Consider the following 72,089-nt stretch of genomic DNA (forward strand, 5'->3'; position numbering starts at 1 on the left):
TTTATAAAAAATTGTGTGTTCTTACATGTTTAAACTTTAGTCACTCTCCATTTGATGCAATACATCTATCAAGACATTTTTTCCTCTGCTCAAAACAGTTTTTGAGCTCATCAATTCTGATGCCTTTTAATGCTTCTGTCATTTTTTGTTTCACCTCTTCCATATCAGCAAAATGTTTCCCTTTGAGGACTTTTTGTCACCTGGGGAACACCAAAAGTTGCTAGGGGCAAGATCGGGTAAATGGAGCGGCGGGGGGGGGGACAGAGGGGCCATGCTGTTTTTGCTCAAAAACTGCTGAGCACTCAGCACAGTGTGGGCAGGTGCACTCACAAATCACCCATCATGACATGGGCAAATGCATTGAAAGAGTCTTCAGAAAAATTCACCAAAGCTGAATGCAGCCTCTCACAACACTACCAGCTGCTACACTGATACAGATGGGTTCCTAGAACACTCACCTAGTGGAGGAAGCCTGCACTACAAGGGGCCCACCCTCCAGAAGATAATTCCAGGTTTTGGGGTGTCCCTCCATATGTATACATGGGTTAATACTTACATGTATATATTTCCTTGTTCTGTCAACTGAGAGGGACTGGGAGCTATGATAGCCCTGTGGCAATGAGCACACCCAGCACCAGATCTTGGTTTCTAATACCATTCTCCAACAAAAGGAACCAGAGCTAAGATAAATGGTTGCTTCTAGACTAGGGTAGCAAATATGAAAAATGAGTGCAGAGCAGCGTATGTGCAAAAAAGCAAGAAGGTACTTGTAACAACAGCAATGCACTGAGGGGGTGTGTCAGTGAGACACTGGGATATCTGAGCCACAAACTAAAGTAGTATTGGAATGAAACCCAAAGTAGGAAATAAATAAATGAGTCCATATGGGTATGAATAAATTATTGAATATATAAATAAGTAGAGGAAAATGATATTTCTTATACTAAAGAAGTCTAAAAGTTTTATGTAGATACTATGTCCTTAGGGAAGTGGAATATAACCCAAGGAAGTGGGTGGAACAGAGTGGCTTCCTTAAAAAGAGTGCAGAATGAAAAGAGGGAGGAAAGAGCAACTTTGTACTGGAGAAACCTGACAAATACCTTAGCCAAATGGTTAAGGTCAACATCAATAGTTAAGTCATGTTGATATATGTACCCCTGATTTGATGTGATCAGAATGGCTTTATCCCTGGGCTCTTCCTCCCAAAAGCACATAACCCCAGTCTAATCATAGGGAAAACATCAGACAAATCTCAGTGAGGGACATTCTACAAAGTACCTGACCAGTACTTCAAAGCTGCCAAAGTCATTAAAATAGTGGACGTCTGTGAAACCGTTACAGCCAAGAGGAACCTAAGGAGAAATGGTGACTGCATGTAACTGGGACCCTGATATACAAAAAGGAAATTAGGGGAAAACCAAGGAGATATGAAAAAACATGGACTTCTGTTAATAACATATCAATATTGCTCATTACTTGTGATAAATGCACCATACTGATACAAGATGTCAATAATAGGGAAAACTGGGCATGCGGTATATGGGAAATCTCTGTACTAAATTTGCAATTTTTTCATACACTTAAAACTGTTCTAAAATTACTTAAAATAATTTGCAAAGCTTGGATACTACTCTAGATTCTGGTTTAATTTGTTTGCTGTGTGGCCTTGTTACAGAGCAAACAAGGGGGGGGCCTGGGACGATATACTATTATTGAAAGAAAGGCCCCGGGTCTGTTATGTCTGCCGCCAGAGGAAAGACGTCTCTCAATGCCAGAGATTTGTGAAAAGGAAAGGAAATGTTTATTTAATGCTATACAAACTTCAAGTAGTGACCTAATGTCTTTATCAAAAATCCTAAAATCCCTAAAAACACCCACAAACACACAGTCCTTCCTTCCTTTCCCCTTTGCCCAGTCCAGAGTACCGTATCTCAGGAAAGGAAATAGAAGTCCATGACTCAGACAGTCCTCTGGTTCTTCCCAGTTAGTAATCCCTCTCTACTGGGAGACCTCCCTGGGTTCCCAGCACCCTCAGCTGAGTCGCCGGGATCTCTGCTAAAACCAGGTGGTGGTTCCCCCTTCTAAAGCTGCGGGGGTCCCCACTCTGGCAGAGGCATGTGGTCCTCTCTCTCTCAGGGCTGCAGGAAGGGAGAGTCCCCACTCTGCCAAAGCTGCGTGGTTCTCCCTCTCTCAGGGCTGCGGGAAGGGGAGAGTCCCCACTCTGTCCAGGCCGAGTGTTTCTCCCTCTCAGGGATGCGGGAGTCTTTACTCTGCTAAAGCTGTGTGGTTCTCTCTCCAATGGCAGTGATCCTCTCTGCACCTCCACAACCACATGGTTCTCTTCTCTCAATGGTCACCAAGTCTGGGTTTTAAATCCCCGAGGCCAATCTTCCTCTGCAGCCTCATTTCCTACTCCTCCTGCACTTGGGCACACTTGCCCTTAATCTGCTGTCTTCTCCAGCTTTTCTGGTCGCCATTGTGGGTCTGGGCAGGTGTCACCCCATGTCATGGAGCCAATCTTCTCCCAGCTCCCACGCAGGCGCTGTAACTCAGGGGACCTGCCTCCCAGGTCCCATCTTTGGGGGGAGGTCCCTTTCCATCCCCCTGGCCTGGAGCATGGCCATAGCTATTTAGCATATCTAAGTGACCAGCCAAAGGCTATAGGTATGTTAAATGACCATGCTATGGATTAGCTGCAAAGCTGCCCTGCATGTTCTTGCTCTGTGTGCCCCTTCCCCCAACTCACACCTGTGGGGGAAGGGGTGAAGACACCTTAAAATCTCCTGGACACCTTGAGTTCTGGACCCCATTTCAAATGCCTATTTGGGATCCCCCCTCTTGGCTGCACCCTGTAACAGCCTGACTCTCGGGACTTAAAAAGCTACCCAGGTGATTCTAATGTCTGGCAAAATACTGTTCTAAGGGAAGGGTTGGCTTTTGCAAATGTACTACTTTGTCTTCCTACTCCTTTATTTGTTTGATTATAATAAATGCTCTGACGTTGCCCGTGGTGAAATTGGGACTTCCTGATCTTGGTTGTTTGAAAACAACAGCTCTTTAAATGTACAGCCAGTACTATGGGGTTTAGAAAGCGACAGTTCCCCATTAAATAAGAAATCCTGTCCACAAGCTTAAGTACCATAAACATTTTAGGTGAACAGACAGTGAAGGGCAGACTATGCTAAATGTATCTCTGTTTTAAATCTGCATGCAGTGGGAATGCCTTTAAGTTCTGTGTGCGGTGCTAGGCCTTGTGGACACGGTGTAAATCATCCCCAAACTTTCAGGTGCAATGGTTTGGCTGTAATTAGTAGGCTTGTTCTGCAGGCTTTGATTGTGACAAATGAGATAAAAGCATCACCTGCTGGCAAATGTAGCTTAAAGGTTCAGTAACTGCGAACTGAACCGAGCCATCTATTTTTCTCCTGCAGCAAAGCTGGCAGCAGTAGTTCCTGGGCTTCGTACCTGCTGCTGGAGGTGACTGGCTCCTTCTGACCCCAGTACCTGGAGGGTGAAGAGGCCGAGGCTGAGGCCGAGAGGCCATGGAGCTGTGCTTCTTCATGTGTGGACGGCTGTGGTACGTAATTTGGAAATGATGAGCCTATATTTTCAGACTTACACTGTTTGCTAAAAACCCTAACAGGGCAGGAAATTGTTTCATGCACATTAAGGTATAAAAAAGATTTATTTCTCTATGAATTTGCTTCCTCAGAAGTAGTTATTAGCAGGAATTTCTACTTTTGAAAACCTATAAGAACGTTAATCAACCAGAAAATTTGTTGATTGAGTCGTACACTTTGCCAGACACTGAGGGGGATATTTTAAAAGTTAAAATATAATAGTTACCTTTTATTTATTCACCCAAGCAATGCTTGAGTATATACCGCATACCAGGGATCTGCTAGGTACTAGATATTTAAAAACAATAGCAACAACACTAAGATAGTCTCTTAAGTACCCCATAGTCCAAGAACTTATTGTCTAGATCAGTGGTTTTCAACCAGGGGTGATTTCTCCCCACACAAGATACTTCACAATGTCTGGAGAAATATTTGGTTGGCACCATGGTGGTGGGGGAGTTCTGGGGGATGCTGCTAGCATCTGTGCTAAGCCAAGTGTGTATTGTTGATGAGTAGAGGGCACGGATGCTACTAAACCTTCTCCGGTGCACAGGACAGTCCTCCACAGTGCAGAATCACAGGGCCCAAAGTGTCAGAATGCTGAGGGTGAGACACCTGCAGACCCACTGGGCCCTTCAGTAGAAAGAGAGCACACTCTTCAGGTGTGACTTAATGAGGCAAGCGTTAAAACCACCTCCTACTCTCCCTGTACCTGGTGGGGTTGAATAGGGAGGGTCTCTAGCTGATGGTCCTACTGAGATGGGGTGTGGTGGCACTGTCAGAGGAAGGTCAGCACTTCTAACCGTAACATCCGAGGCCAGAGGGCCTATTAAATCAGGCTGCTCCAGAGAGATCACCTGAGTCCCCCATTTCCTGAGAGCAGCCAAGCGTCTGCAGCCAACCCCCAAACCCACAGTCCTTCGAATAATGTTACTAAAAGCCAGTGACACTCTTACAATATAAACATGGCATTTGCACTGAAGTTGAACTTACTATAAGCATCTTGTATCATGTTACTTATATTTATCTATTAACTGTAAGTTTAAGTGTAAAAAGATGCCTTACCTCCATGCTGTGCAAGGTGGCCACTAGCCACTCGTGGCTCTTTAAATTAGATGGTGTGATCCTTAGTCACACCTTCACATTTAAAGGGCTCACTAGCCACATTGCCAACTCGCTACCAAATTGGATAGTGTAGAATTAGAACATTTCTATTCTCACAGTTCCAGTGGATAGTACTGTCTCTTACAAGCCCTTCTAAAGAGTCTCACCAGTATGCTGTTATTGCTGTTAAAAACAAACAAACAAACAAAAACAAACAAACAAACCTGTTTCCTAGCAGCTGAGACACCAGGGCAAATGCTTCCCATTATCTCACTATCATTATCTGTTAAAAAGACACAGGCATGTTCTGCTGGTGGGGGGAACCATCTTTTGTCAGACATGGAATTTTGGGAGGGTAGTGGATGTTGGGTAATGTATCAGATGATTGAAATTGATTTTCCAGAAGGTGTAACAATGTAAAATTCAAGTAGATAACCCCTATAAGGCATTTCTGATCTAAGTCAAATGTGTATTGTTAAATATTAATTCCATTAAGGTTTGTCAGCAGGGAATTAAGATATGTGACCTAAATACATTTCTTTCTAGTGATTGACTGTAAGAGATAAGTAGCGTTAGGAGTATCTCAGCTGAGGAAGGGGTGGGATGGAAGGAGGCGGGAGTACCAGAATGGCCTGGGGGGCTCCTGCAAAATGCGTAGGTTACCCCACATAATGTTTCTCAGAATTGAGGGATGAGTGGGGAAGGTCTTGCACATGTATATTTTGAAAAACGTTTCCATGTAATTCCATCATAGCCAATCCAGGTGACTATTGTTTAGAGATATGAAAAGGAAAATTAACATGCCTCTTTCCCTTTGTTTGATGGGAGAGGGAGTGAGGCTTAGAAAAGACACCCGAGCCCCACCTCCAGCTATGATTCCCCCACCTCCCGCAGGCCCAGACACTAGCTCAGTTCTCTCTCACTATCTCTTGCAAATGACCCACTGGTTGGTCCCAGCTACTTTTCCTCTTAGGTCATTGAGAATGATCCACTGGGTTTAGAACAACTGCTTCAAGCATTTCCCCCCAATATCAGGTGTCTCTAGCAAACATTCCCAAGGGATCACAGCCTGTTCTTGGGTGCAGTTTCTGATCAGTGCCTGCAACGATGACGCTATGTGCTCTGATCAAAGGATGTGTCACATGCAAGGGGATGCGCTGGCCAAACAGCCCATCAACTGAGGAAATGCAGGAGCCCCCCGTATATTTTTTGCTCAGGTTGAAGGGTACTCCACTTCTCCGGAATGGTGCACCAATGGTGTGTGAGCAGGGCTGAAAATAGTCTCCCAAAAGGACCTTAAGAAGCCCTTGGATAACTGTTTCAGTAGAGAGTTCAGAGTTTGGCCACAGGGTGTGGCTCATTTTTTTTTTTTAATTTTAGAAAGCCATTACTGTAGAGAAGCCTGAGTCCATCAGATTGACAGCTAGCTCTGCCAAAGGACAGAAAACTTCAACACTGTTCCCCCTGCCCCAACCCTCCTTTAAACTGTAACTTTACATCATATTTTCAAGGCACTCTAGCCCTGAATGGACCTGCTTGTTTTTCACATTTGTTTTTTCTGTTAATGGATTTAGAACAACCTTACTATATTCTACAACTTCTTCATTCTTGGCTTCAAATTTTCTCCTTAGAAATTTAGTTTTCTTTATGCTGTGTAAAGTGCTAGTCACTTGGGACTTTAAAAGCCTAAGGTAGGACTCATATCATTGGGGAACTACCCAGAACATAAAGTCCTTTTCAGGATACACTGTACAAGGTATTAGGTAAGCAAAAGTAGCCTACCACCCCCAGCAAATGCCCAGCTCTAGCTTCCTACCGCTCTCTAGAGCTGCATAATCGGTTGGTTGTGAAGGTGACAAAAAAGGATGAAACTATGAGGAGACTAAAGCAGATTCTAAATTAGTAGTCTAAATTCCATCTTTAAAAAGTCTTTGTGAATGTCTCTCCTGTGAGTCTCCCTGGGCTTGGGATGGCAGAGTTGTGAAGCGCCCTGTGATTACAAAAGGCAGTTAGAGTTTGTCTTCTCTAGATTATCTAGCTAGAGGGGAAGGAGAATCTTAAAGCCATGAATAGTTTTGGCTTAAAAAGTCCATCAATCTAGCCCTGGCTGGTGTAGCTCAGTGGATTGAGCATGGGCTGTGAACCAAAGTGTCTCAGGTTCGATTCCCAGTCAGGGTACATGCCTGGGTTGCAGGCCACAGCCCCCAGCAACTGCACATTGATGTCTTTCTCTCTCTTTCTCCCCGCCTTCCCTTTCTAAAAATAAATAAATAAAATCTTTTTTTTTAAAAAAAGTCCATCAGTCTTTCCAAAGGAAGATGGAAAGAAGGAGAAAGAACTCTGGAGTGGCTCACTGGAGCCTGCATCATTCATTAGCAAATACTGTGCATCATTCATTAGCAAATACTAAGTGCCCGTTATGTGCCAGAAACTGTGGCACAGTGTGCTGGTGTGGCATGATAAAAAAATTATGTAGGGATGCTTGAAGCATATGCATGTATAGTTTTTGTCCCAGTCCCTGGCACAGAGCTCCTAAAATCCTTGGAACTTCCAGAGTCATAGGAATGTCCCTGGTATTCTAATGAGGTTACTATATTATAGATGGGGTGCTTGGACAGCTGCAGGATGTGGGGCTGGTCACCAGAGGAACCAACCAAGTGATTAGAGAATTAGAACTACTAGCCCCACTTCCAACTTCTGGGGAGAAGCAAGGGCCTAGGACACAAAGAGTGAGTCATACTACATGATGGGGTTTTCATAAAGACTCTGACACAGTGAGGTGGAGGGAGAGTCCAGGTTGGTGCACACGCTGACGTGCTGGGAGTCCTGTGTCCTCCCTGCCCCCATGCCTTGCTCTAGGCATCTCCTTCATTTGGCTCTTTGAGTTGTATCCTTTGTAATAAAACTAATAGAAAGTAGAGAGCTTTCTGAGTTCCAGTCACTGTAGCAAATAATTGAACCTGAGTGGGAGTTACAGGAATCTCCAGATTTGCAGTCAGCTTGGCAGAAGAGCGAGTCCCCTGGAGACCCCATTTGTGGTCGGTGTCTAAAGTGAGACCAAGCCCTTAACGTGTGGGGTCTGTGCTAACTCTGGGTAGTTAATGTGACATTCAACTGAATCATTGGACATCCAATTTGGTGTCAGAGAGTTGAAAAGTTGCTTGATGTTGGAATGATGTGTCTGGGCATAAAATGGTGTATAATAGCAGGAATGTTTCTGCTCTTATAATGTTTATAAATATCTCAGTGAGTTGTTGGGTTATTTGGCACTGTGCTGTATGTCATCCAATTGTCCCTCTAGAGCTACCCACTTTGGTTCTAGAGGCTGGCCCTGATGGACCACATCCATGGGCACATTGTTCTCTTTCTCTGGTTGGATCTGACCAATGGGGGCTCTGGCAGGAAACTGAAGGGAGGGAGGTGAATAAGATCAGGGTATTTATTCCTTTCACTCCATCTTTGTGGGAAAACATTGGGTAATGTCTCTAGGTGGAATATCACTATGCCTTTCAAGGCAGTCTTCTCTACATGGCTTTCTCCTTCCTTTCTGCTCAACACTCTTCCTCCTTGTGCCAAAGGGTGGTAACAAGGTTGCGGGTTTGATCTCAGGTCAGCGTGTGTACAAGAATCAACCAATGAATACATAAATAAATAAGTGGACTGACAAACTGATGTTTTTAGCACTGGCCAGGTAGTTGGTTAGAGACTGTCCTGATATGTCCAGGTGGTAGCAGTGCTTCAGCTCCTAATCCTGGATTATTGCCCATAATCCCTGTGGTTTTATTAAACCCTGAGTATACTTTTATAAAACGTTCCCTAGTAAATAAACCTTCTTTGCATTATCCTAGTTTGTGTGTTCCATCCTTTTGGGGCCCTGCCTAACACAAGCACTGTGCACTTAAATGTTGGATTGATGTGTACCAAGTATGTTGATTTATGTTTTTATATAGTTGATGTAAAGCTAGCCATTTAGCTACTTATGAAGGTCACCCTATCACTGCTTCTTAGCAATGATAAAATTATATGATAGAACAAAGTACTTATCTTTGCATTTCCTTTGGCAGGAGAGTATACATTCAATGAGGTAAAGAGAAGGGGCTAGAACATCGGTTCAGCTTTATAGCATTTAGAATTGCAATTTCAGTTGCCAAAATGCTCATTACCGATTATGATTCTGGCATTAATACTATATTCCAGGCTTTGAAGATGCATTAATAGCCTGGGATTTACACCAAGATGATACAAGCTGAGACGAGGTTGATAAATGTTGCAAAAAGTCATGGTTATTAACCATTTTATTGGTGAGATAGAAAAGGTAGCAGCACTCAGATGTTCAATAGTTGTGCCTGAAACATATTTCCTTTCACGATAAACATCTAAGAGAGAGAGACCCCAGAAATAGATTAAGAAGAGAGCACAAAATGTGTGCTTTTATTTACTTCGCAGAGGCTCTGCTATAGGAACCCTGCCATGAAATGTACATTTGTTATTGATCTTTTCAACTGCTGAGCCCACTCCAGTACCTCCCTTAGAATCTATGATAAGCCAATTTTTCCAAATGATGAATTTCTTGTAACAAGATATATATTTGTATAGTTGTGACCTTTCCTAGGAGTTACTTTGAGCCTCCTTTCTTCCTTATTTTGCTTCCCGAAGTCATTACTGAAATATAAATTAAGATGGCCAGACAGGACTATCAAAGATGGCTTCTGATCCATTGATTTGCAGATAAGAGGGAAAGCTTTTCTCAGAAGATGGTGCATGTTTACATCTCAGGAGAATTGGTGAGAGGCTACCTTCATCTTCGATCATTAGCCTTCAGACATAAAAGCAATTTCAAAGGTCATTTCTCTCCTCATGCTATGGATGAAGAAATGGACCTGAAGATATTGGAACCCTTATCCAAGAACACAACTTTTTTGTCAGGGCTGCTGTAACAAAGTACCACAGACTGAGGGGCTTAAACAACAGGGATTTATTGTCTCCCTGTTCCGGAGGCTAGAAGTTCAAAGTCAAGATGTTGGCAGGATTTGGTTCCTTCCGAGGACTCTGAAGGAAGAATCTGTTCTAGGTCTTGGCTTGTAGATGGCTGTCTTCTCCCTGCGTCTATTCAATATATCATCTTCTCTCTGTGTATGCCTCTGTCCAAATGTTCTCTTCTTTAGGCACACCTGCCACCTTGGATTGGGGCCCACCCTAGTGACCTCATTTTAACTTGATTACCTTCTTAAAGACCCTATCTCCAAATGGAGTCAGGTTATAAGAAACTGAGGGTGGAACTTCAAAATATGACTTTTGGGAAGAACGCAATTCAACTCATAACAACAACTGTCTAAACACTGATTAGAATCTTGGTCTTCTGATTCCCTTGTTAGTTTTTTTTTTCTATTACACCACGTGGCTTTTAATATTCTTATTTCTATTACTACAGAGAGGACTATTTCCTTTTTCACAAAGGTAGGATATAGGAGTTTTCTCAGAACATTTCACATGATTGAATTTAGGAGAACAAGGTCAAAGTAAGTTGAAGGGAATAAGGATCCTTATTTCATACAGACTGAAAATATTCATCTTGGGGATAAGGAGAAACATTAAAGTTTTGATTATTAAGTGGCTGAAACTTTAGCATTAGTGATGAAGTTCTCCTAGACTTACTCCATTAACTGCAGTTTTATATTATCATGTTGTGATAATAAATGAGTTTTTCCAGTTATTTTTCTCTTTGACTTGGATCTCTCTCTCCCTGGGGGAAAAAAAAGGCTTCCAGGGAAGCAAGGTTTATTTCTGGATGTCCCATGAATAAAGCTTTGGCAGAACTATTGCCAATCTCCACATTTAATTCTCCTAAAATCATTTTGTCAGTGTAGGGATACTTGAAGAATAGGAAGGTTATGAAGCAGCCTACATGGTGCCAGATATCTCAGGGGAATGTCTGTACACTGGGAGGCATGATATTTATGTCATGCTGCTCCAAGCGGTCTTTCAGAGAAGGTGAATCTAAACAAGACAAATAAGTCTTTGTGTATCATGTGACAGAGGCCAATGTGGCTTGCTCACCCTTGCATGATGAAATTGCTTTGATTAAGGTTGGAACAGGTGAAAAATGTTAGGGTGTTCACCCTTCAGCAGTGACTTCATTCTCCTTATTCTCAGGTGGTCTATCAAGCTGCTTTGGAAGGAGGGCAACCTGATGGTCAGAGAAGTAACACAATCCGCTCAAGACCACAAGTGTGCTCCCTCCTAGCTCGATGTGCGTTTCACCCAGGGCAACAGCTGTGATTTAGAACTCAGGAACAGGAGACTAAGGGATGGCCCTAACTATCTAGTGACATTCTGTAGGGGTACACATAACTTTGGACATGGCCTACTTCGCCAAGTCATAGGATATACCTCTTGATGCTTAAAAGAGGTAGTAATGTTATAGAACAAAGAGGGGGGCCTGGGACAATATACTATTACCCAAAAGGAACCCCCAGGTTTGTTATGTCCACCGCCAGAGGAAAGATGTCTTTCAATGCCAGAGATTCATGAAAAGGAAAGGAAATGTTTATTTAATGCTATACAAACTTAAAGTAGTAACCTAATGTCTTCATCAAAATCCCAAAGTCCCTTAAAACACCCACAAACACACAGTCCTTCCTTCCCACTTTGCCCAGTCTGGGGTACTGTATCTCAGGGAAAGAAATAGAAGTCCGTGGCTCAGAAGCCCCTGGTTCTTCCCAGTAATCCATCTCGGCTGGTAGGTCTCCCTTGGCTCCCAGCACCATCAGCTGTGCCGCTGGGATCTCTGCTAAAGCCGGGTGGTGGTTCCCCCTTCTAAAGCTGTGGGGGTTCCCACTCTGGCAAAGCTGCATGGCTCTCCTTTCTGTTGCCACAGCCACGTGGTCCTCTCTGCACAATGGCTGCGGGAGTCTCCACTCAGCCAAAACTGCGTGGTTCTCCCTCCTCAATGGCTACAAGGTGGGGGGGGGGGGTTGCCACTCTGCCAAAGCTGAGTGCCAATTCTCTGCTAAAGCCGCATGGTGATTCTCTCTCACAGGGCTGCAGGAGTCCCCACTCTGCTAAAGACCAAATGGTTCTCTCTTCAATGACTGCCGTGTCTGGGTTTAAATCCCTGAGCCAATCTTCCTCTGCAGCCTCATTTCTGATTCCTACAATCAGTTACACCTGCCAGCACTCTCAAAGCCCTCCAGCTTTACTGGGCTGCCATCGTGAGTCTGGGCAGGTGTGGCCCCATGTCATAGAACCAATCTTCTTCAAGCTCCCACACAGGCTCTGTAACTCAGGGGACCTGCCTCCCAGTTACATCTTGGTGGGGAAGTTACTCCCATCCCCCTGGCTCAGAGCATGGCCACAGCTATTTAACATATCTATGCAACCAGTTAAAGGTTATAGATATGTTAAATGACCACACCAGAGGTTAGCTGCAAGGTTGTTGCTATACAAAACAAGCTCTCAATGGCCCTGCTCAGTATGTGCCTTCCCCCAACCCACACCTAGGGCAAGTGGTGAGGATATCCTAATATTTCCTGAACAACTTGAGTTCTGGACCCCATTCCAAATCCCTATTTGGGGTCCCCCTCTCTTGGCTGCAGCCTGTTACAGTAACTTCTAGGATTTAACTCCTGCACCCTTCCCTGCTGGCAGTGCTTCCCAAAGCATAGCTCTTCAATCACCAGCCTTTCAAATATTTGTGGTTAAACAAATTCAGAAAATGTCACACACTAAATCCCTCTCTTAGCTATTCATTATGCATATTGGAATCTTAAAGGCTTTGCAATGTTTTGCAATGAAGAAGTCATTTAATTTTTTTAATCAGGTGTTTCTCTTCTTTAAGTCATATGATCATGGAACCATTTGTTCATGTGAAACATGTAAGTTGCAAGCAACACATTTTGAAAACTCCTGTCTAAAATTTGCATAAATTGAAGCAATATACACATCAAAAAAGAATGTAGATCAACATCATAGCTGACAGAATAAGAGATCTGTGGACTTATCCCCACAGAATACTTGACTGACAACCCTTATTATCTCACAGACTATTCACTGTGGCTATTCACTAGCAGGGATGCCATGCTAAGCTGGACTGGCCAGGCTTTTCACTTGCAAGGATCTTTCTTAATTGTAGGGATGTAGATGGCCGTGTGTGTGTGTCTCCTGAATAATCACGTGGCTTAAAAAAGAAAAAAAGTACTGGGCTGATAAGTGGAAGGCATGATATATTTTTGTCCTTTGTCGTAAAATTGTGATGTGACCTACAGTTCCACTCCTTCCCTAGTTAGCGTGGCTGTTATTGAACAATCCCACATTCTCCTGTCACAAGGCAGACCTTTAGTACCCAGCAGGCCTCCCTGTGTACTTGGGACCTCAGCAAATACCGTCTGAAGATGGAGAGGAAGAAGAGGTTGTCAGGCTGATGACATAATGTCTGTGTTGGGTCACCTCCGGAGGGGCAGAATGCTACAGAAACAATCATTCTCAAGGGAAGGGTGGCTGGATTGTCTGATGCCCCACAGCCCATGGAGCACAGCCTGGCCATCCATGTCGAATGTTTGTAGGTAGATGCTCTTATAACAAAGACCTTATAGTTTCATATCACAGAATCTACCTTGAGCTAGCTTAAGAAAAAAAAGATAATATATTGTGAAGATATTTGAGCATATCATGGAATTTAGACAAGTTGCACAACCAAATCTTAAAGTTTAAAAACATGACAGCTCAGGAATCTGCTCTCGGTTTCTGTAAGCCATAGCTCTAACTTTGGGTCAAATATCTATTTTAGTTCATTGAGTTATGACACATCTGTTTGTTGAGGAGAGTGTAGCATTACCTTGATCTCAAGATAAATAGGTCCTGCTCTGGCTGGTGTGTCTCAGTGGACTGAGCATTGGCCTGCGAACCAGAAGGTCACTGGTTTGATTCCCAGTCAAAGCATGTGCCTGAGTTGCAAGCCAGGTCCCTAGTTGGGGGGATGCAAGAGGCAACAGATCGATGTTTCTCTTCCTCTCTTTCCCTCTCTCCAAAAATAGATAAAATCTTTTTTTAAAAAGAAAAATGTGTCCTTTCTCTAGCCCCTGAGAATGAATTGTGACAATCTGAAAGTGTAGTAATTTCATTTCCCTTTGTCAGTAATTGGTGTTGAGGTGGCCATGTGACCCAGTACTAATGCAGGAGATGTAAATAGAAGGCAGCTGGATATGGGTTCTGGAAAGCCTTTGTCTTACCAATAAAAAGAGACAACATTTACCTGGCATGGCTCTTTCTTTTTTTGCTTTCCCTCCTTCTCTCTGGAATTAAGACGTGATAGATGGTGGCACAGCAGCCATCATGTGACCATGATGTGACAAGCACCAGAGGGCAGTTGTATGCTAGGAACAGAGGGTTCAAAGGAGAAAGAGCCAAGATCCCTCTACAGTTGAGCTGCCACACTGATACTGGATTGCATACCTCCTGATTTTTGTTCTTATTTGAGAAAAAATGATGACTTATTTGTTGAAATCACAGTGCACTATGATAGGTCATTCTTACTGTTGTTATTTGAAACCAAATTCATTCCTAAGTGAAAAGTTATGTAGTTTAAATACAGCTGTGAGGAATCAATCCCTATGGATCAGAGAGTGAGTGTCAGATTTTCATGGGGAGCTGACCCAGGATGGCTTATGAAATGGTGAGGTATTCCAGGTCTCTATGAAAGCCACCCTGGAGCTTTGAAATCTCACCGCTGCTACTACCCACCTGTCCTAAATAGAACTTATCAACCCATTAACAAATTAATTAATTTCACTAATTTTTATTGATCCCTCATTATCTGCTAGATATTTTTCTAGGTGATGGGGATAGTTTGGAGAAGACAGATAATGTTAGCTCTTATTAAGATAACATTCCAAAGGGAAAGTAGACAAACTGGAGAAATAAATGAACAATCATTTAAGATAATAAGTTCCATAGAAAATATAAAATGGAGTGTTGCAATAGGGAGTTATGGAAGACTATATGCATGGAAGCCTAAGAAAATGATATTTCAGCTGTGCCAAGACAAAGAAATATGGCCCAAATGAAAGAACACAGCAAAGTCTCAGAACTAAGCAGTGAGGAGATTGCCAACCTATCTGATGGGGAATTTAAAGCCTTGATAATCAAAATGCTCACAGAACTAATTGAGCTTGGTTGAAAAATGAGAGAACAAATGAAAGATACCCAAAATGAAATAAAACAAAATATTCAGGGAGCCAACAGTAACAAGAAGGAAACCAGGATTCAAAGCAACAATTTGGAACATAAGGAAGAAATAAACATCCAACTGGATCAGAATGAAGAAACAAGAGTCCAAAGAAATGAAGAGAGGCTGAGGATTCTCTGGGACAACCTGAAACATTCCAATATCTGAATTATAGAGGTGCCAGAAGGAGAAGAACAAGAGCAAGAAATTGAGAACTTATTTGAACAAATAATGAAGGAAAGCTTCCCCAAGGGAAATAGACTTCCAGGAAGTCCAAGAAGCCCAGAAAGCCCCAAAGAAGTTGGACCCAAAGAGGAACACACCAAGGCACATCATAATTAAGTTACCCAAGATTAAAGACAGAGAAAATCCTAAAAGCAGCAAGAGAACAGAAGAGAGTTACCTACAAAGGAGTTTCCATCAGACTGTCAGCTGATTTCTCAAAAGAAATCTTACAGGCAAGAAGGGGCAGGAAGGAAGTATTCCAAGTCATGAAAGGCAAGGACCTACATCCAAGATTACTCTATCCAGCAAAGCTTATCATTTAGAATGGAAGGGCAGATAAAGTGCTTCCCAGATAAAGTCAAGTTAAAGGAGTTCATCATCACCAAGCCCTTATTATATGAAATGTTAAAGGGACTTATCTAAGAAAAAGAAAATACGAAATATGAACAATAAGAACAAACTCATAACTATTAATAAATGAACCTAAAAGAAAAGAAAAACAATGAAAAGAAAAACTAAGCAAACAACCAGAACAGGAACAGAATCAGAGAAATGGACATCACATGGAGGGTTTTCGGTGGGGATGGGAAAGGGAGGAATAAGGGGAAAAATGTACAGGGAAGAAGAAGTGTAATCAATAGGCATAAAATAGATGGGGAAAGATAAAAAAATGATGTAGGAAACAGGACTCAAAGAACTTATATGTACAACCCATGGACATGAACTAAGGGGGGGGGATGATGCTGGAGGGTTGAGGGGGCAGGGTGGAGGGGAGATAGAGGAGGAAAACTGGGAAAACGAATAGCATAATCAATAAAACTTAAAAAAGATTACACATCAGAACATTTCACAAAAAAAGAAAGAAAATGATATTTCATATGAAATTTGAATTGCAGAAAGGGACCAGCTCTGTGAGACCTGTGGGCCAAGCTTCTGGGAGAGAGGGGCCAGGGGAGTGGCCTCAGGCAGGAGTGAGCATGGCCTGCTAGAGATGCAGAATGAATCATTAACAGGTGTCCACTGCACAGTGATTTGGGAGGTGACCCATGTTTGTCTCATTATAACTGTTCTGGCCGTGGGCATTATGATGGATCAAGGCTCCAGACAGGGCTACATGCTACATAAGTGACTTTTCCTATCACCTGCTTCAGCCTGTCAGAAAACCAGGGGATGGAATGGCTGGGGGCGGGTCTAGGTAATAGACTGGAATCTGAGTGACTGATCATCTCCTCTCCTTTGAGAATGGATCTGTCATTCACAGCCACATCCCTAGGCTTCCCAGGGGCTGGCTTCCCATGAAATGAAGTCAACCCTATTCTGGAGGGACTGGTAAAGCCTTCAGCTGAAACACAGCTGCTTCAGGACCCCACTCCAGTCACTCCCTCAAGTTACAGTTGTCACACTTGATGTGTCTGTGGAAAGACCAACACAGAGAGGCAGGAACCCTGGCTCTGGCTCCCAGCTTGCTCTAGCTGGTCATACCTGAATCATTTTCAAGTGATGCTTATCACTGAAGCAGAGAAATGAGATCACAGAGCTGGAAGCCCCCACACAGTTCATCCTATCCTGCATTCCTCATGTGTCTGGCATTACCCACAACAAAAGGGTTGGAACGCCACCATCCCTGCTTTAAGTAGGTTGCCTGCTAAACCAGATATCGACCTATTTTGATAAAGAATCCAGTTCCCTTTTCTCTAACACTTGAACTTGGGGGAAATTAGAACCACTGTAACTGTATCTGCAGGCTGCTGTTTCCTCTGGGGTCCTGTGTGATTGGTGGGGCCCTGGGAATGTGATGATGTTTTACCTTAGAAGAATAAGATGGCTTGGAAGTACAACACCTAAACTACAATTTGGAAACCCCAGTTCAGTTCTCCTAGATCTGGGACAAAACAAATCACAAAATATCAAAGTTAGAAGAGACTTTGGTGATTAATACTCCTTCTCTTAAAGATGGAAATTTAAAAAAAAGGAAAATGACTTGACCAAAGTTAATTAATACTAAATGCAAAGGAAGGCACTTGGGGATCTGCATGGGTCTTGCATAGATGTTTCCAGTATTTTGTTGTAATGTTCTGCTTTGACTTATGGAACAAAGAAAATAACTCTGGTGTGTCCACAATGTATACAAAGTTCTCCATGGCCCTATCTGGTTTGACTCTCCTTTTAAGTGCTAGGCATTCTTTTTTCTCATGTCACAGAAATGACGTGAAGTGACAATAAATTCATTTATTTTTTTAATGATTATTTTAATCATTGTTCAAGTACAGTTTTCTCCCTTTTACTCCCATTCCAGCCCACCCCCGCAACCCTCCCTTCTTCCCTCCCCTTACCACCCACCCCTAGTTTTTGTCCATGTGTCCTTTAAATTTGTTCCTGTAAACCCTACCCATTCCCCACTGAAATTCCCTCTTCTTTCTGGTAACTGTCAGTCTGTCCCCTATTTCAGTGTCTTTGGTTATATTTTGCTTGTTTCTTTGTTTTGTTGTTTAGGTTCCTGTTAAAGTTGATATCATGTGGTATTTGTCTTTCACTGCCTGGCTTGTTTCGCTTAGCATAATGCTTTCCAGCTCCATCCATGCTGTTGCAAAGGGTAGGAGCTCCTTCTTTCTTTCTGCTGCGTAGAATTCCATTGTGTAAATGTACCATAGTTGTTGGGAACCACCCTGACTGGTATCAGAGGCTGAAACCCCCGCCTAGCTAAAGCTAAGGGAACGCCCTTGAAACCGTAAGCCGGCAAGGAGATAAAAGCTTATCTCCCTGGCGGGAATGCTGCTTCTGCTGCTTTATTCATAACTGAACCCCAAAAGCTTGGTCGGTTAGCCAAAGACGGGTAAGATTCCCCACGGGGGGAGTGACCTAAGACAGGCACGATCACTTTGGGAGGCCCCCCAAAAGAAGGACTTGGGGGGCTGCAGCAAAAGGGGGTGATGGACCCTCGCTCCTCGGCTTTGACATAGCCTGAGTTCTCAGCCTCTGGGAAAAAATCTCCTTATCTCTTGGTTGCCTTAGTTCCCTTGCTCCACCTAAGCCTGAAACAATGACAGGGTGGTGCAGCTCGGTACTGAGAAGTGCGGATTCCCCAGGGTGATCAGGCCTAAGAAAGAATATGTAAATTACTGTGAAACCTCCTTTGTTTAGAATGCTCTCAGTTGAATGAGAAGGGTCTTAGGAGGAAGTTAGTTTGTTCCTCAGTCTTACAGCTCTTTGACCCCCAACTCAATAGACCGGCAGAGTTCTTTGTTTTCTATAGTTCCTTACTTCCCCTAATGAGTACTATACTTTACCTGAATTATTATGCAAAATGAGCCTAATAAAAGCAGGTATGGACGGTAAATCAGCGCGCTCCCCACTAGGGGCGGTGGCCATTTCGTCCCTACTTCCCCACAGAAACTAGTTTGTCTCTGTGCATGTGTTGTTTTTTCTCGCGTGTTTATCGTCGAGCCATCCACAGTGTTCCGTGGTCACTGCTGGCCGGTGACCCACGCGCAACACATAGTTTTTTGATCCATTCATTTACTGATGGGCATCTAGGTTGCTTCCAGCACCTAGCTATTGTAAATTGTGCTGCTATGAACATCGGGGTGCAAAGGTTCTTTTGTATTGGTGTTTTAGTTTTCTTGGGATAGAGTCCCAGCAGTGGAATTGCAGGGTCAAAAGTCAGATCCATTTTTAGTTTTCTGAGGAAGTTCCATACTGCTTTCCATAGTGATTGTACCAGTCTGCAGTCCCACCAACAGTGCACTAGGGTCCCCTTTTCTCCACAACCTCTTCAACACTTGTTGTTTGTTGCTTTGTTTATGATGGCCATTCTGACTGGTGTGAAGTGGTATCTCATTGTGGTTTTAATCTGCATCTCTCTGATAGCTAGTGATATTGAACATCATTTCATGTGTCTTTGGATTTTCTGTATGTCCTCATTGAAGAAGTGTCTGTTCAAGTCCTTTGCCCATTTTTTAATTGGGTTACTTGTCTTCTTAGAGTGGAGTCGTGTAAGTTCTTTATATATTTTGGAGATTAAACCCTTGTCTGAGGTATCACTGGCAAATATGTTTTCCCATACAGTTGGTTCTCTTTTTATTTTGATACTGTTTTCTTTAGCTGTGCAGAAACTTCTAATTTTGATGAGGTCCCATTTGTTTATTCTTTCCTTTATGTCCCTTGCTCTAGGAGACATGTCAGTAAAAAAGTTTCTGTGTGAAATATCTGAGATTTTCCTGCCTACATTCTTTTCTAGGACTTTAATGGTGTCATGGTTTATATTTAAGTCTTTTATCCATCTTGAATTTATTTTTGTATAAAGTGTAAGTTGGTGCTTGAGTTTCATTTTTTTGCACATAGCTGTCCAGTTCTCCCAACACCATTGGTTGAAGAGGCTATTTTTATTCCATTTTATGTTGCTGCTTCCTTTGTCAAATATTATTTGACCATAGAGACTTGGGTTTATTTCTGGGTTCTCTGTTCTGTTCCATTGGTCCATGTGCCTGTTTTTATGCCAGTACCAGGCTGTTTTGATTACAGTGGCCTTGTAGTATAGTTTAGTGTCAGGTATTGTGATCCCTCCTACTTTACTCTTCTTTCTCAAAATTGCAGCAGCTATTCGGGGTTGTTTATGGTTCCATATAAATTGTTGAAGTGTTTGTTCTATGTCTGTGAAATAAGCCAATGGTACTTTAATAGGTATTGCATTGAATGTGTAAATTGCTTTTGGTAGTATGGATATTTTGATGATATTAAGTCTTCCAATCCATGAACATGGTATATGTTTCCATTTGTTTGTGTCTTCCTTGATTTCTCTCCTCAGTGTTATGTAGTTTTCTGAATACAGGTCCTTTACCTCTTTGGTTAGGTTTATTCCTAGGTATTTTATTTTTCTTTTTGCTATTTCAAATGGGACTTTTTTCTTGATTTCTGCTTCTGCTGTTTCATTGTTGGTGTACAGAAATGCCTTTGATTTCTGGATATTGACTTTGTATCTCGCTGTTTTGCCAAATTCATTTATTAGGTCAAGCAGTTTTTTGGTGGAGTCTATAGGATTTTCTATGTACACTATCATGTCATCTGCAAACAGTGACAGTTTTGTTTCCTCCTTTCCGATTTGGATGCCTTTTATTTCTTTTTCTTGTCTGGTTGCTGTGGCTAAAACTTCCAGTACTATATTGAATAGAAGTGGTGAAAGTGGACATCCTTGTCTTGTTCCTGATCTTAGTGGAAAAGATTTTAGTTTTTGCCCATTGAGTATGATGTTCTTTGTAGGTCTCTCATATATGACCTTTATTATGTTGAGGAATGCTCCCCCTATTCCCACTTTGCTGAGTGTTTTTATCATGAATGGGTGCTGTACCTTATCAAATGCTTTTTCTGCATCTATTGATATGATCATGTGGTTTTTGTCTTTGCTTTTGTTTATGTGATGTGTTACATTTACAGATTTGCAAATATTGTACTATCCTTGCATCCCTGGAATGAATCCCACTTGGTCATGGTGTATGATCTTTTTAATATACTGTTGGATGCAGTTTGCCAGTATTTTGTTGAGGATTTCAGCGTCAATGTTCATCAGCAATATTGGCCTGAAGTTTTCTTTCTTTGTTCTGTCTTTATCTGGTTTTGGAATTAGGATGATATTGCCCTCATAAAAAGAGTTTGGGAGTCTTCCATCTTTTTGGATTTTTTGAAATAGTCTGTGAAGGATAGGGGTTAGCTCTTCCTTAAATGCTTTGTAGAATTCTCCTGTGAAACCATCTGGTCCAGGGCTTTTGTGTGTTGGGAGTTTTTTGATTACTGCTTCAATTTCTTTTTGCTGTTATTGGTTTGTTCAGGCTTTCTGCTTCTTTTTCATTGAGTTTTGGAAGATTATATTTTTCTAGAAATTTGTCCATTTCATCTAGGTTTTCAAATTTCTTGGCATACAGTTCTTTGTAGTAATTTCTTACAGTCCTTTGTATTTCTGTGGTATCTGTTGTAATCTCTCCTCTTTCATTTCTGATTGTGTTTATTTGGGTTTTCTCTCTTTTTTTCTTGATGTGTCTGCTTAAAGGATTGTTGATTTTGTTTATCTTTTCAAAGAACCAGCTCTTGGATTCATTGATCCTTAGAATTGTGCTTTTAGTCTCTATGTCATTTAATTCTGCTCTGATCTTGGTTATCTCCTTCCTTCTGCTTGCTCTGGGCTGTCTTTGTTGTTGTTCCTTGAGTTCTTGTAGAAGTAGGGTTAGGTTGTTTGTTTGGAATGTTTCTAACTTTTTTTTAGGCGGGCCTGTATCGTTATGAACTTCCCTCTCAGGACTGCCTTGGCTGTGTCCCATAAGTTTTGGGTTGTTGTGAGTTCATTTTCATTTGTTTCCAGAAACCTTTTGATTTCTTCCCTAATATTATTCTTGACCCATTCATTGTTTAATAGCATGCTATTTAATCTCCATGAATTTGAGTGTTTTGGGGTTTTATCCTTGGGGTTGGTTTCTAGCTCCAGTCCCTTCTGATCTGAGAAAATGCTTGGTATGATTTCAATTTTTTTTAAATTGTTGAGGCTTTTTTTGTGTCCTATCATGTGGTCAATCTTTGAAAATGTTCCATGTACATTTGAAAAGAATGTGTATTTAAGCTTCTTTGGGATGGAGGGTTCTGTATATATCAGTAAATCCCATTTAATTTAGGGTATTGTTCAATGCCACAATATGTTTGTTGATATTTTGTTTGGAAGATCTGTCCGTTTTTGACAGTGGGTGTTAAAATCTCCCACTATAATTGTGTTGTCAATATCTTTCTTGAATTTCTCTAAGATTTTCTCTATGTATTTGGGTGCTCCTATGTTGGGTGCATATATATTTACAATATTTATGTCTTCTTGGTGGATTCTTCCCTTGAGTATTATGAAATGACCTTCTGAGTCTCTCTTTATGGTCCTTTTTTGGAAGTCTATTTTGTCAGATATGAGTATTGCTACCCTGGCTTTTTTTCCCTGCCCATTTGCTTGGAAAATTTGTTTCCAGCCCTTCACTTTCAGCCTGTGCAGATCTTTTATCCTGAGATGGGTCTCTTGTAGGCAGCATATTTGTGGGTCATGTTTTCTTATCCAATCAGCTATTCTATGTCTTTTGATTGGAGCATTTAATCCATTTATGTTTAAGGTTATTATTGATAGGTACTTATTCATTGCCTTTTATATATGTGTGTTCCTCTCTTACTCTTTTCCTTTCTTTCCTTAAAGCAGTCCCTTTAGCATCTGTTGCAGAGCTGGTTTAGTGGAGGTGTATTCTTTTAGACTTCTTTTATCTGAGAAGCTTCTTATTTGGCTTTCTATCTTGATTGAGAGCCTTGCTGGGTAAAGTAGTCGTGGTTGCAGGCCTCTGGTTCTCATTACTTAGAATATTTCTTGCCATTCTCTTCTGGCTTGGAGTGTTTCCATTGAGAAGTCAGATGTTAGCCTTATTGAGGCTCCCTTGTATGTTACTTCCTGTTTCTCCCTTGCTGCCTTTAAGATTCTCTCTTTGTCTTAAAATTTTGCCATTTTAATTATGTGTTTTGAGGTGGGTCTCTTTGGGTTCCTCTTGATTGGGACTCTCTATGTTTCCTGGATTTGTGTGACTTTTTCTCTCATCAAATTAGGGAAGTTTTCCATCATTACTTTTTCAAATAGGTTTTCTATCCCTTGTTCTTCTTCTTCTCCTTCTGGTATCCCTATTATATGGATATTATTACATTTCATATTGTCTTGCATTTCTCTTAATCCTTCTTCATTCTTTCTGAGCCTCTTTTCCTTTTCTTGCTCTTTCTGGGTGTTTTCTTCTACTTTGTCCTCTAGCTCACTGATTTGATCTTCTGCTTCATCGATCCTGCTTTTCATTCCTTCTACTGTGTTCTTCAGTTCAGAAATTGTATTCTTCATTTCCTCTTGGCCCTTGAGAGTTTCTATTTCCTTTTTCATGCTGATGTAGTTTTCAGTGAGTTCATTGTAGCTTCCCTGTAGTTTCTGGTAGCTCATTGTGAGCTCATTGAGCTTTCTGACAATCATTGCTTTGAACTCAATATCTGATAGTTGAATTGCCTCTATTTCATTTAGCATTCTTTCTGAGGCTTCCTCCTTTCCTTTCATTTGGGGATTGTTTCTTTGTCTTCCCATTGTTTGTGAGACTCTTCTTGTTAGCCTCAGCTTCTTATTGATCTGTTTTGGCTCCCTGGGTTTATGTGGTGAACTTCTTTAGTAGAATAGTAGTGAGTTTCAGTGGTGCAGTTTCCTTGATCTCCCAAGCTCACTGGTCTTGGGCTGTCATTTAAGTTGGATTTGTGTTTGCCTTCGGGTTTTGATTGTTGTTGAGTCTTTTCTTTGGTGGTTCCTTCCCACCAGCTGGTTAAATGAGGGTTACTCTGTCCACCACCTCCTGTATTTTTTTTGTGCTGGTGAGGGCAGGTTGTGTTGAAGCTGGTTCTTCCATGTGTATAAGGTTTAAAGAATTCTTGTTCAGTTGTTTGTATTGGGTACTGTCTCTACTGTTTAGTTGTATTTCCAGATAGGTTCTGGATTGAGGTTTGTGTGGTTACTACTCCCTCCTTCACCTTCTTCTGTTGTCATCTGTTAGTGGTTCCTTTGTTGTTGGGTTTCCTCTTCCAGTGGGTATCCTGGTGTTCACCACCTCAACCTATTCTTTTTTGTCATCAGTTGCAGGGGGAAGGCAAAATGGTTTAAGACAGCAACAGAGAATTCTATGCTATTTACAGTAGTAGCAAGTAGGGAAGAGACCAGCTAGCTGATTTTTAGAAAGGATGGAAAGAAGATAAGACTCTTGTTGGGGAAGGAAGGATTGTGAGTTGGATCTATAAAGCAGAGAGATTGTGGGAGGTCAGATTCTGAGGTAAGGTGAGAGTAAAGGATAATAAATATGTGTAGTGTGTAAGAGAATAGAGTTAACCACTACAGTAATAGAGTTCAGGAAACTTTGAAATGGGCTAAGATCTTGGGGGGGTGGGGGGTTGTGAAGTAATTACAATTGCATGGAACAGCAGTTATTTACAATAATATTATGGCAACAATCATATGACAGAATTTATGAGATCTAGGTAACAAGAATAGGGAGTACAGAAACTCGAGTAGTGTGCTAATGGAACACAGGTGAGTTAAAAGACAGTAGATTAGCAATACAGTATGGAAAGAGATATCAGGGGAAAGCTGTCAGGTCATACAATATATCCAGCCTAGCAAAGCAGACTATAAAAAAAGAAGAGGGATATAAAAATACTATTTAAAAAAGATGTAGGAATACTGGAAAAATAATAATAATAATACAAATATGCAATAACTTGCAGGTTCTCTGTAATAGCAGAGTGAAATTTATCTCACTGTCCCAGCTGTTGTGATGCCCCTTCTTTGAGTTCAACTTTGGTCTTTTCACAGATCCAGGATTTTGTCTCACTTGTAGGTATTTAGACAAAATTTAAAAAAGTAAAAATAGAAAAGGCAGACGAAGGAAGGAAGAAGAGATAAAATTGGAGGACAGGAAGGAGGAAGGAATAAAACAAGAAATCAGGTAAGAGAGGAAAAAGAAATCAAAAGAGAATAAAAACAATAAAAATTAAAAATTGTTAAAAAAAATAGAATCAAATTAAAAAGTCTCTTGGTTTCAAAGTGGCCAAACCGGTTTTTCTGCTCTTGCTCGCTGCAGCAGGCTGAAGGGTGATTGGTATGGCTTTTCTTCCTCGGCCAGCGGAGCTTCGCACTGGCTCCTCAGCCTTGCACCCTGGGTGTGGGAATCAGGTCTTTCCCCAGGGTTACTGCTGTGGACTGGGGTGCAGGGATGCTCTCCCTGCATGCATACCCATGTACCCATGCACGCCCACAGCTGGGTAGCAGGGAGGCTGGAGCCACTGATCACTTTAGGAGAATTCCCCAAACAGTGTCTGTGTCTATACACTCCTTCCTCTTGAGAAATTCCTCCTGTTCAAGCCTGCCACTCCCCACAGTGGCTTGGCTTCTCCCACTGCCAAACGCTCCAGCCAGGCTGGTGACTGTGGGGGTCCAGGCTTGCTGCGTGACCCAGCCTCTCCAGTGTCTACAGCCTCCAAAGGTACTCATAGCCCTTGTGTGTTTGCTAGCACCTGGATTCCTCCCAGTGCCGCTCAGACCTTGTTTGGCTGGGGAGGGAGCAGTTGTCCCAGCTCTCTCCCAAGGACTCTGTGGCAAACCCAGCAGTGGGCCCTGGGCCTGGGGCTGCAGCCCCTGGACCACATGCTGGTCCCAGGACCCTACCTTGTTGCAGTACTCTTCTTAGGGTCCGGTTTTTCAGTTCTGCCACAATCCTTGATCCCCTATTTTCAAAAATGCTGAAGTATGTCGGTTGCTTACTTCTTTACTCCATAAATCGGTCAGGATTTTCTCCCCTGAGCAGAGGGAAGCGGAATCTGCTCCTTCTTACTCCGACGCCATCTTAGCCCTCCGAAAATGAATTCATTTAATAGGTGGCAATACTAAACTAAGCTTAAGCATTCTGACTTTTGTCCAATAGGATTTTCAAGTCCATCTCCACTTTTGCTCTCTGAGAGTTGAGGGACATGGCAGAATTAACCATAACTTAGGTAGGGTAGGGTACACAGGAGCCCTGGAATGGATGTTCCTAGTTTCTAGGAGCTCTAAGGAAAGGATTCTGATTTTTAGTGAACCATCCTCATCTTCACCAACGTGTGAATACTTCCCTCTTAGAGCTGCTCTATCTGAAGCGGAGGTCCCATGATTCTAAGATAACTTGGTGCTGTCATCCCAATAGCTGCCTCCACTTATTTTAAATACCTCCTCCCAGACATAGTGTGGCATGTAAAGTCTGTTAGAAGCAACTGGCTGACTCAGACTCCTCGCTCTACCACTTCTTCTAGGAGACCCGATGTATATTACTTAGCCTTCCTGTGTCTCAGTTTTGTTTCTATAAAATGGGGCTGGGAAGAGTTCTTTCCTAATGAGGGTATTGACACTAAATGAGGTAAGGGATTTACAAGAGTATGTTCTCAATAAAAGTTAGTGGTTGCTGCATTTGCTCTCGATAAAACAAAAGGAATTCTGTCACAGAGCTGAGTTTTCTCCAGCAATACAAAAAGAATATGTGCATAGTGCTTATTACTGGTAGGCATTTCAGGGTGAGAAGTATCTGAAAGATACAGTAACATACAGTTTGCTGTGTGACTCCAGAGAACGATCTGTCCCAGGCCCTCTACTATAAGTGTTACCTTCTTTTTGTCAGCGTTATTGACTCCTGCGCCAGAAAGCTTTGACTCACCCACCTGAGAAGCTAAAGCTGACCTGGAAGTTATGCTTCAAGAAGAAAAAGAAGCACCTCTTACATAACTTGAAAAGTATAAAAGATGCAGTGCTAAAAACCACTGTCCTGAATTTTTCCAAAGTGCCATAAATCTCTTTGCACAAGGGTCTCCAGTCATTGCCAAAATATCTTTTGCCTGGTTGTTTTTTGTTGTAAGATACACTAGAAGAAAGTTAATGAACTCCCTCCCATTGGATTGTGCATTTGCGCTTCAAGGCTGTAAAAGTGTAACTATTTCCAGTTCTACACATCTAAATTATGCCCCGTGTTTGTTTTACGGTTTCTCAGCAATATCCTGACTTTAATTCGATCACTTCCTGTGAGTTTGTCTACTTCCTCATGCAAAGCTGATTCTCCTTCTCTTTTTTCTCTCTCTCCCCACCCCCTCCCTTATACTTTCTGCTTGTTTAGATCATCTCTCTCTCTCCAATAACCTTTCAGTGGCTCAGCGTTTTGCTGCATTGAGTGAGTGAGGCTGGAAACGGAGCCAAGTGACAAAGTGAAACAACCGCTCAGCCTCACAGAGAGAGTGTGCTTTGTGCTATTTCTGGCCAGAGCAGATGTGGCCTGGTGGTCTTTGGGGAACAATATCTTTCAAGTAAAATTAAATTACTAAGATTAGGACCAAAATGATGCAAATCCTTTATTTGCAGACAGATCATGAACTGGAGCCAGGTGGAGAGAAGACTAGATTGGAACTCACTCCAGATCCTCTTCTGGGTTTCTTCCAGATGACCCCCAATCACCTATCTGGTCTCAGTGAGTACCTGTGACTTACAAAAAAAAAAAATTTAAATCAACGACAACAAAAATAAATAGGAAGAGTGTAATAACAAAACCATATGTACCATTGAGTTCTCAGCAATGCTAACATTTTGACAAGTTCACTTCAGACCTGGCTGAGTTCTCCAGTTCCTCCTCACTCCCATTTTCCCTCTTCCCATGCCACAGGTCAGCACTGCCTTGGATCCTCGTGCTTTCCTACTTCTGTGTACACATATACCTTTCACAATAGGTACTGTCATTTTCCATGTTTTAAACTTTTAAGTAAATGGAAGCCTGCTGTACATATTATGCAACAGTCTTTCTCTGAATTTAGCATCAGGTTTCAGCCACATAGCTCTGGTCCATTCATTTTCACTGCTACATGGTGTAACATTTTATAAACTAACCACTATTTCTATGTATTCATTTTTCTGTTGATGAACAGTTAGATTGCTTCTTTTAAATTTATTTTTATTTTTCACTTACAACTGACATACAATGTTATATTAGTTTTTGGTATATCACTTCATGATTCCACATTCATATACCTGATGAAGTGATCACCAGATAAGTCTAGTATCTATCTGACACCATATCACAGTATTATTGACTATATTTCCTATGCTGTACTTCACATCTCTGTGACTATTTTTATCACTATCAGTGTGTATTTTTAATTCCTTCAAATTTTTCAACCCCTCCCCCTGCCAACCTTCTCCCATCTGGCAAACATCAATTTGTTTCTGTTTTGTTTGTTTTTTTTTTAGATTCCACATACAAGTAAAATTGTATGGTATTTGTCTTTGTCTAACTTATTTTGTTTGGCATAATACCCTCTAAGTCCATCCATGTTATCATAAGTGGCAGATTTCATTCTTTTTATGATTGAGTAATATTCCATTGTGTACATGTATGAGACATGCCACAACTTTACCCAAATGTCTATTGGTGGACACCTATGTAGCTTCCATGCCTCAGCTATAGTAAGTAAAGCTGCCATGAACATATGGGTGCAAATATCTTTTCAAATGAGAGCTTTAGATTTCTTTGGATAAATAGCCAGAAGTGGAATTGCTGGGTCATATGGTGGTTCTGTTTTTTATATTTTGAGAGACCTCTATATGGTTTCCAAAGTGGCTGCACCAATGAACAATCCTGCCAACAGTGCACAAGGCTCCCCTTTTTCCACATCCTAACCGGCACTTGTTGTTTGTTGATTTATTGAGGATAGCCATTCTAATAAGTATGAGGTGATACCTCACTGTGGTTTTTATTTTCACTTCTCTGATTTGTGATGTTGAGTACCTTTTCTTTGGTTTATTGTCCATTTGCACGTCCTCTTGGAAGAAATGTTTGTTCAAGTCCTCAGCCTTTTTTTAAAAACCAAATTATTTTTTTATTTTGATGTTAAGATGTATGAATACCTTAGATATTTTAGATGTTAACCCCATATTGGATGTATCACTGATAAATATTTTCTCCCATTCAGTAGATTATCTATTTGTTTCATTGAAGGATTCCTTTGCTGTGAAAAAACTCTTTACCTTAAGGTAGTCCCATTTGTGTTTGTTTGTTTGTTTGCTTGTTTCCCGTGCCTGAGGAAACATATCCAAAAAGAAAATATTAACTAAGAGCGATGTCAAAGCATTTACTGCTTATATTTTCTTCTATGAGTTTTATGGTTTCAGGTCTTACATTTAGGTCTTTAATCCATTTTGACTTTATTCTCATGTATGGTGTGAGAGATGAACCAGTTTTCACTCTTTTGTAAGTATCTGTCCAGTTTTCCCAACATCATTTATTGAAGACACTATCTCTATCCCAATGTATGTTCTCACCTCTAATGTTAATTGACTAAATAGGCATGGGGTTATTTCTGAGCTCTCTATTGTGTTCCATTGATCTATGTGTCTGTTTTTTATGTCAGTATCAGGATACCTCCAGCTTTGTTCTTTCTCAAGATTGCTTTAGCTATTTAGGGTCTTGTAGGTCCATATAAATTTTAGGATTATTAGTTCTAGTTATGTGAAAAGTACCATTGGTATTTTGATAAGGAGTGCACTGAGTCTGTAGATTACCTTGGGTAGTATGGATATTTTAACTGTGTTACTTCTTCCTATTCATGAGCATTATATATCTTTTCATTTATTTCTATTATCTCCAATTTCTTTCAGGGATGTCCAACCTGCAGCCCGCAGGCCACATGCATCCTAGTATGGCTATAAATGTAGCCCAACACAAAGTTGTAAATTTACTTAAAACATTATGAGATTATCTTTGTGATTACATGTTGCAATGTATTTAATGTGTGTGGCCCAACACACCCTTCTTCTTCCAGTGTGGCCCAGAGACACCAAAAGGTTGGACACCCCTTATAGTTTTCCAAGTACAAATTTTTAACCTCCTTAGTTAAATTTATTTTTAGGTATTTACTCTTTTGATGCAATTTTAAATAGAATTTTCTTAATTTCTCTTTCCAATAGTTTGTTATTGGTGTATAAAATGCAACTGGTTTCTTAATATTAAATTTGTTTATTCTAATAATTGTTGGTGGAATCTTTAAGGTTCTCTAGATACAGTATTATGTCATCTGTAAATAAGTTTTACTTCTTCCTTTCCAATTCAGATGCCCTTTCTTTCTTTCTTTCTTTCTTTCTTTGATTCCTATGCCATGTCTTCTGTTACTATGCTGAATAAAAATGGTAAAAGGGGACATTCTTGTCTGCTCCTGATCTCAATGAAAAAACCTTCAGCTTTCACTGCTGGGTGTGATGATAGCTGTGGGTTTGTCATATATGGCCTTTGTTATGTTCAGGTGTGCTCCCAATAGCATCGGGAGCACACCTGAACATGGTGTATCACATTACATGGTGTATCACATTAATTGATTTGCAGATATTGAGCCAACCCTGCATCCCAGAAATAAATCTCACCTAATCATGGTATATGATCCTTTCTTGTAGTGTCTTTGTCTTGTTTTGGTATCAAGGTAATGCTAACCTTATAAAATGAGCTTGGGAGTCTTCCCTCCTCTTCAGTTTTTTGGAATATTTGAGAATAGGTATGTTCTTATTTGAATATTTGGAAAAATTTATCTGTGAAGACATCTTTTTCAGGGCTTTTGTTTGTTGGGAGGTTTTTTTTTTGTTTGTTTGTTTGTTTGTTTTTACTGATTTGATTTTATTAGTAGTTATAGATCTTCTCTTCCTAATTAGGTTTCTTCCTAATTTAGTCTTGGAAAACTGTATTTGTCTAGGAATTTATCCATTTTTTCCAGCTGTTCAATTTTTAGGCATCTAATTGTTCATAGTGTTTTCTTATAATTATTTGTATTTCTGTAATGTTGGTTGTCACTTCTCTCCTTTCATTTCTGCTTGTATTTATTTGGGTTCTTTTTCTTGATGAATATGGTTAAAGGTTTATAAATTTTATTTATCTTTTTGAAGAACCAGCTCTTGATTTCATTGGTGTGTTGTATTGTTTTTTAGAGTCTATTTTGCTTATTCCTGTTCTGATCTTCGTTATTTTCTTTGTTTACTTTGGACTTTATTTTTCTCTTTCTAGTTCTTTTAGGTATATGGTTTATTTGGGATTTTTCTTGTTTCATGACACAGGCCTGTGTTACTATAATTTTCCTCTTAGAATGGCATTGGCTGTGTCCCAAGGATTTGAGGTCATTTTGTTATTATTTTCATTTGTCTCAAGATATCTTTTGATTTCTTCCTTTATCTGATTCTTAACCCATTTATTGTTTAGTAGCATGTTATATAGCCTGCATGTGTTCTCTTTGTTGTTGTTTTCTTCTCATAGTTGATTTCTAATTTTATACCATTGTGATCAGAGAAAATGACTGATACAATTTCAGTTTTTTAAACTCTATTGAGACTTGTTTTGTGGCCTAACATGGTCTGTTCTGGAAAATGTTCCATGTGCACTTGAGGAAAAAAATGGATATTCTAGCCCTAGCTGGCATAGTTCAGTCGATTGAGCACAGGCTGCGAACCAAAGTGTCGCAGGTTCGATTCCCAGTCAGGGTACATGCCTGGGTTGCAGGCCATGACCCCCACAGCAACTGCACGTTGATGTTTCTCTCTCTCTCTCTCTCTCTCTCTCTCTCTCTCTCTATCTCCCTCCCTTCCCTCTCTAAAAATAAATAAATAAAATCTTTTTAAAAAATGTATATTCTGTTGCTTTGGGGTGAAATACTCTAAAAATATCAATTAAAGCTTTTTTGTATAATGCGTCATTTAAGGCCACTGCTTCCATGTTGATTTTGTGCATGATCTATCCATTGATGTCAGTGGAGTTTCAAAGTCCTCTACTGTGACTGTGCTGTTGTCAGTGTCTCCCTTTATGTTTGTCAGTATTTATATTTAGGCACTCCTATGTTAGGTGTCTAGATGTTTGAGAGTTATGTCCTCTTACTGGATCGATCCCTTTATTATTAAGAAATGCCCTTCTTTGTCTCTCGTTAGCCCTACTCTTAGAGCCTACCTTGCCTGAGATATGTATTTCTACCTCAGTATTTTTGTGTGTGTTTCCACTGTATAAAATACCTTTTTCTATTCTTTCATTTTTAGTGTCTGTGTGTCTTTTGATCAGAAGTGGGTCTCTTATAGGCAGCGTATGTGTGGATCTTGTCCTTTTTTTCTATTCAGCCACCGTGTTTTTATTTGAAGCATTTAGTCCATTTACACTGAAAGTGATTATTGATAGGTATATAGTTACTACCATTTTTTTCTGATTGTTTTTATTGTCCTTACCTGTTCCTTCCTTTTTTTTCTTGCTCTCTTCTCTTATATGTTGATGACTTTATTTAGTTTGTGCTTGGATTCCTTTCTCTTTATTTCTTGTATATCTCTTGTAGATTTTCGGTTTGTGGTTAACTGTGCTTCCTATGTACCAAGTTTTGGTTACAGAAGTGTATTTTAAGTTGGTGGTTACTTAAGTTCAAACACATGCTAAAATCACTACAATGTTTACTCACCTCCACCATGTTTGTTTTTGTCATTATGTTTTACTTCTTTTGGTGCATGTGTGTTTGTATGTATCCCTTAATTTATAATTGTAATCCCATGTGATCCTACTACTTTTGCTCTTTAACCTTTTTTTAGCTTTACCATCCATTGAACCGTTGCTTTTAGTGTTTGTCAGTGAGAATTTTTCCTTTTTTATATTTTCTTGTACATATTTTTATCTTTTCTTCTTAAAGACATTCCTTTAACATTTCTTGTGATACTGTCTTAATAGTGATAAATTTCTTTATTTTTATTCTTGTCTGGGAAACTATCTGCCTTTGATTCTAAGTGATAGCCCTGCTGGGTATAGTAACTGTGGCTGTAGATCATTGCTTTTCATCAATTTGAATATTTCATGCCAACACCACCTGCCTACAAAGTTTCTGTTGAAAAATCAGCTAACAGTCTTATGGGAACTTCCTTGTATGTAATTAACTGCTTTTCTCTTGCTATTTTTAAGATTCTCTCTTTGTCTTTAACCTTTGGCATTTTAATTATAATGTTTCTTGGTGTGGGCCTCTTTTGGTTTATCTTTTTGGGACTCTCTGCACTTCCTATACTTGTGTGTCTATTTCCTTCACCAGGTTAGAGAAGTTTTCCATTATTATGTCCTCCCTCTCTCTGTTCTCCTTTTGGTACTCCTATGATGCGAATGTTGTTATGCTCAATGTTGTCTCAGAGATCCATTAAGCTATTCTCAATTTTTTTAATCCTTTTTTTTTTGTTTTGGCATCTTAATTGGATATTTTCTTCTACCTTGTCTCTGTTTCCTCTAATTTGTGATTGATTCCCTTTAGAGTATTCTTCATTTCAGTTATTGCATTCCTCATTTCTGACTGGTTCTTTTCTATGTTTTCTATCTCATTGTAAGGTTTTCATGAAGTTCATCTCCTCTTTCCCTAACTTTATTGAGCATCCTAATAACCAGTGTTTTGAATTCTGTATCTGGTAGATTGCTTGTATCCATTTTGTTTAGTTCTTTTTCTTTAGTTTTGTCCTGTTCTTTTATTTGGTACATGTCTGTCTCCTAATTTTGGCTGCCTCCCTGTGTTTGTTTCTATATATTAGGTAACTGCTACATCTCCCAGTCTAGGAAGAGTGGCCTTATGTAGTAGTTGTTCTTGAGGCCCAGTAGGCATAGTATTCCTGGTTACCTGAGCTGGGTGCTTTAAGGGTGTCTTTTGTATGGGTTATCTGTGTCCTCCTATTGTAGTTGAATTTGAATAGTTAGCACATCCGTAGATGGGATTAACCCTCAGGCTGACTGGCTGTGAGGACTAGCTGTGACTACCACAGGCAAGCTATTGTGTGAGGGCTGACCCCATGAACCAGGAGTCACTTTATCAGGGTTCTGCTGCCAGCTGGGTCTGCCCTTGGGGTGGGTCATTTGTGGAGTTGGTTGTTTGGTGCTGTGGTATGATGGGAAGTTGGCTGCTGGGTGTGTTAGCCAGCTTTTAGTTGTTGGGTTCTAGAGCCTTTGGGGAAGAGCTCCAATGCAGGCCAGGGTCAGCTGCTATATGTGCTCAGTTTAGAACCACCTGGTGGGAACTACAAAGTGATCTGCTGTTGGTTACTACTTTTTCTGGGTTTGGAGGCACTTGGGAGAGACTATGCTGTGAACTGAGGCCAGTTGCCATTAGTGCTACAATGTGAACTGAGCCCAGCTGCCCCTTGTGCCGGGCTTGTCCTGTTTAGTTGAAGCTATGTTTCAAACCAAAACTGGCCATAGCTTATACCAGGCTTGGGGCCACTTGATGAAAGTTGCTGTGCAAGTTGAGACTGATCACAATCTGTGCTTTACTTGGGGCAACTTAGCAAGAGGTAAGGGCATGAAGAGGCCAGCTGCTGCTTGTTTGAAGTTTGTGAAGAAATTTTTGGAAAGTTTGCAGCATGAGCCAAGGCAGGCAACTTGTGTAGAAAAGCCACTGGAAGTGGCTTGGGCCTTGAGTTGGAGTTGAGTGGGCTAAGTCCTCAAGGAATTGCCAGGGTGGGATGAACAGTGTTAGGCTAATTCGTGGAGAATTGAGATTTAGTGCCTACCTGCACCTGCCAGGTGGGTGAGGGTAAAGCTCAACAAAAGAGGAGTGGTGTCTACAGGTGCTTTCATCCCAGAGAAAGCTGCTCTGACCTCTTCTCCTCCATAAGCTGTGCCCTGAAGCCATTCATTTCAGTGCCTCCCTGTATGTCACAGGTGCTTTTTGAGGGCTGTGTCTGTGCTATATCTCAGAATGAGTGTTTCTGTGAGTGAGTCAGTGTGCAGGCCCCTCAAGAGAAACATCTGAGACTCTGGCAGCCCTCCATTACTTGGATATAATCCCTTCTCATTTTCACGGCCATATGCCACGGGAATGCCCTTTCACTGGTAACCAAGGCTGGGGAGCCGAATCTGGGGCCACTTGCTCTTCAGAGGGGACCTCCTCAGCCAAGAGATCTCTCCCAGTTCTTAATTGCCACACTCTGGGTGTAGGGCCTGCCCATTCTGCACCTCTAACCCTCCCACCAGTCTCATTGGGGCTTCTTGTTCACATCCTTAGTTATATGACTTCTGTTTACCTAGTCTTCAGATGGTCCTCAATGGTGGCTGCTCTATAATTTACTTGTAATTTTGGCATGGTTTAGTTGGACACAAGCACAGAATTTGCGTAGTTCATCATCTTGACTGCAAGTCTTAGATTACTTTAAATTGCTTTTAATTTTGCATTATTTAACCAATGTTTCCTGTACTAACCAATGCATATTTCTTATGCTAACATACAAAAAGCTTCTCTAAATTAGCATTTTTCAGAAAGTTTTATCTACATGCAAAGTTAAAGATACATTTTATATGGAAACCCAGCACATGCATGTGCTACATTTATCTGTGTGTATGTACACATACATGTAGAATAAAAGTTTCTCAAAATAAAAGTTACTCAGTACTCAATAAAATACTTTAATTTTCTTTTCAGTTATAATTCAGTTTAGTCTGTTTTACACCAAAACAAAAATATACTGGTTGCAATTTACCAAGTGAATCCATGACCCAGTGATGTATGTCCAATAAGAATTTTAAAAAACTGTTCTGGGGCACATACCTAGATATGGAATTAGAGGGTCATAGGTCACACTCATATTTTCAAATTGAGGAGTTTTGTCCTTGTGAGTTCCTGTTATACATTAAATGGATATTTGTATTTAGCTAGAATTCGATGTGTTTCTAGAAGGATGCTTAAATTTTAGGTTGTTTAATATGTCATGTGGTTAGAAATGGAAGTCCTATTAAGCTTTCCTGCTTTAATTTTTCCATGCCAAAACAAAACAAAAATGCTAGACTGTTTAATATTTTTGCAAACTGCTTTCCTTGAGAGGACTTCAGGTTTGCCACAGTGTATGTAAGTTTGGGGGCATGAAGGCAATGTTGGGGCAAGGAAGGGGAGAGAATGAGTAGGTGGAATTCTGGGCTTTCACCACCATCCTTCCTCAAGGAGTCCATTTGAATATTTATCCATTGAGTTTCTGTTACATTTTATTGGAAAAAGAGGTGTATAGCTTAAAACATATTCTTTTTTAAGTATATTTTATTATTATGCTATTATAATTTCCCCAATTTTTTACCCTTTATCCCCCCTCTGCCCTGCACCCTTCAACCCTCCAGGATTCCCCTCCCCACTTAGTTCATGTTCATGGGTTGTACATGTAAATTCTTTGACTTCTGTTTCTTATACCATTCTTAATCTCTCCCTATCTATTTTATACCTACCAATTATGCTTCTTATTCCCTGTACATTTCCCCTCTCCCTTCTTCCCCCCCTCCATTGAAAACCCTCCAATGATGTCCATTTCTCTGATTCTGTTCCTGTTCTAGTTGTTTGCTTAGTTTTTGTTTTCCTTTTTTTTTTTTCCACATTTGGTTGTTGGTAGTTGTGAGTTTGTTCTCATTGTACTATTCATAGTTTTTGATCTTCTGCTATTTCTTACATGAAGCCCTTTAACATTTCATGTAATAAGGGCTTGGTAATGATGAACTCCTTTAACTTGACCTTATCTGGGAAGCACTTTATCTGCCCTTCCATTCTAAATGATAGCTTTGCTGGATAGAGTAATCTTGTGGTCCTTGCCTTTCATGACTTGGAATACTTCCTTCCAGCCCCTTCTTGCCTGTAAGGTTTCTTTTGAGAAATCAGCTGATAGCCTTAAAGGAACTCCTTTGTAGGTAACTGTCTCCTGTTGTCTTGCTGCTTTTAAGAGTCTCTCTTTCTTTTTAATCTTTGGTAACTTGATAGTGATGTGCCTTGGTGTGTTCCTCTTTGGGTCCAACTTCTTTGGGGCTTTCTGGGCTTCTTGGACTTCCTGGAAGTCTATTTCCTTTGCCAGATTGGGGAAGTTTTCCTTCATTATTTGTTCAAATAAGTTTTCAATTACTTGCTCTTTTCTTCTCCTTCTGGCACCCCCATGATTCTGATGTTAGAGTGTTTAAAGTTGTCCCAGATTTCCCTAAGCCTCTCCTCATTGTTTTGAATTCTTATTTTTTCATTCTGTTCTAGTTGGATATTTATTTCTTCCTATTGTTCCAAATCATTGATTTGAGTCCCAGTTTCTTTTCCTTCACTGTTGGTTTCCTGTATATTTTTCTTTATTTCACTTTGGGTAGCCTTCATTTGTTCCTTCATTTTTCAACTAAGCTCAATCAGTTCTGTGAGCATTCTGATTACCAGTGTTTTGAACCCTGCATCAGGAAGATTAGTGATCTCCTTATCGCTTAGCCTTTTTCTGGCATTTTGATCTGTGGTTTCATTTGGGCCATATTTCTTTGTCTCAGTGCACCTGTTATGTTGTAAAGGGGCAGATCCTTAGGTATTCGCCAGGGTGAGGTGACCCTCTTTGCTGCATTGTGGCACTGTCTGGGGGAGGGGTCAGAGAGGGAACAACGCAGCTCGCTTGCTTTCCAATGAACTCTCTCATGTGAAACTGGGAGCTTCTCCCACTGTGGCAACCCCTGCAGTAGTTTACAGCTAGCTTTGAGTCTTAAGTTTTCCATTCAACCAGCCCCAAGTCACCCGTGTGGTCTTCTGCCTTACCATGTGTCCTTTCTGCTCGGCTGCCCATCTCCTACAGGTCTGGGTGAATGTTTCTTTAACTCCTTGGTTGTCGGAGTTCCATGCAGTTTGATTTTTCTGGCACTGGTTTTTTATTGTTTTTATATTGGTTATTATCCTTCTTTTGGTTGTGCAAGGAAGTGAAGTGTTTCTAACTATGCCTCCATCTTGGCCAGAACTCCCTGAATATTCTGAAAACATTCTTCAGCTATGGGTTTAAATGTCTTCTCCAAGACTCTGTCTACATCTAAACTTGAAAGTAAGTAACTTTTAAGTCTCTAGACCATTTAAAATTGCAGCCAGAATTGAAGAACATGATGGCTTAGGGTGTAGGGCTTTGACAAATACTGTTGGTCCAACTGAGAGTCAACCCAAGTTCTTCCTGCCATGGTAGAACTTGACCTGGCTAGGGTGCTTTTAGAGTCCTGTAGGGCAAAAAGTTAGGGGTACCCTTGGACTGGGGCTGCTACTTTGGGGATAACCATTTCTATTCTGTCATTTGGGCTGCATCCACATGAGGCTGCTTTAAAAACTATTTTGGGTTGTGTTTGTTTATTCTGTGAATAAGAGCCTAAGGTACATTTTTCTGTGCTTCATTTCTGCCCCATGAACTGTTCCACGTGCTCATAAGCTCATTTGCTCAGCAGGGTATGCATACAGTTTAAACCATTACAGTCACAGATGAAATTCTATTATCATTTTAAAGTAAATATTTAGCTCCCCATGGGTTTATTTTTGCCTTCCCAAATACAGTAAGAGCATAAACACCTAGTAGTAACTTGGTAGTAAAGTGATTTGGGGGTGGGCATATGTTAACTAATTTATATAGAATCATGGATTCCTGACCTAATACCCCCACTTTCTCCCTTGCGCTCTCCACCTCCCTGGGCCTGGATGACTGCCTCTTCTCTGATCTTAGCCCATCCCCTCAATTTGTCCTGCTTGCATTTCATCTTCCTTAATCACTGTTTTCATCACATAACTCCCACTCTCAGAAACCCTTCAGGGATCTATATTTCCCACCACATCAAATACAAATGTGGTTGCCTATTTTCAAAGCTTCTCCTAATCTATTCTTTCCTTAAGACTCCAGCTTTATTCCCTTTGCCAGATGTGGTTCTGGTTCCTAGGGTTTAGAGATAATGGAATTTTTGTACACCAAAAAAAAATTTAAATTGCAATCTGCATCATTTTTCTGAAGTACAATTTAGCCTGGTTCCATTAAACAAAAGCACAAAGCAGCAGTGATTGCTCACCTCCCTCTCCCCACCCCCAGCCATATGAGTGACACTGGGGCCTCAGGGCAGTGGTGGAGGAGAGCCACTTGCTCATGGCCTATGCTTTCTCTAGATCCTGGAAGATCAGGCTCTGAGAAATGCAGCTTTATTCACTGAAGTGGTTTGTGAAAGGCTCTGCCATTTTGACAAGACAGGCAGAATGCAAGCAATTTAGAAGGCAAGTATGCAAAACAGTAAGTTTCAAACCAGGAAGGACTGCTTCAGAAACTTGGACAGAGTTCCATACTGCAGAACGCAGAACTCAGCTGATCACACAGCCCGAGGAAAGATGCCAGTGGGGATGGTAGAAGAGATTCAAGAGTATAACATCTCTGGATATAGCTTATTTTCTATAAGGCTGCACAGCGGGAGGTGAGCTTGTCTCTTGTGGGATGTGGGTTTGTTGGTCATTTACTTTGTTGTTCTGTAACTATTTCAGCAAGTCCTGGCTCTTCTTAGTAGTTGTATAATTTGGGGGCAAGTTTCTTTTCTCATAAAGTGAAGGCAATAATGGTACATAGAATATAGGGTTATTGTGAGGGTTAAATAAGGTAACACACTTTAAAACCATGGAGCATTTTCCAAGACAAACACATTAACTACTTTTCCTATATTATAATTATTACAAGTATGTATAAACGGTTTTTCATTTGAACAGTTGTTAAAATCCCTCCTTCTCTCAAAATACTTTCAGGTCAGTTTATTTTAGCCAATATTTACCAAGTGCTCATTAATTACCAGGCACTGGTGTGGCACTGATGATACTACAAATAAGATATTGACCTTGCCCTTGAGTAGCTTACTTCTAGTGAGGATGGCAAACTCATCAGTAGATCATTTTAGTTTAAGGCTAGACTGACCAATATAGTCACTATTAGCCACAGGTGGCTACAAGCAGTTGAAATGTGGCTAGTCTGAATTGAGATGTGCTCTATGTGTAAAAGACACAATGGATTTTGAAGACTTGATACTTTAAAACTTGTAAAATATATAAAGAATAATTTTTAGTATGGCACTGATTTCCTGTTGAGATGATAGCATTCTGAATATGCTGGATTAAATAAAACACACAATTCAATTTTATTTCCCTTGCTTTTAATTTTTAAAAAACGGTGCTACTAGGAAGTTTAAATATATGTGGCTCCTATTAAGTTTCTGTTGCACAGAACTGGTGGGGCGTAATACAATGACAGTTAAACCAGGGTGCTATGGGAATGGAGACAGGCACGTGTCATGCAGCCTGGAGGCTGAAGGAAGGCTGCCTGGAGGAGCAGATGCACCCTGAGCTGAGTCTTACGGGATGAGCAGAGGTTATCCAGGCAGCCACAGATGTAAAAGGCATTCCACATTGTGGTACAGGAATGGCATAGAAGGTGGTGGTGAAATCTGTTGGTTGCTCAATAGAGTAAAGTATTGTGAGTTGGGAAATGGAAGATGAAGCTACCAGAGAAGTGGGGCCTGGTTTTCTCATTATTTAACATCCAGTTGTCATTAAATACCCATGTTCTTGTTTTATGCATGAGCTCAGGTTCTGTTCCTACTGATTATTTGTTCAAAGTTTTGGACAATTAGCTGTGGACAGCTGGGGGTTTGTCTGTACAAGAACAGAACTATCCTGGAGGATAGGACTAATGCAGGGGTCCCTAACCCCCAGGCTGTGGGCTGGTAGTGGTCCAGGCCTGTTAGAGCAGCAGTACCAGGCTGCATAGCGGGAGGTGAGCTTGAATGTAATGCACTTGAATCATCCAGAAACCATCACTCCCACCCTGGTCTGTGGAAAAATTGTCTTACATGAAACTGGTCCCTGGTGCCAAAAATGTTGGGGATCACGGGACTAACGAATGTGCATGTGCTACTCAGAAGGTAGTATGCAATTTCCTTTCTGCAGATAGTACCAAAGGGTGGATAGGCAGCTGAAAATTGCTAACTAGAGAACAGGACTGATGGATGGGAATCATATACTTAAGGGGAGAGCTTTTGGTATGTTCTGATTCACTGGGTTCAAGAAGAATATAAAATACATGACTATGTCACACCCATTTGTCTGTCATGGATTTCAGTGAAACTCCTACCCCCTCTCCAAATTCACACCCCTAAGGAGTATAACCCTCCATCAGATTATATTAATTCGGAGGTTCATTATACCAATTTGGTTACAAATCACCCTCAGGTCTACTACCTTTCCTTGGTTTTTATTAAATGGATATTTTGTAGGTCATGCTATAGTAGGTAGAGGAGGAAGAGTTAAAAGAGACTCCAAAAACCTGAGTGGATGGAGAAGTGGACAGTTAGAGGGTATCTTTCATGTCTGCTGCTCACTCTTTAATATACATGAGAATCACATGGGGATCTTGTGAAAATACCCATTCTGATTCACGAAGTCTAGGGTGGAAGCAACAATCTGCATTTTTATGAAGCTCCCAGGTGATGTTCAAGCCTCTGGTCCATGGACCTCATTTCGAGTTGCACGGTCTTAGATTCTGTTCTTTTTAGTACAATCCTTTATCATAGGGATGCATGTGAATTGTCCATAGCTCTTTGCAATGGCATTGAACTATCTTCTGTGAAAATGTTTCATATATTTTTATTAGCTACATAATATTCAATCATATTAAAATTTTGTAGTTTATTCAAATAGTCCCCAGCCGGACATTTTGGTGGTTCTTAAATTTTTGTGTCATAATAATCAATACTTCAATAAACATCCATGAACTTAAGTCTCAGATATGTTTTTTCTTAGAATAAATTCCTAGAAGTGAAATTACTGGGCTTAAAAGATAAGATATTTAAAGTTTTTTAATTCATTTATATGTTTGTCATATTGTCCTGTAGAAAAGTTGTACCGATGTGTATGTGTTACCACCAAGAGTAAGAGTATCAATTTCTCTACGCACTTGCCTTATAATCATATTTAAAAAAATCTTTAATGAGTCCTGACCCATGTGGTTCAGTTTGTTTGGGTGCCATCCCACAAAACAAAAGGTCAGGTTCCTGGTCAGGGCACATACCTGGGTTGTGGGTTCGATCCCTGGTCAGGGTAAGAGGCAACCATTCGATGTTTCTCTCTCACATGGATGTTTCTCTCCCTCTCTTCCTCCCTCTCTTCCCCTTTATCTAAAAATAAATAAAGTTTTTAAAAAAAATCTTTGATGGTTTGAAGAACAAAAACAAATGGTGTCACATTGTTTTATTTTGCATTTTAATAACTAGTGAGATTGAACTTTTTCTCATTGTCTATTGTAATTTTAATTACTTTTGGGGAATTAACTTTTCATATCTGTTTATATTTCTATTAAGACAGTTTTATTTTTCTTAATGGCTTCGTGGCTTATAGTATTTTAGTGCAAAGAATATTTATCCCACATAATTTTCTCAGCTTATTTGCTTTTTAGGATTATATTTCATTATAACTAGAATTTGTTCTGGATTGTGTCTTCTATCAGATTATTCTTGATTTATGAGAAAGTTATGTTTTTAGTGTGTATATGTTAACTGTTAAGCTTGCTAAACATCTGAAATATTTGAGTAATTATTAAGTTAATTTTGAATCTTTCTCTTTTTTGTATTGAATTAGCTAAAAATTTGAGAACAATGCTAAATAGTAGTTGTTATAATGGGCATCCTTGTTTTGTTTTTTACTTTAGTAGGAATACCTTAATGTTTTATTATTAAGCATGGTACTAGCTTTTGGTTTGAGATATATATCAAACAAAACATAGTTTTAAAAAATATTCAAATATTTTTACTACTTAAAAATCAACAGTAATTGGTGAATTATATCAAATTTCTTTTAGCATTTGTTTATGTAGTGTGGCCTGTCTGTCTCTCTCTGTTTCTTTTTTAAAATTTTTCATTAATTGAGGTATAATTTACATGTGACATTACAAGTTTCCAGTGTACCACGTTAACAATTCAGTATTTGTATATATTGATAAATGATTACTAAAGTAAGTCTAGTTAACATCTGTTACCATCCATAGAAAAAGTGTTTTTTTCTCTGGCTGGCATAGCTAAGTGGATTGAGCGTGGGCTGCAAACCAAAGTGTTGCAGGTTCGATTCCCAGCCAGGGTACATGCCTGGGTTGCAGGCCATAAACCCCAGCAACCGCACATTGATGTTTCTCTCTCTCTCTTTCTCTTTCTCCCTCCCTTCCCTCTCGAAAAATAAATAAATAAAACCTTAAAACATTTTTTTTTAATTATTAAAAATTTAAAAGTGTTTTTTCCTATGACAAGAGAATTAATATGTACTGTCCTAGCAATGTTCGAATGTGCAACACAGTATTAACTACAGTCACCATGCTGCACATTACATCCCAGGACTTATTTATTTTATGACTGGAAGTTTGTACTTTTTGACTCCCTTCACCCATTTTGCCCACCCTACCCCCAGCAACTGCCAAAATATTCTATGAGCTTGCTGTTTTTATTCTTTTCTTTATTTTTTAATTATACTTTATTTATGCTAGTAGAGTTGTCCCAACTTTTCCCCCTTTGCTCCCCCTTCACCCAGCATCCCCCCTACCTCAGGCAATCCCCACAATGTTGACCATGTCCATGGGTCATGCGTATGTGTTCTTTGGCTGCTTTGTTTCCTATGCTGCTCTTGACATCCCCATGACTACCAATTTGTACTACTTAATTCTTTCACTATTTTTGCCTGTTTCACCCCCAGCCCCCTCCCATTTGGCAACCATCAAAATGTTCTCTGTATTTTGCTTCCATAAAACAAATAATAATAAAATAAAACTCAGTTACTTCAAGATAAAAAAAATGTTCTCTGTATTTATGATTCTGTTTCTGTTCTGCTTGTTTTTAAGATTCAATTATTGATATGTATTTGTTGCCAATTAATTGTTCATATATTTTTTTGTCCTTCTTAAAGAAGACCCTTTAACATTTTATATAATGCTGCTTTGGTGGTGATATACTACTTTAGCTTTTTATTCTCTGGGAAGTTCTTTATCTGAACTTCAAATTCTAAAGGATGGCTTTGCTGGGTAGAGTAATCTTGGTTGTAGTTCCCTGATTTTCATTACTTTGAATGTTTCTTGCCAATGCCTCTAGCCTGCAAAGTTTCTTTTGAGAAATCAGCTGACAGACTTATGGGGTCTCCCTAGTAGGTAACTAACTGATTTTCTTCTGCCATTTTTAAGATTTTCTCTTTTTCTTTAACCTGTGGCATTTTAATTACAATGTGTGTTGGAGTGGGCCTCTTTGGGTACATCTTGTTTGGAACTCTGCATTTCATGGACTTGTATGTTTATTTCCTTCACCAAGTTAGGAAAATTTTCTGTCATTATTTTTCCAATAGGTTTTTCCAAATATTTTTTCAAATAGGTTTCTTGCTGTCTCTCTTCTCATTCCAGTACTCCCTGATAAAAATGTTGGTGTGCCTGAAGTTGTCCCAGAGGCTCCTTACACTATGCCCATTTTGCAGGGATTGTTTTTTTCTTTTTGCTGTTTTGACTGAGTGTTTCTTGCTTTCTTATATTCCAAATCACTGGTTTGATTCTCAGCTTCATCCGCTGTACTTTTGATTCCCTGTAAATTGTTCTTCATTTCAGCTACTATATATCATTTCTGACTGGTTCTTTTTTATGGTTCCCCTGCCGTTTTTTTATGCTACTGAAGTTCTCACTAGGTTTACTGAGCACCCTTATAAACAGTGTTTTGAACTGTGCATGTAGTAGATCGCTTGTCTCCATTTTGTTTAGTTCTTTTTCTGGAATTTTGTTCTGTTCTTTAATTTGGGACATGTTTCTTTGTCTCCTCATTTTGACAGCCTCCCTGTGTTTGTTTCTATGTATTATGTAGAGCTGCTATATCTCCTAAGCTTGGTAGAGTGACTCAATGTAGTAGGTGTCCTGTAGAGTCCAGTGGCACAGACTCCCCTACTACCCAAGATGGGTATTCAAAGTGTGCCCACTATGTGGCCTCTGTACACCCTCCTCTTGCAGTTGAGCCTTGATTGATGTTGACACATCCAAGGTCAGCCACCACCTGTATTCTTTCTATAAGTTACAAAGCAGCCTACAGTTGGCTGCAAATTTTGCTTGGATTGTAGGTGCTTAGGCAAAGCCAAAATATGAACCACAGCTGGCTGCTGCCAGTGCCAGGCCTGGGGAAACTTAGTGCGAGGTAGGGGGCTCACTGAAGTTAGATGCTGCTTGTTTGAGAGAATTTAGGCAAATCTGAATCATGGTCCAAGACAAGCCATTTGTATGAAAAAGCCACTGGAAACAGCATGGGTTGGTCCAAAATTTGGGTGGGTCAGGGCCTCAGGGAATCACCAGGGTGGGGCAAACAATGTGAACCATGTTGATGGAGTCTCAGATATGGTGCCTGCCTGCCAGCTCTGTGGCTCTGTGTGGGAAGGGTTCAGAAAAGGAATAGTGACTTCTGCCAGCACTTCTGTCTGGAAGAAAGCTGCCCTCCAGCTCCTGCTCTGATGCTGGACAATTCAGTTCATCCTCCTTTGCCTCTGATGTCTTTGAATCCATTGATCCTACGCTGGAGCTCAATGGGAGTGAATCTGAGTATCTCTGTTTGCAGACCCTTTAAAAGGAACTGCCAATGTGTCCAGCAGCTTCTGTTGTCCACAGCCTCAATCCATGCTGATTTCTACAGCCAGAAGTTAGGGTGACTTCTCTTCCTGGAACTGGAACCATGGGCTGAGGGCCTGGTATGGGACTAGGACTTTTCACTCCTTAGATATTCCTCCTGATTTTTATCTGCCACATGTAGCTGTGGGACAAGCCTGTTCAGTGCCTTCACATTTCCTACCAGTCTTGATGAGGTTCTTTTTTAATTTCATAGTTGTAGGACTTCCGTTAAGCTCAATTGCTTTTTTAAATTTAATTTTTATTGTATTTTTTTCCATTACCATTTAGTACCCTTATACTCCTCTCCCCCCAGCTATCACCATATTTGTCCATGTTCATGTTAACTCGATTTCTGAAGGTTCTGAATGATGGCTGTTCTGTAGTTTAGTTGTAATTTTGATGTGGTAGTGTGAGGAGGCAAGCCGTGTTTACCTACACAACCATCTTGACCAGTGTTTTTATATTTTTAGATTTCACATGTATGTGAGATCATACGGTATTTCTCTTTCTCTGTCCCCTTTCACTTAGCATAATACCCTCTAGGTCCATCCATGTTATGCCAAATGGCAAGATTTCCTTCTTTTTATAACTAAATAATATTTTATATATATAAATAGGTATATATCATCTATTTTATATAAAAAGATATATATCATATCTATTTATATATATAGATATATAAGGCCTGTCCATAAGGTATCCTGCTACATAATATGAAAAAGAGACATTTACTGAAGATACAAGAAATGTTGTACATAGGACAATGATGCCTCAGTCCCCTTCAAAGTAGATACCTTGGGACCTCACATAGTTTTCCCAATTGTCATCAGCTGCTCCATAACATTTTCCTGAATCTCATGATGGTCTGAAATCTCTTCCCTTTCAAAGTTGAGTTTAGTTTGGGAAAAGCCATAAGTGACAGAGCACCAAATCTGGGCTATAGGGGGGCCGAGTCACCTAGGTGATTTGATGTTTCACGAAAAAACTCTGCATGAGACATGCACATGAGCAGGCATATTGTTGGATGAAGCTGCTGATCACCAGCTGCCCATAGCTGCAGCCTTCTGAATGATCCAAGTAGTTTCCATGGAGGAATGTTCAAGCTTAACACAAAATCTGATGAAAATTCATTGCTCTACTCAGTCACTTTGAATGCAATGGCCACACACAGTACACATGCTCAGTCAACAGCATTTACCATTCCTCTAATTAGTACAGTGAAGTTGTCATTGTTCACACATGTGCACTCCAGTCCACTCTCCTTGGCTACCAGGTTACATCAATATCATGCAAACCTCTTTATGTTAACAATGGCTGGACTTTTTCCAGACACACCTCTACAGATCAGTTTTCTTTAAATCACTTGTTCATTGATGGACACTTAGGTTGTTTCCATATCTTGGCTATTGTGAATAACATATAATATAAAATATGGGAGTGCATATGCTTTTTCAAGTTAATGTTTTCATTTTCTTCAGATAATTACTCATAAGTGGAATTGCTGAACCATATGGCAGTTCTATTTTTAACTTGTTGAGGAACTTCCATACCGTTTTCCACAGTGGCTATACCAATTTACATCCCCATCAACATCATACAAGTGTTCCCTTTTCTTTGCCTCCTTGCCAACACTTATTATTTCTTGTGGTTTTGGTGATAGCCATTCTAACAGATGTGAGGTCATATCTCATTGTGGTTTTGATTTGCATTTTCCTTATTAGAGACGTTGAGCAGCATTTTGTGTGCCTGTTCACTACCTGTATAGTTTCTTTGGAAAAATGTCTAATCAGGTCTTCTACCCATTTTAAAAATCAAGTTGTTTGGAATTTTTTTGTTACTGAGTTGGATGAGTTCTTTATGTATTTTGGATATTGATCCCTTATTAGGTATGTAATTGGTGGTAGATTGCTCTTTCATTTTGCTGATGGTTTACTCTACTCTTCAGAGTCTTTTTAGTTTGACATAGTCCAAGTTATTTGTTTTCTGCCTTTCTAGCTTTTTGTGTCAAATGCAAAAAAAGTCATTACTAAGATTAATGTCAAAGAGCTTACCGCTTATGTTTTCTTCTATAATATTTATCATTTCAGTTCTTATATTAAGATCTTTAATTAATTTTGAGTTATTTTTTGTGTATAATATATAATAGTGGTTCGATTTCATCTTTTTGTATGTGACCGATGTGTTTTCCCAACACCACTTATTGAAGAGACTGCCCTTTCCCCCATTGTATATTCTTGGCTCATAAATATATTGACCATATATGCACGGGATTATTTCTAGGCCCTCTATTGTGTTCCATTGATCTGTGTGTCTGTTTTTATGACAATACCATACAGTTTTAGTTACTATGGCTTTATAATATAGTATGAAAACATGGAGCCCTCCAGTTTTGTTCTTTTTTCTCAAGAGTTCTTCAGCTCTTGTGGTATTTTGTGCTTCTATATAAATTTTAGGATGGTTTGTTCAATTTCTGTGAAAAAAGCCATTGAAATTTTAATAGAGATTGCATTCAATTTGTATATTGCTTTGGGTAGTATGGACATTTGAACAATATTAATTGTTTCAATCCATGAGCACAGAGTATCTTTCCATTTCTTTGTGTCCTTTGATTTCTTTCATTAATATTTTATAATCTATAGGGTACAGATATTTTGCCTCCTTGGTTAAATTTATTCCTAGGTATTCTATCCTTTTTGATGCATTTATAAATGGGGTTGTTTTTCTTAATTTTATTTGGACAGTTTCTTATAAATGTATAGGAGTTCAACTTTTTGTGTTTTTGTTTGTTTCAAATTATAAGAGAGTTTATTTAGAAAGTCACAGAGGTAGAAAAGGTAAGCCAGCTGGGCTATGTGTGCTCAGGAAATGAATTACAGAGGCAAAAAAAGAGGAACCTCTTGGAACTTAGGAAGAAGAAAGGCAGAAGGTGCCTGGAGGGAGTGGAGGGGGAAGATGCTGGCATGCTCCAGAGAGAGTGAGTGCCTCAGCAGATTGTTTTGTATATTAATTTTGTATCCTAGAACTGTACTGAATTTATAGTTTTAACAGTGTTTGGTAGGTCTTTAGGGTTTTCTATATATAGTATAATGTCATTTGCAAATAATAACAGTTTTACTTCTTTATCTGCTTTGGATGCCTTTTATTTCTTTTTCTTGCCTAATTGCTTTTATTAGGCAAGACTTCCAAATGCCATGTTAAATGAAAGTGGCAAGAATAGGCATTCTTATCTTGTTCCTGATCATAGAGGAAAAGCTTTTGACTTTTTACCATTGGGTATGATGTTAGCTCTGGGCTTTGCATACCTACTTAGTAAGAGTTTTTATGATAAATGCATATTGAATTTTCTCAAATGCTTTTCTCCCCTGTGTTTGTTGAGATAAGTATGTGATTTTTATCCTTCATTTTGTTTTTATGGTATATCACATTAATTTATTTGTGGATGTTGAACCATCCTGGCATCCCTGGAATGAATCCCACTTGATCATGGTGTATGATCCTATTAATATATTGTTGAATTTGGTCTGCTAATATTTTGTAAAGGATTTTTGCATCTATGTTTATCAGGGATTTTGCCTGTGATTTTCTTGTGGCATCTTCTCTGGTTTTGGTATCAGGTTTCTGTTGGTCTCATAAAATGAGCACGGAAGTCGACCTTTCTCTTGAGACCATTTCAAATTTAGAAAAAAGTTGTAAGTATAGTACAAAGAACTGTTTTTCCTGAATCATTTGAGAGTATGTTATTGGCATGATGTCTCATCAACCCTGAGTACTGTAATGTATATTTTCTATAAATAAGAAATATTAGATTATCAAAATATAACTATCAATACCAGGAAATAAACACTGATAGCTATATTACTGTCATCTAATCTTTAGATCCCATTCAAGTTCTACCAAATGTCTCAGCCACATCCTAATAACATCTAGGACATAATCAGATACTATTCATAAAAAAAAATTATACACAGCCCTGGCTGGTGTTGCTCAGTGGTTGAGTGCTGGCCTGTGAATCAAAGGGTCACCAGTTCAATTCCCAGTCAGGGCACATGCCTGGGTTGTGGGCCAGGTCCCCAGTAGGGGGTATGCAAGAAGCAACCACACATTGATGTTTTTCTTCCTCTCTTTCTGCCTCCCTTCCTGTCTCTAAAAAATAAACAAAACTTTTTAAAATAAATTATACATGAATGACAATAGAATTATTCATAATAGTAAAAAATGGAAGCAACCCAAATGTCTATCAGCTGATGAATAGGTAAATGAAATATGGCATCTTTATACAATGGATATTATTCAGTCTAAAAAAGAATGAAATATTGATGCATGTTAAAACATGGATGAACCTTGAAAACATTATGCTAAGTGAAATAAGCCAGTCACAAAAGATGATATTTTGTATGATTCTATATATACTAAAGGCCCAGAATAGGCAAATCCATAGACTGAAAGTACCAATAGATTATTGTTACTTTCTATTGTTACTTTCTGTTGGTACAGCCTAGGGGCTGGGGGTTGTTGGCAGAGGGAATGGAGAGTAACTGTTACTGGGTACCAGGCTCCATTTCAGGGTTATGAAAATGTTCTAAATTTTCTGTATGTGTGTGTGAATATAATTTTGTTTTATTATTATATTCATATTGGTGTATGATTGGTTTATAATATGAGTTTCAGATATGCAACATTATTTGGTATCTGTATATACTACATCATATATTTGTCTTTTTCTGTCTGACTTATTTCACTTAGCACAATATCCTCAAGGTTAATCCATTTTGTTGCAAGTGGCAGGATTTTACCTTTTTATGACTGTGTATATATTCCAAATTATCTTTATATATCAGTTGATGGACATTCAGGTTGTTTCCATATCTTGGCTGTTGTAAATAATGCCACAGTGCACATAGGTGTGCATGTGTCTTTTCAAATAGTATTCTTTGAATAAATATACAGAAGTGGAATAGCTAGATGCTATGGTAGTTATATTCTTAATTTTTTGAGGGATTTCCATACTGTTTTTCTTAGTGGCTGTACTAATTTACAATTCTACCAACTGTGTATGAGAGTTTGTTTTCACATACTCTCCAGCACTTGTTATCTCTTGTCTTTTGATGATTGCCATTCTTACGGGCATAGGGTGGTAGCTCATTGTGGTTTTAATTTGCATTTCTGTAATAATTAGTGATGTTGAACATCTTTTCATGTTTCTGCTTGTCATCTGTATGTCTTCTTTGGGAAAAAGTCTATTCAATCCTCTTCCCATTTTTTGATTGGGTTGTTTTTTATTGTTGTTATATATGTTCTTTATACATGTTGAATATTAACTGCTATAAAATGCAGTTGGATGTCTTTTCATCTTTTTAATGGTTTCCTTTACTGTACAGAGAAGTTTAGTTTGTTGTAGTTCCATTTATATTTCTTTTGCTCCCCATGCCATTAAAGTTGAATCCACAAAAACATTCCTAAAACCAATGTCCAGAAGCTTAGTAACTATGTTTTCTTTGAAGTACTTTATGATTTTAGGTTTTACATTAAAGTCTTTAATGCATTTTGAGTTCATTTTTGTGTACAGTGTAAGATAGTGGTCTGCTTCATTCTTTTACATGTGGCTGTCCAGTTTTCCCAACTCCATTGAGGACAATTTCCTTTCTCCATTGTATGTTCTTCTTTTTTTTTTTTTTCATAAATCAGATGTCTATATATGTGTGGGTTTGTTTCTGGGCTATCAATTAAGTTTCATTGATCCAAGCATCTGTTTTTCTGACAGTACCATGCTGTTTTGGTGTTAGATATTATAGTTTGAACTCAGAGAATGTGATTCCTCTGATCTTGTTCATTTTTCTCCGAATCTCTTTGACTGTCTGGGTCTTTTGTAGTGCCACACAAATTTTAGGACTATTTGTCCTGTGCCTGTGAAAAATGTCTTTGGGATTTTTATAGGGATTGCATTGAATCTGTAGACTGCTTTAGGAAGTATGGTCACTTTAATAAATTAATAAAATTATAATAATTTTCCAACCTGTGAGCATGGAATATCTTTCTATTTCTTGTGTCTTTCATAATATCTTTCTATAATTTTATGTCTTATAATTTTCAATGTACCAGTGGTCTTGTACAACCTTTGTAAAATTTATTCCTAAGTTTAAAAAATGTGTTAAAATTAGATAGTGATGATAGTTGCACATCTTTGTGAATTTACTAATAACATTGATTTGTATACTTTGGGAGGGTGAAGTTTATGAGATGTGAATTACATCTCAAAGTTGTTATTTTTAAAATTTACCCATCATGTCTCTTTAGTTGCCTTCATTATGGAGCAGTTGTTCAGTCTTTTCTTAGCTTTTCTTGACATTTTTGAAAATTACACACCAGTTCTTTTGTAGATAGTTCCTCAGTTTTAGTCTGTCTGATCTGTCTTCATGATTACACTCAGATTATGCATCTTGGCCAGAAATATCACAGAATGGATACTGTGTTCTTATCATTGTATATTATCAAGTGGTACATTATTTTCATTTTTCCTATTACTGGTGATGCTCAATTTGATCACTTGATTAAGGTATTATATGTCAGGTTTATCTCCTATAAAGGTATTTTTCTTTTAAATAATTTTATTTTGTGAAAAGTTACTTTGAAAGGGTATAAATATTCCATTCTTTATCAAATATTTATTCATTTATGTATATCAGTATGAACCATGTTTTCATATTTAATTGTCCATGTTATGATACATTACTAAAATTCTTGTTTTGATGTCAAATTATCCCAGATTTGACCAATGGGAACCTTCAAACTGCTTCTGTGTTCTTTTGGTATACCCCCTTCATTCTTTGACCACTTCTTTACCCCCTGGTATAAGAAGATCCTCTAGTTTTATTGTTATTCTGCCTTCCTCAGACCTAGAACCAGCCATTTTCAAGAAGCCTGATTTCCCTTAGTGAAGAATGATATTTAGAGACCACAATTTGATCTCTAAAGTAAACTCACTGCTCTTTGGATGTCACTGTTCCCAAGCCCCTCTCAGTGGAATGGGCGAGAGAATATATGTATGATTATGTGTATATGCACACATGTTTATATCTATTATTTTCTGCATTATCTGTCCATCTGTCTGTTTATCTCTCTATTCATCCATCCATTTAATTGAAAGCCATGAATTTATGAGGATATTTTTACTTCAATCCAGCTGCATTGGTTTATTCTAGATTTTTTCCCTTTCCACATTTGTAATTCCCTTCTCTGAGATTAAGAAACCTGACTTCCATTATCCTTAAGATAGTTACCTATATGATCAAAGTGTTCTGTGAAACCAATCTTCCATCTACAACCACTGCCCTCTTCCTGTGTATGCCCTTCTCACACCACTCAAGTTCTAACTAACACCACCCCCCGCCCACTTCTTCTTGGATTTAACTAATGGGCTTGGACTGAATTGTTCATGAAGGGAAGGGGGAGGATAGAAGGAGGAGGAGAAAACAGTTTTTCTCTTGTGACTCATAATTTAGTGAATTATACTAATAGGTTTTTTCTAACACTGACTCATCCTTGGACCTTCATAATGTGCCCAGCTTTGATTTTTCTATTTTTTCATTTAAGATTCCTTGATAAGTTAATTTATTTTGATTACCTGACAAACCTTTAGAATGCTAGAAATTTTCTTAGACATTCCCTTAATTTCATTCTCTGATTTCTGTGGATGGAATACAAGGCTTTCTCTCAGCTTCTTTGCAGTCTTTCAGTGCCTTTGATTTTGGAAATGCTACCAGCACAACGACTGCATTTTCAGTGGTGGAAAGTTCTGATGTGTCTCAAAAGCAAGGAATCACTTCCCAGTGGTGATGTATGAGTCTCACAATAAACTACACTATTACTTAGAATGCTGTAATAAGTTTTTGTCATAGAAACAGAACAGAGGTTGCTAACATTTTTTGGAATTTCCAAACAAAAAGGAAAGAAAAATAATTCATCTAAACGCCTATTTGTCAGTCCAACATTGAAAGGGACCAGCCTTAAAAAATAAATAGTAAGTCAACCAGTACCAATACCGATATCCTTCATCTTCTTCGTAGCCAGCCTGACCCCAAAGAACTTCTTGGAGTAACAGAAGGTTAATTGAAAAGATAGATCTGCTTTGGAAAGCATTTGCATTTTAAGCAGAGATGGAATTTGGGGAAGTGCCATGTAAATATCTATCATTCCTACAAATCATAGTTATTGTTAGTGACCTGAAACCCTGAGCAGGTATTAATGGTTAAATAATGTCCATAGCTTTGTTTTCCAGGACTGCCTTTGTCCTCCATCCAGTTATCACCAGTACCTTGGCTTTTTTAGGTCTAAAGTACATAAGTTGCTTATATTTATTTGGGCAGTGTTTAAATTTGGAGGCAACCATCTTACAGGTATGATTTTCTTTCTCTGACAGAAAACAAATCCTTAATTCTTTATATATTTTATTATTTACACTTTCTTCCCTATATGCCACCAACCCTCCCACCATTTCTGTTTAAAGAAGATATTTATTATGTATGTATATTCCTCCAAAAAGATCTGTATGTGCCCATGTGTACTCATGCACATGTGTACACACACATATAAGCACATGCACTTCTGTATACTTTTTCTTGACTCAGTCCCTCCTGAAAAATCACTTGAGTATGACAACAGCTAATACAAAAGATGATACTTTTTGGTAATGAGGTTTAAATTTACTTTAACATAACCACTTGACCCTACGGGAATCTTGCCCCTGTGTGAATTGCACACTTTAGCTATGTCATTGTGTCTGGTAACCCACGTAGAGAGTAATTTGATTACCTAAAGAAATGTCTGAAAACAAAGAATAAATAGAATTTGTATTTTGGAAGCATGTTCATTCACACACTGGTAGGTCACATCCATTTCAGAAGTGAATCAACTGGGATATTGTTTGAACCTATGATTAGAACACTTATTCATTCATTCAACAAATATTTATTTATGGAGAGCCTTCCATATCCAGACACTGTGCTGGATGTATCAATCAGCAAAGACAGACATGATTCTTGCTAGTAAATTTAACAACTGGTTTCCCATAAACAAAAGCCTTGATTTTTTTAGTATTTTCCATTTTCTGATGTGTAAGTACTCCCACATTAGCAAATTTTAAGCTACCCATGTTCTGCATTGCCTTGTACATAGTAAGAGATTTTTTTCAGAAGTGGAGGGGGAGGGAAATAATGTGGGAAAGAAGAGAAAGGGTCATAAATGAAATGGATAAGGGACTCATAGACAAAGCCAAAGGGTGGTAGGATTGAAGGTGGGAGGTGGAGGTGGGCAGGGCAGGGGAAAGTGGTGGTGGGAAAATGGAGACAACTGTATTCAAACATTAATAAAAATATATAAAAAATAAATAGAATAAAAATACTTTTTAAAAAGTGCTAACTTTCTAGTGAAGGGGGTGGGGGTAAAATTCAACTTGATACCAATTGGATTACTTATTTTTGAATCTTCAGAATTGATCTTTCTTGTAAGAAATTCTTTTCTTTAATCAAGATGTTCTATTCTCAATTCCTGCACCTTTCCTCTGCACCTTTAAAAAGTGGAAATCATCATCATCATCTTCATTTCTTGATCATAATTATTACGAATAGGCTTGCTTTAAGAACACATTGAAAAGAAACTGGTGATCTATCATGAATTTGCTTGTGATATGTACTTCAGGGTGTATGTGTATAAAAGTGTCAGAGAGCTGAGATGGGTCTGAAAGGGTGTGCTAGATTTGGTATGGTTACCTTAGAAAGATGGGGAACTGACAGAAAGTTAGGCAACAAAGTGGTATTTTCCTTTTCCTCTTACTAAAAAGCTGTAAAGTTTGAAGAAAGAATTTGCATTGTTCCAGTTGAACAAGCATAGTTCTCACATGATGCTGGTCAAACAGTGACCAAATGCATAGTGGATACAAGGCAGTTATTTTGAGGGTCAGACACCAGACTGTATGAACCATTGTATATGATTGTAAATGATTGTTAAATTGTTCTCTTGGTGACAAGTGACTTAAACTACTGACAGAGGACAAAACAGAATTATAACACTTGATAAGTATTACGGTAGCTGTAGAACAAATCATCTCAAAACAATAGCTTAAGACAATGACAATGTTTATTTTGCTCACAGTTTTGTGCATTGGGTGGGGAGTGATGGGGACATTTTTTATCTGTCCTAAGTGGCATCGGGTAGGGTGGCTAGAAGGCTGAAGAAGAGTGACTGGTGGTGAATACTGGCTGTTGGCTGGGACCACCATGGGACTGTGGCTGGAACACCTACATGTGGCCCTTCTGTGTGGCTGCTTGCCTTGCCCCCACCATCGTGGCTGGGTTCCAAAGGCAAGTATCCCAAGAAAGAGCTAGGTGGAAGCTGTTATCAACTTTTATGACCTGACCTTGGAATCACACAGCATCGCTTTCTCTATATTCTTTTATTCAAGGTCATCAGAACTCATTGCCCAGGTCTAAGAAGAGAAACAGACTCTACCTCTTTAGGGGAAAGTAGCAAGTTCTGCAGGAATGTGTGGGACTGGAAATATGAACATGGCCATTTTGGGAAAATACAACCTGGCACAGTAAGTCCTCTTCCTCTCTGTCTGCACCACATATCCGCAGAGCAAATATGGAAAATTGGCCAGATCCTCTCAACTGCCCAGCCGAATGTGAGTATTTCAACTTCACCTTTACTCCAAAACCATGTTTGTGCATTGTGAAAGTTGTAATTCTTATTAACTAAATCCAAAAGAATTGTAATATAGGATTATATGTTCCATGCTTAGCACAGCCACATTCTTTAAAGTAATTTCTCTGTGTACTGTCAAGTTTATCTTAACCTAAAAAGGCAGATTAACAAATTACCTTTACTTTGTATGACTCAGGACATATTTCTTTTTCCTCTAAGCTTACTTCTCAAATTCAAAATAAAAAAGGCACAGAAAGGAGATTCATGAAAATGAATGTTTTGCAATGCAATTTCAAATATTCCTTTTAAATGTACATCGGTATCTTATTTGGTTGGTTGCCCCTCTGTTCTGTTGATGGTTTCCTTTGCTGTGCAGAAACTTTTTAGTTTGATGTAGTCCCATTTGTTTATTTTTGTTTTGTTTCCCTTGCCTTTGGGAACAAATTCACAAAAATGCCACTCACTGATGTCCAGAAGCCTTAGTGCCTGTTTTCTTCCATGTATTTTATTGTTTCAGGTCTTATATTTAAGTCTTTAATCCATTCATTCTGAGTTAATATTTGTGTGTAGTGTAAAGTAGTGGGACAGTTTTCCCAGAATTATTTATTAAAGAGACTTTTCTTTCTTTATTTTATATTCTTGGCTACTTCACTGTAAAATTAGTCTGGGCTCTTAATTCTGTTCCATTTGTCTGCCTGTCTTTTTTTCTGCCAGTACCATATTGTTTTGATTACTATATCTTTGTAGTACAGTTTGCAATCAGGGAGTGTGCTACTTTCAGCTTTGTTCCTTTTTCCCCCAATTGCTTTGGCTCTTTGGGGTCTTTCATGGGTCTATAAAAATTTTAGTATTCTTTTTCTGTGGAAAAAAAAATACCATTTGGGATAGGGATTTCACTGAATCTGCAAAGTGCTTTAGGCAATATGGACATTTTAACAATATTAATTCTTCCAATTCATAAACACAGAATGTCTTGTTTTCAAAGTACATGTCTTTCATTTCCTTTGTTAAGTTTATTCCTAGCTATTTTATTCTTTTGATGCAATTGTAAATTGGATAGTTTTCTTCATTTCATTTTCAGATAGTTTTTTATCAGTGTATGAAAATACCACAGATTTTTGTATACTGATTTTGTATCCTGAAACTTTACTGTATTTGTTTACTATTTAAAGAAGTTTTTGGTGGAGTCTGAAAGGTTTTCTATATATAAAATTATGCAACCTGCAAATAGTCACAGTCTTTCCAATTGGGATGCTAACTAGTTGTTGGTGCTAGAGAGAATCATTTTCCTTTTACTTAAGACATTAGCATGTTAAAATCTAGGGGATATTTTAAAGATGTCCAGCAAAACTTTGGCTGTCCTATACAAATTTTATTCTACCTTTAGGTCTAGAGTTCTGCTTTGTAATCCCTCTGTCTGATGATTATGGGATGTTCTTAGACACTTCCTGCCCCTTTACTTTGACCTTAAAACAGCAGCCTTTAAGCTAACTTAAGTGTTCTTCATGTCATAGATGGATAAGTTGCTTACTGCTCAGCACAGTATAGGATTATTTGGGGATCAGACTGACAGTAGTTCAAGTCTTGGTCCTACCATCCCTTCATTTTGAGACTGGTCAAGTTACTCCACATCTTTGAGCCTTATTTATTCATTCAAGTTGTTCAAAAGATGATCAGTGTAAGTGAGGTTTGCACATCTAGAATGAGCTGGCACTGGCCTGGATGCTAAATAAAACAGACATAGTTCCTGCTCTGAAAGATCTCAGCTCCTGGTAGTTCACGAGAATGAATTACCCATTACAATCCAGAGGATGAGTTGTCTGATGGGGATAACCCAGGCTTAGAAATGGGGCGCACTGTGCAGGCGGACCTTTTGGACAAGTTACATCAAATCTGAGATATGAAGAATGACTAGGAGTATTCAGACAGTTAAGAGTAACCCTGTTGAGGTCATGGCTACACACAAACTCTTTTCTTAAATAGCATTACATATATTGGATACATAGGTTCAAGGTCATGACTAGCTGCACATTTGTATGTGACTAATGTTAAACGATAATGCTTAAGCTGTCAGTTTGGTTATAACACATGTCTTGTAAGCAACTTTCATATGTAGGTAATGTTTGTAAGAATAAACCCCAACTACCTCCTCAATTTGTGTCTTCTAAAATAGGCCCCGCAAATCCAACTTATTTGCATTTGGGGCAGATTGCACACTTGTATCTCATCTACCAAAGAAGAGAAAAAATGTAATTTTAGTTTCAAGTGTGCATTTCAATGACACTGTAAATTTATATTCACAAAAGCCTGACATAATAGAATATTACAGCCAAACAAAGTTTGATACTGTGGACCAAATGATAGGTACACATAATGTGTCCAGGAACACCAGAAGATGACCTATGGTTATATTCTACACAATTTTGAATACCGCAGGAATAAATGCTCAGGCTATTCATATGCTGAACAGCACTGTGAAAATAAGGTACAGAATGTTTATTAGAAATCTTGTAACACAGTTAGTGTCAGAACAAACAAAAAGGTGTTCAGAAATCTCTGCAGGTGTGCATAAGCCTGACACCTGAAACTTCATCAATTTTAAACATAAATTGAAGGAAAGTCTAATCCACAGATATGGCTTCCTCAACAAGCAGAAAAAGGAAAAGATGTTAGGTACTATGCATCCAAAATGAGTTGCTTATCAAAATATTTTTGCAAGTGTTGTGAAAAGTACTTCTGCCTTGAGCACAGCAAGATTGTGAAGACTGTTAGAAGTGCTTTGCAAAGCCAGCTATTGAAGATTCTGATTAATGTTAAAGATATTTTTGGGTTGTATTTTTTAGCAATATCCATGTTTGCATTATTTGAAAAGAAAGACTTATTTTTTATGTTTTAATATTTCTTTGTTTAATAGTTTCTAGATTATAACTGAAACAAGAAATCATGTATTTTATTATATAAATATAATGAATGCCAATTTGCAGAGTTTTTAATTTTTTTCACATTTCAGCACATACTAGTAATGAGTGTATCTCTCAGACACATGCAAACTACACTGTAATTTTTTTGACTGTGATCTCTGCAGGGTTAACTACTAGTGCCTTCACTTTCTTCCCGTACAATGGGGACACATCTACCTTGTAGAGTTGTAGTGATATACAGAGACAATGAATATAACAACATCAGGACTCTCCTTCACAGTTCAGTGTTGAGCCAGAAAACATGTATTGAGTGAATACCATCCTAGGCAATGGGGATTCAGGAATGAGTATAATGTCATCCCTATCCTCCTGCATCTTAGAGGCCAGATGTCTAGCTCTAGCTCTGTCTCCTCAGGCTACCTCTGTTATTGCTCTTGTCCCACTGTGTTGCACTTGCCCATTCACATCTGAATCTTGAGACCACCAGCTAGTGAGGCCAGGAATGCTTCTCTCTGGTTCACTGTTGTATCTTGAACACTTAGCAGTTCTTGGTGTGTGGAGACCTTTGTCTTTCATCTTATCCCCTGCAGCAGATGCCCTTGATCCCCTGCCATACACTCTGTCCCTTACCTTTATCCCTTATCTTTTCAGCTTACAACTGCCCAACTTTCAACCACCAGTTACCACATTCATCTCCCTGATGGTTTGCTCTGGCTGCTGAAGCCCACTCAGCTCACACTGAGGGAGAAAGGCTGAGAGTCGGGGGAATTAAGCCACACCCAGCTGCACTCAGCTGTGGGGGATACAGTGGTGCATAATAGCCCAGCTCCTAGGCCTGGGTGGGATGACTCTGAGACACGTGGTCTAGTTACCTCATAGCAATAACTTGATTGATCATTTATGCTCCATTGTCTGTCATCCCTTTCTTATCTTACTTCCCTTACTTCCATACCAGGTAGACTCCCAAATAAACCACATATAGTTGTGGTTTATGTGTTTTTTTTTTTAAAGATTTTATTTATTTATTTTTTAGAGTGTGGGGAAGGGAAGGAGACAGAGAGAAAGAAAAACATCAATGTGTGGTTGCCCCTCATGTGTCCCCAACTGGAGACCTGGCCTGCAACCCAGGCATGTGTCCTGACTGGGAATCGAACTGGCAACCCTTTGGTTTGCAGGCCCGTGCTCAATCCACTGAGCTACACCATCTAGGGTGTTTATGTGGTTTTGTTACACACAAAACAAAATGTCCACTCAGCATCCAAATCCATCTCCCATATTTAGGGAATTCTGCTACCTATAAAGAGTGCATCTTCCATGATAAGAACTGAAAAAGTGAGATGCAGGTACAGCCAAGGGTGGACCTATGACCTTGGCTTTGTCAAACAGATGCACCCATTCTATTTTCTAAAGTGGAAACTAATGTCATGAAGAAGTGGGAAATGCCCAGAATTGATTCTGTTGACAGATGGTACAGAGACAACTTGAATGGCAACTGTCAGCATCTAGTGTTGGTGGAAGATGTGGTATGACCAAAACCCTCAAGCACACATCCACCCAAAAGTGTACTTGGAAGGTTTTGAGCCCTGCTCCTTCCCTTGTGGTCTCAGAACATGCATGGCTCTTTGGACCTATCAGAGAATCTTTGATTTTCCCAATCTTTCTGATAAATTTCTTTCCTGTCAATGTCAAGGTTGGTGTTTTTAGCTTGTAACTAAGAATGCTGTCTGTCTTTGTCAGTCAGGATAGAGCCAGAAAAACAGTCCTCTAGGTCTTTCAGACAGATGGAATTTAATAGAGATAATGCGTTAAAGGGGCATGGAAAATCTAGACACTCAAATGGGGAGCAATGAGTTACCTCACAGACTAGTAGCAGCTAGAAGCTACCATTGCTCCTAGGGCTGGAGGGACAGTGGAGGAGGAGAGCCCACTGTCTTTCAGGAGCTGGAACCACAGTAAGGGCTGCCTGGACTGATGACCAGTGGGGTCCAAGACCTGAAGATCCACAAGAAGGATGGAAGAAAGAGGAAAATTAGGCGTTATTCTTTTAACCATCCTCCAATGATATACATCTCTCATAAACTGCAAGAAACCAGAAGTTATAGGGCAAGGGAGCCTGAATTGAAGAGCAGAACAGGGGACAGGCCAGAAATAGACCTGAAAGCCAACCAGCAGTTGACATGCACATATAATAAGAGCTCAAATAATTTTTGGCTGAATGAATGAAGAGAATAAGCAAGGAGAGGGCTGGGATGAGAACCTCGTGTTATGCCAACTCTTAAAGAAAGGGGGACTAAGGAGTCTCCCTAAAGAGAAGTCATCGGAGAGATAGGAGGAATCTGAGACAGGGGAAGTGTCCAGGATGGCAAAGTTCTGAAGCGATCACATCTGCAAGACTCCTCACTGGATTCCCACCAAATAGACCTCCAAATTATGCATCGCATCTGGGCAGGAGACTCAGAGCACATCTCTAAGCTCAGAGCATCGTAGCCTCTAATCCAGACGACTCCTTGGGTAACTTGGGTTATTGGTGACAATAATACTGCTTGCTAACTTTCACTGGACAAGGTGAGAAGCAAGGAATAATAAAGATTTTAAATCCTTGGCAAAATAGAGAAATGTGTTGCAGCAGAGATCTTACTTGGTAAACTAGCAACCAGTGCATTTACCCTCACGGTTTGAATTTATGGGACTGTCTTCTATGACTTCCATGAGTAAATGGAGTGTGATGGCTTTGTTAGTGGCAGTGCTGCCTTATGCGTAAGAGAAAACCAAGGTCTGTGTTGAGGGGAAGGAACGTGGTAGAATGAGAAGATTGAAGTTCCAGGAGGGCCTTTTTTCCATCTCAGCTTTGCTGAGCATTGCCCTTCTGGTATTAGCCTGAGCTTTCGTTTCTCCCTGTTTAAAATTGGTATCATCATAATTCATGGCTTAGAATTATCATTTTTTTATAATTATGTGGTCAAAGCTTCTAGCACAATGCCCAGCACAGAATGGGTACTTTTGTTTCCTTCTGCAATCTCCCTTCTTTTTACTATAGCTAACTTGGGGCAGGGTTGGGGGATAGAGTAAGGACGTAAACTAAAATACTTTCTAGAAAAAAGGGCTATCGAGGATGATCTGATTTTATAGAGAAATGACTAAAGGATTTAAAACCCCAAACTCTAAATCCAAGGCCATACTCAGAATTTCAGATGTTCTTAAAAAATGTTCATCTGCACTTATTTTGTTTCTTTGAAAATTCTCACTTCCCACAGCTGTCACAAATGCCTATTCATTTATTTTGTGTGGGATTTTGTTCCCCGGTGACATCTTAGTGTTTTGTGACCCAAGCAAGGCGTCCCTGTGACTCTGTCATATTGTTTCTTCCTGACACAGCCTAAAAATAGGATTGCCTCTGGGCCCATCACAAAGGATCTGGGCCTCTGCTGGGGTCAGCCCAGCAAGGAGGGTTGCCAAGCTACAAAACAAAACACAAGACCCCTCCTCCCTCTGCGTTTCTGGAGCAGCTGTCTCTAGCTCAGCTGTTGCAATTTCAGTTCCTTCACTAAAATCCAGACACATCTGTCCTGCAGACAGGAAGATGCCTAATGAAGTGACTTCCTCCCTGTGGACTAGACTTATGGTTTTATTCAGCCCTTAAAGACAGCGTGAGGCCTGAGACCATGGAGGAGCCTATCCAGGGATGGAGGCAAAGCCCTCACTGGGTCGCTGAGGTAGAAAAGTGCCATCCAGTGTGACACCTGAGGCTACTGCCATCAGGGTCTTCACTGCTTGGCTTGACTTTGAAACATCCTGTGGAGCTCATGCAAGATCAGGTCTCATTTAGGCTTTATTCTCCAACAGCCTTTTTAGCGCCAACACTATTTTTAACACCTTAAGTTCAGCACCATATTTAGTAGTTACAATCATTCCGTGAGGTAAGTACATTATGAGCCACATTTAATTGAGGGGAAATGTAAAGCACAGAGAGGCTAACTAACTCAGATAAGATCTTGTGAGGCAGAACTCGGATTTGAACCCAGGCAGTCTGGCATCCACATTCCTGAGCTCAAGCAATGCAACCTTTAATAGAACTTTCTACACGTGCAAATCTACCCTGGTCAGGCCCTGTCCCTTGGTTTCACCTGAATCGCTTGTTTCCTACCCGGTTGTCAAACTAACTTGTTTTCACTGTTATCCAGGAAATTTCCTTCATTTCCCTCCTGTGTTGATAACTTAGTTTCTGAGTATTGGTTTTGCTTTTTTATTTTGATTTTTTAATTGTTGTTCAAGTACAGTTTTGTCCATTTTCCTACTACCACTTTCCCTCTTCCCATGCACCCCCACCTTCCACCCTCAATTCTAACCCCCTTTGGCTTTGCCTGTCCCTGTGTCCTTTACACATGTTCCTTGACAGCTCTTCCCCTTCATTCCCCCTCCCCCCCTGCCCTCTGGTTACTGTCAGTTTGTTCTTTATTTCAATGTCTCTAGTTATATTTTGCTTGCTTATTTGTTTTGTTGATTACGTTCCGCTTATCAGTGAGATCATATGGTATTTGTCTTTTACGTCCTGGCTAATTTTACTTAGCATAATGCTTTACAGTTTCATCCATGTTGTCACAAAGGGTAGGATCTCCTTCTTTTTTCTGCATACTATTCCATTGTGTAAATGTACCAGTTTTTGATCCACTCTTTTACTGATGGGCAGTTAGGTTGCTTCCAGCACTTGGCTATATTAAATTGTGCTGCTATGAACATTGGGGTGCATAAGTTCTTGTGAATTGGTATTTCAGGATTCTTAGAGTATAATCCCAGCAGTGGAATTGCCAGATCAAAAGGGAGTTCCATTTTAATTTTTTTAGGAAATTCCATACTATTTTCCACAGTGGCTGTACTAGTCTGCATTCCCACCAACAATGTACTAGGGTTCCCTTTTCTCTGCAGCTTCGCCAGTATTTATTTTTTGTTGATTTATGATGGCCATTCTGACTGGTGTGAAGTGGTATCTCATTGTAGTTTTAATTTGCATCCCTCTGATGACTAGTGATTCTGAGCAACCTTTCACATGTCTCTGAGCCCTCTGTCCTCCTTGGAGAAGTGTCTGTTCAGATCCTTTGCCTATTTTTTCATTGGATTGTTTGTCTTCCTGGAGTGGAGTCATGTGAGTTCTTTACATATTTTAGAGATCATACCCTTGTCTGAGGTATCATTGGCAAATATATTTCCCATATGGTTGATTCCCTTTCACTTTGTTCATGTTTTCTTTAACTGTGCAGAAGCTTTTTATTTTGATGAAGTTCCATTTGTTCTTTCCTTTATGTCCCTTGCTCTAGGGGACATATTGGTGAAAATACTGCTACATGGAAATATCTGAGATTTTCCTGCCTATGTTCTTCTTAGGACTTTTATAGTATCACAATTTATATTTAAGTCTTCTGTCCATGTTGAGTTTATTTTTGTGTATGGTGTAAGTTGGTAGTTGAGTTTCATTTATTTTACATGTAGCTGTCCAGCTCTTCCAACTCCATTTGTTGAACAGGCTATTTTTATTCCATTTTATGCTTCTTCCCCCCTTTGTCAAATATTAACTGACATTTTTGGGCTCTCTGTTCTGTTCCATTGATCTGTGTCTGTTCTTATGTCAGCACCAGATTGTTTTGATTACAGTGGACTTGTAGTATTGTTTTATATCAGGTATTATGATCCCTCCTTAGTTCTTATTTCTCAAAATTGCTGTGGCTATTTGGAGTTCTTTATGGTTCCATATAAATCTTTGAAATGTTTGTTCTATATCTGCAAAATATGACATTGTTATTTTAATAGGGATTGCATTGAATCTATAAATTATTTTGGGTAGTATGGATATTTTGATGATGTTAATTATTCAAATCCATGAACACAGTATATGTTTCCATTTATTTGTGTCTTCCTTCATTTCTTTCTTCAGTGTTCTGTAATTTGTTGAGTAGAAGTCTTTAACTCCTTGGTTAGGTTTATTCCTAGGTACTTTATTTTTCTCAGTGCTATAGCAAATTGGATTTTTTTCCCTGATTTCTATTTCTGATATTTCTCATTGTTGGTATGCAAAAATGCCTTTGATTTCTGAATATTGACTTTGTATCCCATTTTTTTGCCAAATTCACTTATGAGGTCAAGTAGTTTTCTGGTGGAGTCTGTAGGGTTTTCTATGTACACTATCATGTCAATTGAAAACAATGACAGTTTTGCTTCCTCCTTTCTGATTTGGATGCCTTTCATTTCTTTTTCTTGTCTGATTGCTGTGGCTAAAACTTCCAGTACTATATTGAATAGAAGTGGTGAAAGTGGACAGCCTTGTCTTGTTCCTGATCATAGTGGCAAAGCTTTTAGTTTTTGTCCATTGAGAATGGTTGGCTGTAGATTTTTCATATATGGCCTTTATTCTGTTGAGGAATGCTCCTTCTACTCCCACTTTGCTGAGTGTTTTTATCATAAATAGGTGCCGTACCTTATCAAATCCTTTTTCCACATCTGTTGATATAATCATGTTGCTTTTGTTTTTTCTTTTGTTTATGTAATATATTATGTTTATTGATTTCCAAATGTTGTACCATCCTTGCCTCCCTGGAATGAGCCCCACTTGATCATGATGTATGATCTTTTTAACATATTGCTGGATACAGTTTGCCAATATTTTGTTGCTTTTTCTTTCTTGGTTTGCCTCATTGCTTTAGATGGGGCCAGACTTTAGAAGACTTCTTGAGAAAAAGGTACATAAGAGGCAAATACTTTTTAGATCTCAAATGTCAGAATACGTTTGTATTCTATCCTGCTAGCTCTGGGTATGCTATTCACTGCCATTGTTATTCTTGATCATTTATATGGGATCTGGTTTTTTCCTACTTTCTTGAAAGTTTTGCTAGCTTCCCAATGTTCTGAATGTTGACAACAGTGGTGTTTTATTGTTTTTTTTTTGCATTTGTGCTGGGTTCTCAGTAGGCCATTTCAATCTGGATGCTCATGTTTCTCAGGTCCAGAACATGTTATTGTAACATTTCTCTTGAAATTTTTTCTCATTTGTATCCTGTTGGTAGGATGTTGGGCCTCCTTGTTTCAACTCTTCTCTCTGAACTTTTTTTTATAAAGATTTTGAGATATTTCCTTAGCTTTCTTTTCTAAATCTTTTGCAACTATATAAATTTACAAAATACACACGTTATACATAATAATTTACAATCTATATGTAAATTACAAATATATAATTTTAGCTATCATATTTATTTTGAGAACTGTTTTTCACCCTAACAATAATCTTTGCTTATTCTTTTTTTCACTTTCTTATAGCACCCTGACTTTGTTTTAAGGATAAATAACTTATCTTATTCTCTTTGTGGTCATTACCTATATTTTCATTAAAATGTTCTTTTTAGTGTGTAATCCCTTGAGTTTCCTTTGTTTGATGTCATTTTTATGTTACAGACTTTCTTCAAATATTAAGTAATCCTTGGCTTTTTATTCATATATTAAAGTTAGGTTAAAAAATGCTGATTGGAAGCTATATGTACTTGGACTTGGCTTCTCAGCTGTAAAGTGTACTGTAGAATAATTGGGTAATGAGTTGGCTTTTTATTGGTAGATTTCTAAATGTCAGTACCTATAGGCACATGAGCTACTTGTATAAAATTTTGTTGAAGTTTTGTGGGGGTGAGTTATATTATGACAGCATAAACAACTTAAAATTCAATGTGAGTGATGTGGGTTCCTAAAACTCTTTCTGCTGCTTCTTTAACTTGGACTCCACCTCCCTGCCATATTGCTTAGCACTGTCTTCTCCCCACTACCTACTCACTTTAATGTAGAGCTGCTTGGTTCACACTAACCCATGTATTTGAGAAATCCTTCTACCCCCAATTGGCTCTACAAATTGTTTTCCTAAATGAAGACAGTTCTTTCAAAAAGAATTATTGTTTAGTTGGTGCCATATAACCAAGCACCAGTTGTTGAGTTAAAACAACTATATGATAGCTATTGACTAAGTTGACTTCTGGATTGGTGCCAACTTCAGTGTAATTTTCATTTCCTCATAATGTTTAATTTTTGCACGTTGATGCATTCTACTCCTGAAGATAATTACATCTATCTTGAAGTACATCAATCTTCTTGTTTTAGTGACTTTGCTAAAAATCACATGTTTGTTTATCCTCTTGATGACTATTCTTAAGATTTTCTACATATTGGAATAGTCGCACCAGAAAATTCTATTGACTTCCAATTTAACTCTCTAGAACCCCTTGGCAAATTTACTTTTAAGGGCTCCTCCCCAGCCCTTAAGTGCTAGAAAAGCACCTCCCCAGCCCTTAAGTGCTAGAAAAGCACCATAGTTGTAGATATAGCTGGATCCTTACTTAGCATAATTTCCTTTATGTGGGCCCCAATACTTGATTTGCAGGTCTAGTCTTACTAGACCTCCTAGCAACATTTGATATACTGGATTGCTCTCTGCATATCACATTCTTCTGATTTTGTTTCTATCTCCTATCACATTGTCCACTCTTTTCTCTTTTGTTAAGTGTATTTTTTCAACTTGGCCTCTGATGTGAGAGTGCTTCAGGATCTTATATTTGCCTCTTTTCTTCAGGCAATTCTATCCATACACTGATAACTCGGTATTTAACTGTGTTGTATCCCTGGGACTCCTGACTGGAGTTGCCTACTTGACATCTTTATGTAGATGTTCCATAGACATCTAATGCCTAGCCTGACCAGTACGGAACTCCTGAGTCACTGCTATCTGCACATACCCTAACTACCCCTTACATACCTCTTTTTCTCATTTTGTAAAAAAGCACCAACATCCAGCCACTTGCTCAATCCCAAAAATAAGACAATTACTCATGATTCTTCTTTTTCACTTAACCCATTTGTCTACAAACACTATTGATTCTACTCCAACAAATACTTTGAACCTGTCCAATTTTCTGCATTTCTGTGACTCTTATCTCAGAGAAAGTCTTCATAATGTTTCTTCTGGACTACTGCAATAGTTTCTTACCTAGTGTCCTTGCTTCCTTTCTTGCACGTAGCAACTAGTTTTAGAAGCGCAAATCAGATCATGCCACTGTTTAAAATCTACAACATTCTCTCTGACTTACAGAACTATTTATGCTCTCATACTTGCCTACCAGCCCTTCACTTGTTTCCTTACAACACCAAGCTCACTCCCTCCCCAGAGTCCGTGAACTAGCTCTTCCTCTGCCTGGAGTGAGTGACCTTCTTTCTCCTTCTTGCCCAGTACAGTCTTTCTTATCTTCCAATCTAAAGTGTCACCAACTCAAATAGTCCTTCCCTGGGCACCCACCTACAGTCATCCATCACCCTATTTTAATTCTAATGGAAACACTTATCACTATCTGACAATTTAATTGTTTACTTGTTTGTTATTCTCTGTCTAGCCTCAACCAGAATGTAAACTTCTTGAGTGCAGTGACCTTATCAATCTCCTTCAAATAGCATCATCACTGTCTGGCACTGATGACTGACTAAGAAAGCACTCAATGCCTGCTTTTTGAATGAGTGGATTAATGAATGAAAGGCACTTTAGAAGCCATCTAGTCCATTTTTTTTTTTGAGGTGAGAAAATCAGAGAGACAAGCAACTTGCCAAAGATCATGTAGGTGGCAGGCTTTGTGTCCTGTTTTAAATCTGTTCATTGTTATAGTGACCTCAACTACAGCCAGTACCAATGATTTTTAATTATACTATTAGTTCCACCAATCTGATCAACTCATGGACTCACCCTAGGGTCTTATCAGCATTATCCAGTCTGAGTGTGCTATGCACAGAAGCCAACTATATGTTTTATTGCATCAGTTGCCAGTGACTGGTCATCTTTATCTTAGGGCAGTTATATAAGCTTTGTTCATAAACTTTGAGAGCTGACTTTTTGGCTATTCTCTCCTGTTAACCCACAACAAACCCACTTTTTACCAGACTAGAAGCTTGATAGTGTTCATACATAGGATAGAATCATAAATCTATTTCGCTATCAATTCAGTGACCCGGTTTACAGGGTAATTATGGTTTGGTGGAAAGAGCATTTGCCTCAGGAAACCTGACTTTTTATCTATTTCCATTACTCAGAAGCTCTCTGATCTTAAGCAAGCTCTTAACATGCTAAGCTTCAATTTTGTTGCCTCCCCAGCTTTGCTCATTCTCTCTTGCTTTTTCTCCTTCTCTATTTAGAATAATAAATATGAAATTCACTTCACAGGTATTAAGTGGATTAATAATCCAGTTAGTGGGATTAAATGAATTTATGAATATGAAAATATTTGCTAAATGTAAAATGCATTACAGACATGAGATTAAATGTAAGAGATTGCTCATATTAATCAGTTCCTAATGTATTAAGTATATAACCAACAGTAATTGTGATTTTTAAAGTCACTGTTATATGTCAGACTTTCAGAACAACTGTCTTATCCAGTATTCTTTTTATTTTAATTATTTTTGATAAAATTAGGTTCACTGTAGCCAATACAAATAGTATAAAATGGGAATTGGGCGTCTCTGAGTTCTGGCCAAGATGGAGGCGTAGGTAGAAACCCTTCACTTCCTCGCACAACCAAAAGGAGGATAACAACCAATATCACCAGAAAACCAAACTACATGGAACTCCCACAACCAAGGAATTAAAGAAAAAATCAACCAGAACAGCCAGACTGGTAATGCAGACCCCATGGGCTGACTCAAAAAACCGAGGCAGCTGGGGGGGGGGGGCAGGGGCTGATTGCCATGCTCAGCAGAGCTGCACGGGAGGGAGTGACTTAAGGGGAAAACTGAGAGTCAGAGGCTTACTGTGGGCTACGGCTGGGGTTGCTGCAGTGAGAGAGACTTCCAGTCTGACAAGAGAATCTGTTGGAAAGTGCACTAGAGACTAGCAGGCAAGCTGCATTGTTCCCTCTCTGCCCCAAACCCCCCCCCACATAGGCAGCGCAGCAAAGAAGGTTGCCCTGCCAGGGTGAATACCTGAGGCCCCGCCCCCTTACAGCTTATCAGCTGCTCCAAGACAAAGAAATATGGCCCAAATGAAAGAACACAGCAAAACCTCAGAAAGCAAACTAAGCAATGAGGAGATTGACAACCTATCTAATGAAGAATTTAAAGCCCTGGTAATCAAAATGCTCACAGAACTGATTGAACTTGGTTGAAAAATGAAAGAACAAATGAAGATACCCAAAATGAAATAAAACAAAATATTCAGGGAACCAACAGTAACAAGAAGGAAACCAGGATTCAAAGCAACAATTTGGAACATAAGGAAGCAATAAACATCCAACTGGATCAGAATGAAGAATAAAGAGTCCAAAGAAATGAAGAGAGGCTGAAGATTTTCAGGGACAACATGAGAAGTTCCAATATCTGAATAACAGGGGTGCTAGAAGGAGAAGAACAGCAGCAAGAAATTGAAAACTTATCTGAACAAATAATTAAGGAAAACTTCCCCAATCTGGCAAAGGAAATAGACTTCCAGGAAGTTCCAGGAAGCCCAGAGAGTCCCAGAGAAGTTGGACCCAAAGAGGAACATACTAAGGCACATCATCATTAAGTTACCCAAGATTAAAGACAAAGAGAAAATCCTAAAAGCAGCAAGAGATAAGGAGACAGTCACCTACAAAGGAGTTCCCATAAGATTATCAGCTGATTTCTCAAAAGAAATCTTACAGGCAAGAAGAATACTTCTTGGAAAGAAGTATTCCAAGTCATGAAACACAAGGACCTACATCCAAGATTACTCTATCCAGCAAAGCTATCATTTAGAATGGAAGGGCCGATAAAGTGTGTCCCAGATAAGGTCAAGTTAAAGGAGTTCATCATCACCAAGCCTTTATTATATGAAACATTAAAGGGACTTATCTAAGAAAAAAAGATAAAAAATATGAATAATAAAGTGACAACAAACTTATAACTATCAATAAATGAACCTAAAAGAAAAACAATGAAAAGAAAAACTAAGCAAACAACCAGAACAGGAAAGAACCAGAGAAATGGACATCACACAGAGGGTGTTCAGTGGGTAGGGGAAGGGAGAAAAAGGAGGGAAAAGGTACAGGGAAGAAGAATCATAATTAGTAGGCATAAAATAGATGGGAAGAGATAAAAAATGGTATAGAAAACAGAGGACTCCAAGAACTTATATGTACAACCCATGGCCATGAACTAAGTGGAGGTGGAACTGCTGGAGAGTTGGGAGGCAGGTTGGAAGGGAGATAAAAGGGGAAAATTGGGAAAATTAGGAAAACTAATAGCATAATCAAAAAATACTTAAAAATAAAATGGAAATTGAAAGTATACCCTTTCACCTTGGACACAACAAATGTAACCCCTAGACCACAGGCAGCGAACACAAGGTCTGCAGGCTGAATCCGGCCCTCCACCTTATTTTATCCAGCCCAGCACCTTGTTTCTACCAGGTGGCAGCGCTGAGCTCTCACTTAACTTAAGGAGTAGTTACATTCATACAGTCCTAAAATTACATTCAGCCCTTTGAAGGCAACTGCAAAGCTGATGTGACCCCCAGTGAAAATGAATATGACACCCCCGTCCTAGACATAAGCAGTTAGCATTAGCTTGCTGTTTTTAGTTATTAATTAAAAATAGCAAACATAGTGTCGCAGGTTCAATTCCCAGCCAGGTTACATGCCTGGGTTGCAGGCCATAACCCCCAGCAACCACACATTGATGTTTCTCTCTATCTCCCTCCCTTCCCTCTCTAAAAATAAATAAATAAAATCTTTAAAAATAAATAAATAAAATCTTTAAAAAAAATAGCAAACTTAGGCAAGTTTAGTACTTGACTAAGAGTCTGGCATTGTTATAAACACTTCATATAAATTTATTTTGATGCTCACAGTAACCTTGCTCAAATATTACTATTATCCTAGTTTTATATGTGAGCAAACTGAGGCACAGATGGGGAACTGTTTGCCTGTGTCATGTAGCTAGAAAAAGACATTTGAGCACAGGCAATCTGGACCAAAGTTCATGCTCTTAGTCACTATAAACAACATACTTAAACACCTTTCCATGTAAGTATGTACAGATGTGTATAATTTTAGTACCTACAGAATATTTCATTGCATGATGTGTATTTAGTTTATCTACTCTCAATTGATGAGAATTTTGATCTCTTCCAGATTTTTTATTACTAAAAAGAAACTGCAAAAAAATGAAAATTAAGCTACCATGGACAAGCCTAGTGCTTTTGTCTGAGTCTGGCTATTGCACGAATTTCTGGA

General features: G+C 39.2%; 1 long non-coding RNA gene across 1 annotated transcript; it reads left to right on the top strand.

The window, feature by feature from the left end:
* Positions 1 to 3,445: 3,445 nt before the first annotated feature.
* On the top strand, positions 3,446 to 55,859 carry LOC123820135. The gene is made up of 3 exons (XR_006785896.1): positions 3,446 to 3,577; positions 27,128 to 27,233; positions 55,671 to 55,859. It is a non-coding gene; the product is annotated as an uncharacterized LOC123820135 (long non-coding RNA).
* Positions 55,860 to 72,089: the final 16,230 nt, after the last annotated feature.

This window comes from Phyllostomus hastatus, unplaced genomic scaffold, assembly GCF_019186645.2.
Source record: "Phyllostomus hastatus isolate PE091 unplaced genomic scaffold, TTU_PhHast_1.1 phas_contig_34, whole genome shotgun sequence".
Lineage (NCBI taxonomy): Eukaryota > Metazoa > Chordata > Mammalia > Chiroptera > Phyllostomidae > Phyllostomus > Phyllostomus hastatus.